The sequence below is a fragment of the Copadichromis virginalis genome, linkage group LG3 (assembly GCF_057382275.1).
Source record: "Copadichromis virginalis isolate Kocher_CV1m ecotype Utaka linkage group LG3, C_Virginalis_male_GT1.1, whole genome shotgun sequence".
NCBI lineage: Eukaryota > Metazoa > Chordata > Actinopteri > Cichliformes > Cichlidae > Copadichromis > Copadichromis virginalis.
The window spans coordinates 20,193,606-20,250,099 of NC_140620.1; the positions used below are offsets into that span (position 1 = coordinate 20,193,606).

Below are 56,494 nucleotides of genomic sequence, written 5' to 3' on the forward strand. Positions count from 1 at the left end.
TTTAGATGACAATAACTTTAAAAACACCTCCATTACTAACAACACACACATACGGAAACCTTTCTTGCATAAACACCAGAAACAAAGAGAAGCTGTATGTGATGAAGAACAAATTTAAACTTCCCTTCATTAAGACATAACAGAATTTATTTAATCGCATAATGGGTCTGCCCTCTGCCCTCCTTCTAGTATGACAGGCCTTGAAAACCTCGACTGGCTCCTTTAGATCAGGAGGAGTAGTGGCTCTTCTCTGAGCATCCCCTAATTGTCCAAAGGCCTGATGTCAACACATGTGAATGAAAATAATTTTGTAAATTTGTGTGCCTTAATATTGTGTTTGGGACAAGGTGGAGCTCTAATATGATTTCCGATCAGGTTTTGACAGCAGAAGTTCGAATATATTTGAAGTTCCCACTGCTGAGCGAATTGTCCTCTTTGTGTTTTACTGTAACATTTGGAATGGGAGTGTAACAAACTGAATTTATTTACTTTTCTTTTATTTCAAGTTTAAATATGGCAATTTATCTTTCCACTTACATAATGAACACTTTTGTTGAAAGCACTGTAGTCAGCGCACATGTGGAAATACACACTGCAAATACCTAAAAACAAGTTAGTCTGCTCTCTAAAATGACACTCCCACATGTTTATGTACCAGAGCATCATTTGCCCTTTGGGGTGTCATTTGAAGACTGACACGCAATACAGACTGAGAGAGCAGCTCATGAAAAAAAAAACACACCCGATGTCACACTGACTAGTGTTTGATCTAGTCAGGTTTAATTCTGTCCTTCCTAGGGGAAAAAAAAACCATTGTCGTTTTGAAATTTAGCACAGTTTTAAGGTGCATCAAGTTAGCTTTAGATGACGAGAAGTGGATGAAATGCCTCCTGGGCCATGGGCGTCTCTCTGTTGGATTTTACTCTCTGTCTGCCTCCTGTTTGCCTCTACAGGTGAGACTGATCTTGCTTTAAGTTCAACAGGATTCACAACACAACCCTAGGAGCATCAGTTTTCTGTCTGATGCTTCCTGCTACTCCTGTTTCATTCATACTGTTTTATTTAAATCATTTTCTAACTCCGTGACTCTGTAGAGATTGAGGCTACGTCCACATGTACCCGGGTATTTTTGAAAACGCAGATATTTCTATGCGTTTGCACCTTTCCTCCTCTGTGAGATGTTCTCAATCATTGCCAGGTCTTTATCACTTGAGTTCTGTCTTGCTGGGGTCGCAGACTTCTGCAAAAAGTCTCATCGAGCTCTGGGTTGGTTTAGGTGGATTTGGAGGTATACTGCAACTGATGCTGTAGATGCAGTGGCAGCAACAGTTGCAGTAGACACACTGGCACCTTCATTAATATCACACTCAACTGACTGTTTTATATTCCTATTGCACTGATGGGTGGACAGTTCTCAGGTGCCTGTGCAGGTTGTTTGTGGAGCCGGCTCTGTATGATATCTTTTTCTTACAGACTTTACACTCTGTCTTTGTTTTCAGTAAAATTGAAATTGTTCCAGATTTTGCTTCTTTTCTTGGTGTCACTCATTTTTATTACCATGCCTTTCTAATGTGTTGATGTTGTGTCTTGTTGCCCCTGGCTCTCTTTCTCTCTTTCACACTCTGTTCCTATGCTACTGCGAGTGTAACCACCACCCCTCCCCCCTCTGCTCAGCGCAAACACAAGGCTCAAGTGCGGTGTGAAATGAAAATAGTGAGACAGAGCGGGTGAGAGAAAGGGGAAAAGAAACACAGCTCGTTATTTGTTACTTCGTGTGGTGGCTATTGCGGAGCTTCCTTTTTTTTTTTTTTTTTTTTTTTTCTAAATGACATCAGAAACAGCAGTATGCGACATTACGTGATGGCAGAGCTTCAGTTCATCCTTTGTCATTTTTTTTTTTTTTTTTTTTTTTTTTAATAAATAGGACAGGGGGAATGAATGAGAGAGAGAGGGGGAGAGAAAGAAAGAAAACCAAAGGGGAGAAGAGACGGTGAGAAGGGGGGGGAAGAGAGAGAAAAAAAAAAAAAAACTCCTGGGTCACCTGTATGGCGAAAAAAAAAAAAAACAAACAAACAAAAACAAACAGAGGAGACAGCAAACAACAAAGAGCAACATAATAATAGAGAAAACAAAGCACCATCACAATAAACTAGCTAGTCATAGATATCAGTATTTACTAAGTAATAAACGATATTGTGCAGCACGCAAGATAGACAGCGCACAGTGTGCTTTGAGGCAGCAGCCAAGAAAGCTTTAGTCCGCGTCTGTGAATACCCATGTGTGCATACCTGTGTGGATCAGCATGCTTGCATTCCAAAGGTTTCTCCATGTAATGATCTGCTAGGGAGTGTGGGGGGGCCACAGCCCCGTCCTCCAGGGTGTGAAGCGGGTATGGAGGAGATCAAAACTCCAGACATCCAGAGGCCCCCAGAACACAAGAGACCAAGGAAGACCAACAGAGGGGCAGCCGCGCCACTGTCCCAGTAAGAGCTGAGGAGAGTCCCAGATGAGGGCTCGCCCAGCAGCCGCGGAGCAGAAGTCAGGGGGAGTTGCAGTGACGCGCCCGTGAGCTCCGCCGGCCCCCAGCTGCGCCTGAGTGACCGAGCCCTAGGCCGAGAGGCTGGGGGCACCCCACCTCCAAAGGGGCCCGAGCGAGCCCCAGGCCCCAGGCCCCGACAAGCGGCCGCCAAGGAGTGAGCCGGTGTGTACCCGGACGCCCACCCCCAGACACAAAGAACCACCAACACACCGACACCTGAGGGAGTCCGCCACCGGCAGGGGAAGTGGTGGTGGGTGGAGATAGGCCTCCAAACCTTGGAGGGCCTGAGGTGTCCCCAGAGAGGTGGCGTCTGATACCCAACCTGACATATAGACACAGACATACAGGCACACACAGACACAAACATCCATTCCCACCCTCATGCTCTCATATGCACTCACTCCACACTCAACCAACGTGGAGACAGACATAAAGAGACGCTGTACACACAATCACACTCCCCAAGCGTACTCTACAAACCGGGTCTAGGTACCCTTGCCCCTGGAGGGGGGAATTGCACCCAGACCCAGGTGGTGTTACCCTTTTCCCTGCGGTGGGGAGAGGCAGACCACCCCGACTCCGCAGCAGCAGGGAGGCCCCACACCCCAGACCGCAGTCGGACGGCCAACTCCTCCTACTAGCCCTCCCGCTCCAGCAGGCCGCAGAGAATGGGGGTGGGAGAAGACTCCAAACCTCCCTCCACCCGCTCATTGTAGTGTTGATGCATATGTGTTCTAAGGTGCAATTAAAACCCAGGAGGGCATGGAGCTACCTGCCAAGGAGCAGCAGGTAAGCGCATAGTCCCTCCTGCTAACCCTCAATGACTAAGTGTATTTAAAATTGAGAGGTGGGCAACGACGTCAGGGGTGAGGTATACACCCTGATGGTGATTTGGACTCCGTGATTGTGCCCACCCCCAAGATCCTATATGTATGTGTAATGAGAGTGTGAATAATGTGAATGTCTAAGTTGTGGGATAAAATTGAGGCAGAGGCAGCCAGAAGGGGACAGGGGGGGGGGGGGGGGGGTAGCCTCCTCTGCACCCTGGTGACATACCCCTACTCCAAGGCCCTGCATGTGTGGGTGGTTGTGGAGGAGCGGGAAGAGGGAGGCAGCTGGAGATGGGGAGGGAAGGAAGGGGGGGGCAGGTAACCCCTCCCTGGGGCCAGCTCCCCCGCTGACCCCAGTAGGCACTCCCACCCTCCGCGACCCGCCAGGGAAGGGGGGCCCAGGCCCATCAGACCGGGGCCCAGTGCAGTAGCGCCCCCCGGCTCCACAGAGCCCTGGACAGTCCACCCAACCCCACCACAGAGAAAACTGCACCCACCCCACCAACCACACATCTTCCAGACTACATAAGACGGTAAACGCCCAGGCTGAGATCTTCCTCCACCTCTCCTGTATCTCCCCCTCCTGCAGAGAGTTCCTGAGAGAAGAAAGCTCCTGCAAGATGTGACCATCCCCCCCACCAGTTGAAGAGCCCCCCAGGCGGCTTGATGCACCGGCGGAGCTTCCACAGATTCAGTAACATTAGCAAGTGGTGGAGGCCAGCAGGTGGATGAGGGAAATGGTGAGGCGGCCTGAGGCGGCCGCTGTCCAAGTGTCAGGTGAACTGAATTCCAGGTAAGACGTTATGACCTGCAGTCTATCTGGGTCAGTTCAGGTATAGTTTATTTTAGTTATGCTGACTTTTTTGTAGCATAACTACGAAAAAGTCAGTACTATTTGTTTTGTGGAAATATGGACTTTATTTTTTTCCTTTCTAATCGTAGGTGGCACAGTGCACTTGAGGCAAGTAAGCAAGCTAGAAGACTGGCACTCTTGCTGGGTATCCAGTTACGGAAGCAACACATTAACAAGAGAATTCTGAGTAAAACCAAAGTTACCTTCCTGAGTAACTAGTTACTCTGAAAGTAATGACTAACTTGAAGTAACTGAGTTACTTTTGATAGAAGTAACTAGTAATGTAACTAAGTTACTAATTTATTTATTTATTTATTTTTCTTTTTTTTTTCCCGCCTGTCCCATTTGGTTCTTTAGCCATCAGAATTGTTGTCTGAAGACCAACAAGGATACCCAATGGATTTACTTTGCCAAATGGATCATCGTGGCATTGCCGTATTGGTCCATTTGGTCGATCTTTGTTTTTATTATTTATTATATTTTATTTTCAGATGTTACAGATGGGACAGACATGAGTGAGGGATAGGAAAGGGAGAAAGAAAGAGGAAAGAAAGGAAAAACAGAAGGGGAGAGGGACAGTGAGAAAGGGGGGGAGAAAAAAAATAAAAATCTCCTGGATCACCTGTTGAGAGAAGAATAGAAAACAAGCAAAAAAAAGACAAAAAAAAAAACAAAGCAACATACTAAACACAACACCATCGCATTAATCTAGCTAAGTGTAAACAGCAGTAAATACTAAATATTCAATGTTGTTGTGCAGCACGCAGGACAGATGTGCTTCGAAGTAGCAGCCAAGAAAGGTGTAATTTGGGTCTACGAGCAGTGAACACCCGTGTGCATACCTGTGTGGATCAGCGCGCTTGTATTCCAAAGGTTTCTCCATGTAACGATCTGCTAGGGAGTGTGGGGGGGCCACAGCCCCGTCCTCCAGGGTGTGAAGCAGGTATGGAGGAGATCAAAACTCCAGACATCCGGAGGCCCCCAGAACACAAGAGACCATGGAAGACCAACAGAGGGGCAGCCGCGCCACTGTTCCACTAAGTTACTAATTTAAAGTAACTTACCCAACACTGGTCACTTCAAAGATACGGCTCTAAGAGCAGTTTCGTTCACGACCGACACATCACTACATGGGGCACACTCACCCTTGACCCACCTGCTTTCCAAGGTAGGTGATGGTTGCATGGTGCATGTGGCGCACGACCGACTGTAAGCAACAACATGGTTTTTTTTAAACCAGGCCAAAAGAAGTTGCTCAGCACTCAGTAATACTTTTTATTTATTCCGAGATGCCATGCCTATATCATGTGCTAAGCTTAGCACCTGATCACGATGATGGGATGGTACCGCCGCCTGCATGACGTTCAATGTTCCACTAATCTGAGGACCACCACCTCGTGAGCAGGCCATCCTGCAGTAAAAAACGGGGAATGGTTGCGCTTTGCCCAGAAGCGATAGTGGCGGCAAAACAGGAACTCAAAGACTTGCCATTTCTCTGAGTGCTTACCAAAGCTTCTTTACTCACATCTCCAATTCCAGCATTAATTTTACCACACTTCGTTCCATTTTCATACTGTCTCTCTCTTACAAAAGGCTTTTGCCCTGTAGCCACAAACGTATCCGCGATACTAAAATCAGCAAATTTGCACTCTTGCGCCCATGTGACAGTTTGACAGCTTAGAGCTCCACATTATTGGTGGGATAAGTTTATCAGGATGGCTTCAAAATCTGCAACCACAAGTGTTTAGATTTCCATCGGATCTCAAGAGGAACAAACGAATAACTCAGACTTACAAATGGACTGCAAGTCAGAAAACTAGGGAATGTGACGACCTCCCTGACTAAAGCCCATAAACGTCGTGTTCACATCATACACACATTTATATTTCTACTCTCCCTGGATGTTTTCCACTCTGTGCTGCTATTGTAAGTCTTCTTGGTCCTTGTGGGGCGATCGTGGCTCAAGAGTTGGGCGTTCACCTTGTAATCGGAAGGTTGCCGGTTCGAGCCTCGGCTTGGACAGTCTTGGTCGTTGTGTCCTTGGGCACTTCACCCGTTGCCTACTGGTGGTGGTCAGAGGGCCCGGTGGCACCAGTGTCTGGCAGCCTCGCCTCTGTCAGTGCGCCCCAGGGTGGCTGTGGCTACAATGTAGCTTGCCAGCAAAGTAGTAGTAGTAAAGCACTCTACAAATACAGACTATTTACCAGACCATTTGTACTCAATGCATTTGGTTCAGACGTTAATAATATTAACTCATACATCCAGGTAAAGCTATTGATCCAAGATTGAGTAAGGAATAACACACACTAGATCTGTCTTATTTAGAATATGAAAATATGAAACGTATTTCAAGTTTTTGACAAATACTCGCGGATGGCCTAGGTCTACGAGGGGAGGAATATGAGCTGGAAAGATGCCACAGAAGTACGAGACCACGCCTGGGACCTGGTCAGCCACCTCGAATCGTGCTGGTGAGATTTCTCCGTTACACTGCACGACAAAAAGTTATCATGACCGCTAAACAGAAGAAAGGAATACTGTGGGAGAACTGTCGTTTGTCATTTTATGAAGATATGACCGCGGAGCGAGCGGCGCAGAGGAAGCTTTTCTCCCCAGTAATGAAGAAGCTATGGCAGCATCAGATAAAGCACACTCTGGCACATCCAGCAAAACTTCGATTAACATGGAAAGGCCAGCAGAAGAGCATTGACAGCGTTGAGGAGGCAGAGAAATTCGTGCGTGAGAACTTTCAGGAAGTGGTGGAGTAAGGGGTTAATAAGCTAAATTACGTGCATGGGAGCGCATCGTTAATAATTTCATAAGATGGGGGCGGGCTCCCTGGGGTGTCGACGGGACAGAAGGAGGACAGCAGTTCACTGTCCACGGGACCATCACGGACCAGAGACAGTTTTGCCCACGGGGCTTTTGCGCTGTCATGTTCCTTTTTTGGACGGCGCTATTTCTTTTTTTATGTTCGTTGTTTTTTTATTTTTTATTTTTTTGGTAGAGATTCTATAGGTGAGGTACTGTTCTTGTTTAAACTTATGTTCTAGTTCAAGCAGGGTTATCAGCACAGGTTAAATGGTTATGGGTTGGAAGATATAAGGCTTATAGATACCTTAACATGGCATAGTCATGGGGAATGTGGACGTTAATATTGTGTCATGGAATATAAATGGCTGTGGCACACCAGTCAAAAGAAAAAAAGTGCTTAGCTACCTCAAGTCTCATAATGCTGATATTGCATACATCCAGGAGACGCATTTTGCGAATGAAAATGAAGCATTGAAATTAAAAAGGGATTGGGTTGGGAAAGTATTTCATAACTCAAGATCAAGCAAGAGTCGTGGTGTCATGATACTCATTAATAAAAGACTAAACTTTGTATTATTGAAGGAAAGCCGGGATGAAGACGGGCGAGTGTTGGTTCTGCAGGCTCTCATTAATGGAGTTCAGGTTGTTCTGTGCAATATTTACGCCCCAAATAGGGATGAACCTAATTTTATGGATGAGGTTAACAAGATGCTAGGGAACATGAAGGGCCAAATCTTGTTAGGTGGAGACTTTAATAATGTGATGGATGAATATATTGATAGAAGTGCCATTAATGCAACTTCAAGTACTAGAACTGGGACAGCGATAGATGCTTTAAAAGAAGATCTCAGTGTGGTAGATATTTGGAGGCTTGTTCACCCTATGGAAAGAGAATACACCTTCATAAAATTTATAACAAAAAAGCAGAGTATGCCCTCTTTCGTCTTAAAACTAATTTCTATGAGAATGGTGAAAAGACAGGCAGGCTATTAGCCAGACAACTTAAGCAAATGGACAATCAGAATGTTATTACGGCAGTTAAAAAGGATGATAAATTAGTTACATCTTCTTCAGAGATTAACACAATTTTTAAAATATTTTATCAAGATTTATACACGTCCGATAACAAAGTAAGTATGGATCTGCTGAGTACATACTTTGATAAAATGAAAATACCAAAAATCTCACAAGAGGGTAGGAACAAATTGGAAACTCCACTAACTGAGGTAGAAGTAAAAGAAGCTATCCGTGCAATGAAAGCTGGGAAGTCACCAGGAATAGATGGATTCCCAGCAGAATTTTACCATAAATTTATAGATTTGCTGTCCTTTTCTAACTGAAGTATTACATGAAGCCTTTGAATTTGGACGACTCCCTGCAAGTTTTAATCAGGCAGTAATATCACTAATTCCAAAAGGCGACAAGGATTTAACTGATCCAGGTAATTACAGACCAATAAGTTTAATCAATGTGGATTGCAAAATTCTATCCAAAGTTTTAGCAACAAGGTTGGAGGTTGTAATACCACAAATTATTCATCAAGATCAAGTAGGGTTTATCAAGAATAGATCTGCTTCTGATAATATGAGGAGATTACTACACCTGCTGTGGCTGAATAGAAATAACACAAATCCTGTATTGGCTATATCTTTAGATGCACAGAAAGCTTTTGATAGGGTGGAGTGGAACTTTCTGTTCACAGCCCTGGAAAAGTTTGGAATAGGTGACAATTTTTGCAGATGGATTAGAACCATGTATTCTGGTCCAGAAGCAGCTGTATTTACAAATGGGGTACTTTCTCCTTTTTTTAGTATTTCCAGATCAACACGTCAAGGATGCAATTTAAGCCCATTTAAGCCCATTGCTATTTATAATATTTTTAGAGCCATTAGCTATTCAAATCAGAGAAAATGCAGAGATTAAAGGTGTATTTGGGGGAGGCAGAGAACACAAATTATTCCTGTATGCAGATGATGTGCTGATATTAAACCAAGACCCAACTAATTCTATCACAAAACTATTAGAGGTGATTGATACATACTCAATGTTTTCGGGGTACAAAATTAATTGGCATAAATCAGAGGCGATGCCAGTTTCCCAGGCTTGCAGTCATAACTTAATATCGGGCTTTAACTTTAAGTGGGTGGACAAGGGAATGAAATATCTTGGAATTGAATTGGACCCCAATATTGAGGATATTATGGCTAACAGTATGGGAAAATTATTAAATAAGATCAATAAAAACTTGGGTAAATGGAGTAAACTAAATTTGACATTGTGGGGAAAAGTAAACACAGTTAAAATGGTTGTGGCACCGCTCATCAACTATTATACAGGAATGCTGCCTATGTGTATCCCGCGACGGATGTTGCAAAGCTACAATAATATGATAAAAGATTTTCTTTGTGTAAGGACAAGAAAGACATTGTGGACAAAACAAGACACCCCCCATAATCTTTAGTGACAATATTGTAGTTAGTTAAATGGTCTGATTGTTCACATCTGTATTTTCTTTGATTGTGGTAAAATAATGTGTGCCCCAGTCTCCAAAAATGACATAGTGCAGGAAGCGTAGTTATTCCTCCGTTACACCACAAGAGGGAGTATCCCCTAAAATGAGCAGCTCTAGCGGGAGTAAAGAAGCCAGCCACTACCCATAAGGCAGTGCGCCTATAAGCGTTATGTGAGACTGCAAAAGTGTGTAACGCTGTGCTATGTCCATGTATATATTTGCAGGTAAGCAGATACAAGATGGTAAATAACTTAAAATGTGTCTACAGATGAGTCCACGGGGTTGCAGAGAATGTGGGAAAGTTGGCCGTTAATCCCCACTATGTGTCATTAGTGTATAAATTATTGGTAGCGATGTGAATTAGCTGTGATGCTAACGATTAGCAGCTAGATCTGATTCATTAGTTTGTGTGGAAACCTCGTGGCACTTTTGTGGATTTATACCTGTACCGGGCTGTAATCACAGCAGATGTAGACTGGTGCAGCTTCGTACCATACTGAGGGGACACTACAAGGAGGATAGCTCTACTGACCTCTATCATCAGCTGATAAATATCACTCAAGGAAGTAATGAGTCCCCACAGAACTTTCTATTTAGGGCAATAGAGCTGAACGAAAGACTCCTAGCATCATCAAGGGAGCCAGGAACAGATGAACAATACAGTGTCGAACTGATTCAGAAAAAGTTTCTGCGAGCCGTTGGCACAGGTCTGATTAGCGACAATGTGAAATACCAGATCAAACTCTACCTGGATGATCCAGCAGTCACTGACGATGTGCTGATTGCAAAGACAAATGAAGCGGCCAGCCTTGAGTGGGAGAGGCAACAAAAATTCAGAAAGACCATCCGAGAAATGAAAGTAAGAGAGATAAAAGCAGAGGCACAGTCAGTGCAGGAGGCAACGGTTGGTGCAGTGGGTGGGCAAGACCAGCCATTCTCCACCTCGACAAAAGGTAAAGCTGCTAAAGCACCAGCAACAGTGACACGCAAGGAAACTGAGCTGTTTGATATCATCAATCAACTAAAAGGGGAAATAGCTGAAATAAAAGGAGTGATTCGTGAGTCGCACCGACCTTCTCCCTTACACCGCCCAAGCCTCAAACGTGGCTGCAGGGATTGTCAGGACAGCAATAGAGGAGAAAACTGCGACCACTGCTTCAAATGTGGACAAAGTGGGCATTTGTCTAGGGGATGCCGCACCCGGAGAAAACTTCCAGACAGGGCAGAGCAGATTGGTATGTCAGCTAGCACGGTGAACCCACGCCCGTCACCCTCTTTTCAGCTACTAAACCAAGGTGAGCAACAACAAGATGTTCACAAACTCTTGACGGACAGTATAAAACATTTGGAGACAAAAGCAGCAGCCGCCACACCAGATAAGAGGAATGAAGCGGTCTCCGTCAGCCTCCTCTCCCCAAAACGAAGAGCCCAGCTCCTCAATCTTATAGGGAGGAAGCACCTGATCACCTGCCTGCTTGAGGGAGTAAAAACCGCAGCGTTGTGGGACACGGGATCACAGGTTTGTCTCATAAATGAAAAATGGAGACAACAGAACATCCCACACCTCAAAGTTAGGAGTTTAACTGAAATCATTGGGCCTGGTATATTAGATGGGAGGGCAGTAAACCAGACACCAATCCCATTTTCCGGGTGGGTTGAAATCAAATTCAGGTTGCCCACAGAAGAGGCTGCGCAGTTAGAACTTCTCGTGCCAGTATTAGTAGCTCAGGAAGACGGGGTGGCGGAGGAGCCAATAATTGGCTTCAACGTGATTGAATACATGCTAGAGAGGGGAATAGAGCCACCTTGTGCTGTAACAGAAGCTGTTAGCACAGCATTCTCCATTGACTGTAAGAAAGCTGAGGTCTTTATAAAGGTGATGAAGAGTGGAGACGATGGGCTAGGTGAGGGCAGAGTGAAAACTGGGAGAGAATTAATGAGTATCCCACCTGGTCAGACAAGAGTGGTCAAGTGTAGTGTGAGAGCAGGCCCACTCCCAGCAGGTCAGGATGTACTGTTCGAGCCCAGCCCCTACCCTCAGATGCCAGAGGGATTGGAGGTGCAAGAGGGCGTTGTCCATTTACAGCAAGGCAGCTGGTCCCGTATGAGCCTCCCAGTCACTAATACCAAAGCTTATGAGATCATACTGCCTCCGAGAACTGTTTTGGGACAAACTCAGAGGGTTCGAACTATTTACCCAGCAAACACAGTGACAGTGGAAATAGAACAAATGGGAACAACAAGATCTACTGTAGAAGCAACAGCTACACCTCCAGCTAGCCAAATTGGGGAACAGGAAAACAGAACAAGAAGCAACAGTGAAGGTGTTTGGGACCCCCCAGTTCCCCTCGACCATCTCTCTCCGGCACAGCAGCTCTGAAGATCAGGCAGCTATTAAGGGAGGAGAGTAATGCCTTTGCTCGTGATGAACACGATGTTGGCAATATCCCCTCACTGCAGCTTAAGATCCGCCTCAGCAACCCCACACCTGTTCGCCGAACATATACATCAGTGCCTAAGCCACTTCATAAAGAAGTAAAAGAATATTTGGAAGACTTGCTGAATAGAGGGTGGATAAAGAAATCAAAATCCCCCTACTCCAGCCCCATCGTATGTGTGCGAAAAAAGGATGGCGGCCTCCGCTTGTGCTGCGACTATAGGGAGCTAAATACGAAGTCAATCCCGGACCGCCATCCCATACCACACATACAGGATATGCTCAACACATTGAAAGGAAGCTCCTGGTTCTCGGTCTTAGACCAAGGGAAGGCTTATCACTAGGGCTTCCTGGAAGAGTCAAGTCGCCCTCTCACAGCATTCATCACACCCTGGGGATTGTATGAATGGGTAAGAATTCCTTTTGGGCTGCCACTCTATGACCTGCTCTCCTCAGAAAAGCCAGGGGAAGGGAGAGTCAGGGCGTCAAAAGACAACAAAAAGACAAAGAATCAAGGGGGTCAGCTACCATCCTCTCACCCAGTGGTATGGTCAGCTGAGCATCATCAGGTGGTCTGTCAGCTCGTCAACTTCCTCATTCAGCCCCCCGTTTTAGGTTATCCTGACTTTGAGCAACCATTCATCTTACACTGTGATGCATCACAGGAGGGACTTGGAGCTGTGCTTTACCAAAGACAAAATGGGAAGCTAGTGGTTATAGCATATGGGTCTAGGACCCTTACTGCCCCAGAGAAGAACTACCACCTCCATTCAGGGAAGCTGGAATTTCTTGCCATGAAGTGGGCCATATGTGAGAGGTTTAGAGATTATCTCTACTATTCACCACCCTTCATTGTCTACACTGACAATAACCCCCTCACATATGTGCTGACAACGGCAAAACTGAATGCAACCACACACAGATGGGTGGCTGAACTCGCTGACTTCCAGTTCTCCATCAAGTATCGACCTGGTAGAGCTAACAGGGATGCAGATGGTCTCTCACGAATGCCCTTGGATATGGAACACTACATACAAACGTGTACAGAAGCAGTGACACCTGAGGTCCTAAACAGCGTGACTCAGGCTCTGGCTGTTCAGCTGCAGGGAAGTGAACCCTGGCTCTGCCCGTTAAACATCTCAACTGTGGTAGCAGAGCAAAGTGAGGAGGTAGGGATGTCAGGTCTGGAAATCCCTAAGGCAAACTTAAGAGATGCACAAAAAGAGGATTCTGTGATCGGGGAAGTCCTGAAGTATGTCATCTCTAATCGGTGGCCAAAAATCAGAAAACAGGCAGGCAACAAGGAGATCGCTGCTCTGGCAAGGGAAAAACAGAAACTGCACCTTGATAATGATGGTTTACTGTACAGGAAAACACTCAGCCGAACACAGCTACTTCTGCCTAAGAAGTTCCATTCGCTCATTTATAAAGAACTACATGAAGACATGGGTCACTTGGGGGTGGAGAGAGTTTTGGCCCTCATTCGGGATCGCTTTTACTGGCCTCACATGCAGAAGGACGTGGAGCACTACATAACACAGGTGTGTAGTTGTCTAAAAAACAAGCGTACCCGTTTGAGCTGGTCTCCATTGATTTTCTACATTTGGAGAAATGTAAGGGAGGGTATGAGTATATCCTCGTGGCCATGGACCACTTTACACGATTTGCTCAGGCTTATCCCTGCAGAGATAAAAGTGCCAAAACAGCAGCAGAGAAAATATTTGGAGACTTTGTGTTGAAGTTTGGTTTTCCCACACGGCTCCATCATGACCAGGGAAGAGAGTTCGAAAACAAACTCTTTGCCAAGCTGGAGGGATACAGTGGAGTCAAGGGGTCCAGAACCACACCATACCACCCCCAGGGAAATGGTCAGGTAGAAAGGTTCAATAGGACACTGCTGGCCATGCTTCGGAACCTCCCAGAGGGGGCAAAAGCAGACTGGAAGGCATCCCTGGCAAAGGTGGTCCATGCGTACAACTGTACGCGCAGCGAGGCTACTGGATATGCACCTTATTTCCTCTTGTTTGGGAGAAACCCCAGACTCCCCATTGATATGATTTTTGGTCTCACAGCTAATGACCAAAGCCCTTCTCATCAAGACTATGCTGAGAAGTGGAAGATTCGCATGCAGGACGCTTACAAACTGGCCTCAGCGACAGCCTGTAAGGAGAGTCGATGGGGAAAAGTGCTCTATGACAGAAAAACACATGGTGCAGAGCTGTACCCAGGGTGCAGAGTACTGGTCCGGAATTTTGGTGAGAAGGGAGGACCAGGGAAACTGAGATCCTTCTGGGAGGACCAGGTGTTTCAGGTGACACAAAGGAAACATAAGGAGAGCCCAGTATATGAGATTAAGCCAGAAAATGGCAAGGGACGTGTCAGAGTCGTCCACAGGAACCTCCTGCTGCCGTGTGACTTCTTACCAGCCGGAAAAGTCAACTCACATGCAGAACTGGGAAAGCAAAAACAGAAAAACAACAAGGACAGACATGAGCGGCATGAGCAAGAGCACAGTTCGGAGGATGAAGATGACTGGAGGGCAATCAGAGGACTGGCAACAGAACAAGGGGAACGTGGTAGACTGTCCTGGTGGACAGAAGCATCAGAGTTCAATGCAGAAAGTGGAGCAGGCAGTAGGGAGGATCTCTGTGATGACAATGACAGGGAACACCAGGAGGATTGCGAAGAAGAGAATCTGGGCGTGAATGATATAGAACACCAACGCGACCAGCATGACGAGGATACAGAGGCACAAGAGGACATTAAAGACACAGAGCAGACGCACCAGCTCGAGATGGAGTGCAGTGACCAAGAGGACACTGACCAGTCACCTGCCAGTGTGAAAAAGTATCCTTTCAGAATGAGAAAACAAAAGCTAATGTTTACTTACCACAAGTTAGGACAGCCAACGTTAGCACTTGAATAAATACCTCAGACACAGTCATATGTTACATATTGCAGTAAAGCAGTTATAACAGTTACATTTTCGGGTTTTTATTAATGCTTATTAGAAGGATAGAAATGTTAATTCTGTTTTGTTAGCTATAAAGAAGACAGTGGAATGACCTGTAATGAGAATGGCACCCATGTCATGTAGCGAGGTTATGTCCAGGTGAGAGCACCTTACTCAGTAAAGATGCAGATACCCGTGATATGGATGGAAAAGCAGTGGACTGTTATCGTGCACAATAACACCTGCTGCGACATATGACATGAAGGGGAGATACATGTCATGTGTTTCACTGTGGCTAGCAGTGATGCTGAACTCTGACTCCTAAAGGGATGTAGCCTCCTACGAGCAATGTATAGTTGCCACATAAGGACTGATATTGGTAGAATGTCGGGACGCCATTAACTTTTTGAGGGGAGAGTGTAAGGACAAGAAAGACATTGTGGACAAAACAAGACACCCCCCATAATCTTTAGTGACAATATTGTAGTTAGTTAAATGGTCTGGTTGTTCACATCTGTATTTTCTTTGATTGTGGTAAAATAATGTGTGCCCCAGTCTCCAAAAATGACATAGTGCAGGAAGCGTAGTTATTCCTCCGTTACACCACAAGAGGGAGTATCCCCTAAAATGAGCAGCTCTAGCGGGAGTAAAGAAGCCAGCCACTACCCATAAGGCAGTGCGCCTATAAGCGTTATGTGAGACTGCAAAAGTGTGTAACGCTGTGCTATGTCCATGTATATATTTGCAGGTAAGCAGATACAAGATGGTAAATAACTTAAAATGTGTCTACAGATGAGTCCACGGGGTTGCAGAGAATGTGGGAAAGTTGGCCGTTAATCCCCACTATGTGTCATTAGTGTATAAGTTATTGGTAGCGATGTGAATTAGCCGTGATGCTAACGATTAGCAGCTAGATCTGATTCATTAGTTTGTGTGGAAACCTCGTGGCACTTTTGTGGATTTATACCTGTACCGGGCTGTAATCACAGCAGATGTAGACTGGTGGATCACAGTACCTTGTGTTTATGTTTATTTCATTGTTCCACTGTAAGAAATATTAGTGATTTGAGTTTAAATACTACCCATAAGGCAGTGCGCCTATAAGCGTTATGTGAGACTGCAAAAGTGTGTAACGCTGTGCTATGTCCATGTATATATTTGCAGATGCAGTAAAGGCGAACTCACAAAGCCACACTGGTTTCAATTCATTTTAATTCAAGTGTGCAACATTTGGAAGGGTGGTAAACCCCGTATTAACATAAATCGACTGTCCCAATCTAAGAAAGAAGGGGGACTAGCCCTGCCCAATATAGAGTATTATAGTATCTCTTTTGAAATGGCTAGATTAGGCAAACATTGGGCAGGGAAAAATAATATAGACTGGATTTTAATAGAACAAGAGCTTGCATCTCCATTCACACCAATTGATATTTTATCACAAAAAGCGAATAATCACGGTAAGACGCAAAACCCTATTTTGAAATTTTCGAAAATGGTATGGTTGGAGGTGCATAAGAAATATAAACTTGTGCCATATGTACAGAAGTATGCCCCCTTGTGGTATAATCCTAAAATTAAAATTGGTAAGCAGACTGTTTACTGGACACAATGGCTGAGAAGAGGTATCAGAACTGTTAGTGACCTATTTGAAGGGGGTGTTTTCATGTCGTATGAGGATATTAAAAAAAAGTTTTGTTTAGAGGGTAACAGTCATTTCTGGAAGTATTTGCAAATAAGAAACTGTTTAAAAGGAGGAGTTACAATAACATGTGAAAGTAACTCGATAGAGAATTTCATGCTACTACCCCCATTTCTGTGCACAGCTGCGAAATGGTATAATATTTGCCCATGGATTAAAAACAATATAAATAAGAGCCTGAAAAAAGTATGGGAAAGGGATCTAGGGCGTACAATGGATGAAGATACATGGGATTCTATATTGTCGAACAATGGATTATACATTAGGGAAGCCAGGGGAAAATTTATTCAATACAAAATTCTTAACAGATACTATTATACTCCTTCAAGGCTGTATAGAATGGGGATTGGTAGAGATGACTTGTGTTGGAAATGCCAAAAAGTCAAAGGTACTCTGATACATGCCCTCTGGGAATGCCCGCTGGTTTTTCCAGTTTGGAACACTGTACTGAATTATTTGCAGGGGTGGACACTTTGTAACCTACCCAGATCACCTAAATTATGTTTACTAGGAGACAAAGGAGAGGTGCCGCAATTAAGTAAACACCAGTTTAGAGTGTTAAGTACTGCATTGGTAACATGTGCCCGTGTCATTTTGGAACACTGGAAGGACTCTCATATTCCAACGCTTAAAATGTGGAAAGACAGAATGATTGGGAATGTTGCATGCGAAAAGATGCTGGGAAAAATACATCATGTGACAGAAGCTGCGCTGGAACAGTGGGACAATTTTTGCACCTACATGTCTACCTGACTTGGACATTTGAGTTTAATACAACATATGTTAAAACCTCACTTGTTTTGTTTTGTTTTGTTTTGTTGTGTTTTTTTTTTTTTGTTTTTTTTTTTATTTATTTATTTTAGTTATTTATTTTGTTTGTTTGTTTTTGTTTGTTTGCTTCTTGCTTTTGGTTGTTGCATCTCTGTATTTGCTGTTATAAAATGCAAAATCTAATAAATACTTGAATTATAAAAAAAAAAGTTTTTGACAAATATACGCATCCATTGATCAGTGAAGTGTCCATATTTGCTATTACTAACACACAGTTATCCTATAGAGTTTGAGTCAGTCCAAACTTAAAGTAATTATTTTTGTGGTCAATTGCAAGAAAACTGTAACTTTTGTTAGAGCTACTTCCATTAGCTTTAATAGCTTTGATAAATTGGATTTCCATCCTGAAATGCATGCCAAATAATTTACATTTCAATTCAAAAAGATGAAATTAGGTTTCTTTAGTTCAGCTCATCTGTCTCCCTGTTTGCTCCTCACTGTGTACAAACACTTTTCTCCTTTTTCAGATGGGAAAATCATCAAAGCTGAGCCTGGACAGAACGTCACTCTGCCATGTCGAACTCCACATCTCAGCGTTCCCATCAGAGCTGTGGTGGAGTGGTTTAGACTTGACCTGCAGGAAGGACATGTCCTCATGTACCGGGATGAGCAGTTTATTTCAATGAACCAGCTTCCATCGTTTGTGAACCGGGTGGATCTGCAGGACAGACAGATGAAGGACGGAGACGTGTCTTTGATTCTGAAGGACGTGACAAGTGACGACACTGGAACATTTCAGTGTTACGTGGTCCAGAGAGGAACAAATGGCAGGAAAAGCACTGTTGATCATATCAGCACCGTCTACCTGAGAGTTGTAGGGAGCAGCGATGGACATCCAACAATGAAATGTAGACGTTTAACACAAATACAATTGAATTTTTTAGCGTTTTTCTCTTTTTTACTTAGAAGTATTGTTAAGGAGATTTAAAAACAAAGTTAATTTTCATTGTCTTCTTCATTATTACGTTGCTGTTAAAAGGTAATAATGCCAATGAAGTCCGTATAGTGCAGCCAGTCCCTTAAACACTGCTGCAATCCACTTTCACCAAAATAAGTTTTCTCCTAAGTTTTTTTTTTTCTTTTATCACTTTTGATCTTTGATTATTTGCTTGCTGAGGTTAATTCGTGATTAACAGCTTTGATTCTGCTGTTTGGAAACGTGTGCTCCAGTTTAGTTTATTTCCAGCAGTAATAAATTTGTTAAATGTTGGGTCTGTGTTTCCACATGCCCCGCTAGTTTAGAGACTTATTCCTCATGACGAACACAAGACATAGCAGAACATCTTCAACCGGTTATTAACTCGCTAACGAGGGAGAGCTTTGGTCTGAATCAGGCGGTGGAGCATAATGCTCATCACTCTCTAGCCCAAATCCTTCAAAGAGCAGCTGTCCTCGTAGCCTTTTTATTGACATGACATTTACAGTACACATGACAACACAACACAAGCACCTCCCATCGTAAAACCCCCCCTTGGTTCTAAGACAAGGCACTATATGTGTGTGTGTGTGTGTGTGTGACAAATAACTTTGTTTGCAAAACTTGTGCATAGGATTTTAAAATTGACAATTTATACTTGTATTTAAAGTTATGAAATATGATTCATTAAACATGTTTGTGGTTGTTACAGTAAAAAATATAACTTTTTTCTACTCTGATTTTATGGTTTTTTTCTGATTTTAGATCTATTGTGTTAATACAATACATGTACAAATGAAAACAAGGCAAAGTAAATCGTTTTTAAAGGTAAAATGTGGAGGGACAATCAAAAGTAGTTAAAAATGGCCAATGGCTATGCAATATATTCAGTTTTAGCATTTATATTCACTGTTGTCTGTAACTATGCTCAAAGTGTTAATGCTATCTTATTTTAACAAAGCACTTGGGGTGGCAAAGGATCATTTTATTTTATGACCCCATGCCACCCTTCTAGATCCGCCCCTGAGTACATGGCATGATCAGAAGCTCCTACACATAAAGAGTTAAAGTAGTAAAAACTCTGATTTTGTTAATACTGAGATATGTTTAAGGAGGAGTGTAAAGTCAAACCATGAGTCTGATTTACAGCAAGACTGTCTGATGCTTCCCGCTGCACCAAAGGGCAGTTCATTTAAGAGATAAGATAAGATAAGACTTTATTGATCCCACAACGGGGAAATTTTTGCGTCACCTCAGCTCAGGTACAGATATATGAAGGAAATACAAAAATACAACTAAGTACAATCAATGAAAAAAGTAAGATAATGCACTATATACAATGGTAGCATACACAGTATGTGATTATGGATATAGTTGGAAATATGGAAGACATAAACTATATAGCTTGGAAGGTCATGGAAGGTCCATTATGCATGAAGTGGTCCATTTGCATTTATTTATTCCATTAAACACTTCTGTGAAAATCAACTAGGTGTTTGTTAAAATAAAAATTAGAAACTTTTGAATCAGTTAGTTTTCTCATAAATGTACTAAATAACCATACACAAAGAACTTTGACATTTTGGTAACCTTATTATCAGAGATGGGCAGTAACGCGTTACTTGTAACGCGTTACCAGGCGGAGCTGCTGAGGCCGAGGCCGGACCAGACGAGGCGGAAGTAGACGCTGCGGGCGGTGCGGATGTAGAGGTTGCAGGTGGAGCCGGTGGTGGTTGAATGGCCGCGCCAGAACCGTCAGCAGACACTGGAATGTGCTGGCTGGGTCCTCCTGGACCCCCAGCCGGCGAGGTAAGAGGCTGCACGGGCCCCTCGGACCCTCCAGCGGAGACAGGAGGCTGAACGGGCCCCTCGGACCCTCCAGCGGAGACAGGAGGCTGAACGGGCCCCTCGGACCCTCCAGCAGAACCAGTTTGCAGAACAGATGAAGTGGGTGTGATGTCAGAATGTCCAGAGTCAGAATGCTCAACAGTTCTGTAGTGGCGGCGGCCAGAACGCCGTTTCCTTCGGGATGAGGAAACAGGAACCGGTGGAGAAAAAGAGACCTCCTCCTCATCCTCTGACCACATAGCTGCCAGGAAAAAGGCAGGTGAATGAGGACCCAGCTGGTGTGGGGAGGGAGAGGAAGTCCGTGGCAATGTTGAGACAGAAGGAGAGTGTGTGTTGTCCTGGGGTAACGGTGGGGAAGATGTAGAGAGTGAGAGAGCAAGCTCGCCAGCCTTGACTTGCTCTCTCCAGGCAGTAATGGTGTCGTCCAACTTAGTGTTCTTAGCAAACTGAGACAGCTGAGGGTTATGGCGAATGATGGCATCCACTGCATTCAGCCCGACTGCCATAGTCCGTAAATCCCGTGACTGGGCAATGTGGTCGAGCAGACTCACCATCCGCTTTATCTAGCCGTTGAACTCCGAGGAAAAAGAGTCTGCAGGGTCCATGTTCAGGTCGCGATCTTCTGTTGTGTGACGGCTGTGTGCGGACAGGGATAGGACCCAAGGTGCAGACTCCAGAGACAAACTTAAACCAAAACAGCTTTAATGCTGAACTCAAACATAACATAACTGGAAAAAATCAAAATAAACTAACACTGGTGGACTGACAAAACACACAGCAAAATAAACGGTAGATCACGACACGGACACAGAGAAACACAGGGCTTAAATACACAGAGGGAGCAATCAGGGAATGAGTAACAGGAGGGAAACACAGCTGTAGAATTGGGCTGAAAGATCTATCGCTTTATCACCTCTTCAGGTTGTAAATCGTGTTTTTAAAAAGTAACTAAGTAACTAAGTAATTAATTACTTTTGAAAATAAGTAATCAGTAAAGTAATGGGATTACTTTTTTGGGGAAGTAATCAGTAATTAGTTACTGATTACTTTTTTCAAGTAACTTGACCAACACTGCTCATTATGCAGTTCCAAAAGGTTCATTCTCCTCATCTGGACGTAGTGTTGTCAGTGGGAGAAACGTTTCATCACTCATCCAACTGACGTCTTCAGTCTGCCATCTGCCATTAACTTAACTGTCGATTTTACAAAACTCAATATTTTCTGTGTCAAAATCTCAAAATATTGCATGAAATCATTAAAAAAGGGATTTTAAATAGAGAAATGTTGGACTTGTAAAACGTATAATAATACTTATGTACTCAGTACTTGGTTTGGCCCCCCTTTGCATGAATTACTGCCTCAATGTGCTGTGGCATGGATGCTATCAGCCTGTGGCACTGCTAAGGTGTTATGGAAAACCTCCGAATCTCCGAATCTGAAAACCCACACAGCTGAAAATCATAAATTTGCTCACACAGCGGGCCAACAGATCATATTTAAGGTGTTGAATTCAGTCTGATAGAAACAGCCTCAGGTCCATCTGAGTTTTAGAGGCAAACATTTTTTCAGGCTCTTTTTTACCTCTTAAAAGCTTTTTTTTTAATAACCTCTGTCACGGCGGGGTGCGCCGATGTATGTGGAAACAGGACCCAAAAGCAGATGATGACGAGGAATTGTAATGATTAACAGAAAAGTGAACCTTTATTGCGATGACGGCAGGAAATGAACCAAGAGACCAAAACAAACAGGCAAAACACTAAGAAACAAAACACTAAAGGTACTAAGACCAAAAACTATAACTATAACTGTGGATTAAAATAACGGGCAAGGACTAAGACTATAACTGGAACTCTGGTGAGATAAACAGACGAAAACTAGTGATGGGACGTTCTGTATCGAGGCTTCGGAGCGTGTGTCGAGTAATGGAGGGGGCGTTTCCGCGAAGCGCGTATCGAGGCTTGCTTCATTTATGGGAGGAGCTGAAAATGATGACGTCCGAAGCCTCGCTGCCCGGCTGTACCACGTGACTGGTTCATGAAGTGGTTCGAACTTTGCCGCGAGATATGACAGCGATATAAACCCCTCAGACTTCATTCAAAAATGTGGGTGTTTGATGGAGAGTTGCGGTTAGTGAGAGTTTGGAGACCGTATGGAGGTTTATGAGAGTGAGGAAAGTCAGGAGAAAATGGAGCCAGCTAAGAAGAGGAGGATGTCCTCCCCTGTGTGGGAACATTTTGATCTTATTCCTCCCAACAAGGTATTTCTACAGAAGATGTATTTTCATGATACTGATGGTGCAATACAATTTATGTTGAGCTGTCTTGACTTTTGTACAAGGTGAAGTGTTTGCTATGTGCCAGGGAGCTGGGATATAACAGCAACACCTCATCCATGCTTAGGCACTACAGAGCTTTGCATGAGAATAAGGGGTACACCGATTGTGGAGCAAGACCAGGTGAGCCATCAAATGCAATGATAATATAGGATGCAGTAATGTTACTAAATGATATAACAATATTATACAACTGTTATAAGTTACGTGTGTGATATTTATATTTGTGCTTTATCTTTATTGTCTTTCCTCAGGAGAACAATCTCAAATAGATGAAGACCTGGTTAGCATGGTGATTGAGGACTCCCAGCCATTTAGCATTGTGGAGGACAAAGGATTCAAAAGATTTGTTAAATCATTAAATCCTAGCTATGTTCTCCCCACTAAAAAGGACGTAAAAGCAGTGAAAATTTAGTTTTTACAGAATAAAATGTGAACAGGCAGGACTGAGGCCTCAGTGTGTAGCTGTCCATACCTCAACGTTACAAAAGCACAACCACTGTCCACACCCCAACCACACCTCACCTCACAGTAAATGATCATTTCCATTTCAAGCATTTCCAAATAATCATTTCCCATACTGCCACTATAAATATACACAGTATACTGCCATCACTACAATATACATGTTTTACACACTCCTTTTGTTGTTGACATTTACAGGCTGTGTGCAAAATGCCACACTCTTCAAATTCATGCCAGCTATTATTTTTACGTCCAGTAGGTGTCCTGCTAGAGCAAATGAAGCTTCATGAAGCTTCGCGTTGGGGTGAACCAATTGGATGAAACGCTTTAGTGCTTCATGGGGCTTCATCTGCCCATCACTAACGAAAACTAGAACTATGACTGCGGTGATGTAAACAGACGAACCGACAATGGCATGAAGAAAACAAAAGGCTTAAATACAGACATGAGGTAATCAGGGGAAGTGGGGACACATGGGGGAACAGCTGACTAACATGAACCTAATGACAGGAGCAGTGAAGCTAAATACAAAGAACCAAGAACACACGACTCCTTCCAAAATAAAACAGGAAGCATAATGAAACGCAGACATGACAACCAGAACTTGACAACGTAAGACACAGACATGAAACACATGAAGAGCAGGGGAGACTTAACATGGGTTGGAAACATGAGGGGGAATTAATAAGAACTAAAATCACCTAGACATGGTAACAAATGAACTTAGAAAACCTGAAGGGCTTAACATAAACTATAAACATCAAAATGAACTCAAACTCAAAACACTGGGTCATAAGACCCAGGACCGTGACAACCTCAAAGGTCAGCCATCTGTTACCATCTAAATTTACCATCTAAACAGTTTTATTACTTTGTGACTTATTAGTTCATTTGTAATTGTAGGTTTTCTCTTTGTGGCACAAAGAGACTAAATCTATTCAAGGTTCAATTAAGTATTGATAATATAAAAATATGCATTGTGTCCTGTTACAGTTACTTAGTTATTTTTAAGAAAATGTTCTGTTGACCTGGTTTTCTATTTAAATGTTTTCTGGTGTTATTTTCTGATTACATTAGTTATTATTATGCACTCTCCTAATAAATCCCTGGAGCCTTATGGGGTGGGTGGAAATAGAGAGAAGGTGGGTCACATGAATGAGACTTTGAAAGGCAAAAAGACAGAAGAGCACTGAGATGAGGCCTAACGCGTCTCAGAAAGCAAGAAAATCATAGAATCAGACTGATGAAATTAGTTTATGAATTTGGAAGTGATGCAGGCAGATGAGTTAATACAGATCTATCTTACTGAACTCATGCATGAGCTTCATTGTAATGCACCATTGTCTCCATTTTACGAGTCATTAAAAAAAGTTGATCATTATGTAAATGTATGCATGCTGCATGTCACATATACACATTTATAAACATTTCAAGTGCAGCAGTAAAATGTAAAGTACAGTTTTATTATTTTGGATTTATTATGCATATGTTTTTTGTGCATCGTTGTGTGCTGTATGTTAGTGGAACTGCAATGTTTATTCATTTTAAGAATTTTGATTATATCATTTATCAGATATATCTTTTAGTATTGAGATGTATGCACAGGAAGATAATCTGCATTATGTAAATGTATCAATTCAACGTCATCTATACCAATGTTTCCCAACCACTGTGCTGCAGCACATAGGTGTGTCGTGAAAAATGATCATGTGTGCAGGATCTGGTTCCACCTGATTAGTACTCTGAGGTTACATTCACACTGCAGGTGAAAGCGCATCAATTCCGACTCTTCTGGCCCAATGCGACCCATCATGGTGTAACAGTATGAACAGCACAAATCCGATATTTTCAAATCCGATCTGGGTCACTTTCGTATGTGGTACTGAATCCGATACATATCCAATGTTTTAGAAAGCGACTGCTGTTTGAACGGTCATGTCACATTAAATCTGTCTTTTGTGTCACCGACACAAGACAGACGCCAATTATCAGCGCCGGAGAAGACATCGCAAACGCTTCCTGTCCATCCAGTGTTAGTGAAACTGTTTGGAAGACAGCATGAACATTTTATTTGTACAATGGCTGGCTGTTTATAAAGAGAAACACTTGGTTAGCATTTTTGTGCCAGTAATTCCCACTGCTGCTTTTACTGAAGTGAACTGGTTGCACTAAAGTGTATTAGGTTAGGAATAGGTACTTTTAGAACGCACCCTGGGTCTCTGTTTCTGTGTTTTCTGCCTTATTTTGATAGTCCTTCTCCATCTGCATTGTGTTCTGATCAGGCTCAGTCCAAAGAAGTTTTCATGATGATTTTAAGATCCTTTTTCAAGGGGAGGGAACTCCCCTTCCTGGAAAGGAAGCTGTCAGAGTGGCTCACACCACACTACAGTGGCTTCTTAGCAGTACAAAGCAGTAGAGTACAAAGTTGCAGTACAAAGCGAGTTAATCCGGGTCACCCTGTGCGTGGTGCTGGATGGTGCTAACGCGTTAACGAGCTAACTGCGTTAATGCTTTGAGGACAATCCGTGATAACTAGCTAAGTGCTGTCAGCGTTAATCTAGTTAAAATGACATTAACACCATAACTGCATTAACGCCTCAAATATCCATTAGTGAGTTATCGCGGGGCTGCACAGCCCCACTCACGGGGCGATCCGCGAAAACTCGCTAACGGAGATTTGAGGCGTTAACGTCAGCATTACTATCTATCTATGTATCTATGTATCTATGTATCTATCTATGTATGTATGTATGTATGTATGTATGTATGTATGTATCTATCTATCTATCTATCTATCTATCTATCTATCTATCTATCTATCTATCTATCCATCCATCCATTTTCAACCGCTTATCCGAGGCCGGGTCGCGGGGGCAGCAGCCTAAGCAAAGAGGCCCAGACCTCCCTCTCCCCAGCCACCTCCTCCAGCTTATCCGGGGGAATACCAAGGCGTTCCCAGGCCAGCCGAGAGATATAATCTCTCCAGCGTGTCCTGGGTCTGCCCCGGGGCCTCCTCCCGGTGGGACATGCCTGGAACACCTCACCCAGGAGGCGCCCAGGGGGCATCCTTGTCAGATGCCCGAACCACCTCAGCTGACTCCTTTCGATGTGGAGCAGCAGCGGCTCTACTCTGAGCCCCTCCCGGATGGCCGAACTTCTCACCCTATCTCTAAGGGAGAGGCCAGCCACCCTTCGGAGGAAGCTCATTTCCGCCGCTTGTATCCGCGATCTCGTTCTATCTATCTATCTATCTATCTATCTATCTATCTATCTATCTATCTATCTATCTATCTATCTATCTATCTATCTATCTATCTATCTATATTTATATATATACACTATGTACACACACACACACACACACACACACACACACAACCATGCATGTGATTAGGTTCCACTGACAGTTTAGGAATGCTTTAAACTGGATTTGAGTTTATTTGTATTTATAAGAGGGCTACACTGTTGTGTATGGTCAATTGATGCCCTCAGCATAAAAGATTTTTTTTATTAGCTGCAATGTGATGTAGCATCCTAAGACAAATAACACATGGGATTTTAATTTCTAAGTTGTTCTCACACTTTCATACTCAAAAGTTAGATCAGCGCATGGAAAAAGCTCACTGCTACATTTAATCACCTGTTCAAATCCACCATGACAGAATGACTTGAACTTAATTCCCACATTTGGCACACATCAGGAAATAATCATGCTTCATCACTGCTGGAATTACTCCATTTAGGAGACGACACTGCCTGAGCAGAGCAGCATGAGGCTCAGTCAAATGTCACTTTATACTACAGAGCAGGCGGGTTATAGACCGTCGATCTGACTAGTGACACATTTTTATCACCAGTAAATTAATCAGAGTAATTAACCCTTGTGGTGTTCATATTTTTGTTACTCAGCCAGTGTTCATGGGTCTGGTGGACCCGCTAGAGTTTTGGCTTTCCAAATTAACTCTATCAAAAATTTTATGTTAAATTACTCAACAGATGTTTACTTCATCCCAATTACAAGCCATATGAACAGCAAACATGGTTAATTTTTTTCCCTTTACCTTTGTTAGATCACGTTTATGAATTAATGTGCTTCTCGGTTTTTTTTTGTTTTTTTTTTAAATAAAATGTTATAAAAAATAAATCAGTTATAATCAAGTGGAGTGAGTGGAAAGACAACACATTTACACGTGAAGCAATATGTTTCCCAACTAAATGGGATCAGCTGCTCATCAATGGTGACATTAGGCCCAGGGTTGTAAGACAGGGGGAGGTGGTGCACACACTTATCCCACACTGTCCTAATGGCAGCAAGCTTGTCTCTCTGCCGTCGAGCTGGTCTGTCGTCTCGGTTATCAAAACGGATAATCCTGGAAATTTTGTGGAAGTTTTCCAGAGACATTGATGCATGGAAAGGTTCGTGTCGGTTTCTGCATCCCACAGGGATTCTGTGGATTCCCCTTTGGACCTGAAAACTCCTGCAAGGATAAGAACCCCAAAGTAGGCCTTTGGGGTTCTTAGATGAATTTGGTCTCCTTCCACCTCTCTCCAAAAACACACCGTCCTTCTAGATTACTGCAATCCAGAATAATTGTCTGGATGGAATCTGGGATGAAAAGCTCAAATGAAGACTTGATGTCCTGCACATGAGTAACTGTCAGCCATGTTGGCCCTGCCTTATCACAGTAACAGCTCTGCAGGGTGGCTCATTTCTTGGGCAAGAAGACCATTCAATTTCACCAGTTATTGACATCCATATTTCTTCACTTGCTGTCTGGTGGGCTTGTTCTGGTCCTGGAGCTGGCTGCAGATGGGGTACTCGTCTTCGTTTTGTTACTAAATGGTGCTCAACCTCATCCTCTTCTTCAAAGTCACTGTCAGACTCTGAATTTTCAGAAATGTGAAATATTCTGAAACCTCTTTGTCAACATCATCATCAGAAGCTCCTCTCTCTTCCAAAATCAATTGGATGGCCCTCGCAGCAGATAATCTTTTGTCAGAGATTTTGCCAGAGAAGAGAAAGACCGTACAAACAAACCAACTTTAAACCCTGTGTGCTGTACAACAAAGGGGAAAGGACAACAGGACCCACTACCAGGAAGGTCTCACAGCTACTTGCTTGTCCTTGCTTACTAAGAAATCCACTGCAAGGACATTAATATTTTTAAACAAATGTAAAAATGATACGGTACTTGGCACTAGGTGCTGCAGCTGCTGTGTGTGTGTATGTATCTGAGAGAGATTTTGCTTCGTCGTGGAGAGAATGAGGGCAAGAACTTTCTGTCCTGTTAAACCAGTTGGTGCAGCTTTAATCTGATCTGGAATCAGTCCAAAGAATATACGTATAAGATTTTTATCACAGTATTTACGTGTTTCATGCGTCATCAATGAGATGTTTTTGTTATACTTTGCAGGAGCATGAACAGAACCTGTGATGTGTGCGTATGTGCACGAGTTTTAAATAACTTCAGCTTTTATCATTTATCGTTCACCTTTTGTTATTGTAACGTAGTTACTTTACAATAAAAAGTATCTTGAGGTAACTGTTGTTGTAAGTTGGTGCTATATAAATAAGTAAGTACTGTAATTACTTGCTTACTTAGTGATTACTTACTTACAATATAAATAAACATGTTATTCAAAATAAAATAAAATAAAATAAAAAATACTTTATTACAATGTTCATGATTAGGGAAAGTCAGTAACATGGTGGACTAGTATTGCCTATATTAACTCATCTCTGTGTTTGCTGTGGGAAATGGGCACTAGTATGGGAGTTGTTTGTGTGTTTCACAATTGCTGTGAGCAAATGTCTGTGTGTTGGATTAATTGAAGGCAGGTGTATTTGATTGTACTGATCCTCTGGTCTACTTAGGCTACGTTCACACTTCAGGCGAAAGCGCATCAAATCCGATTTTTTTTTACCCTATGCGACCCATATCCGATCATGCTATGACAGTGTGAACGGCACAAATCCGATATTTTCAAATCCGATCTGGGTCACTTTCGTATGTGGTACTGAATCCGATACATATCCGATGTTTCAGAAAGCGACTGCTGTGTGAACGGTCAGGTCGCATTAAATCTGTCTTTTACGTCACCGACACAAAAGAGACGCCAATTATCAGCGCCAGAGAAGCGCCCGAGAAGACATCGCGAGCGCTTCCTGGCCATCCGGTGAAACTGCTGGGAAGACAACGTTGGAGAAACGTGAACATTTTATTTGTACTGTATAATCTGCAGATTCTGACAGAAATCTGCAACTATCCTTTGAAGCACCGCTCCTCTCTAAAACAGCAATAAGGATCATTATTAGGTTATCTACATTATTTTGTAAATAACAAAATAACTTAAAGCAAAAATTGGGAAACATGAAGTCCGAAGTCTTTATATTAAGGGCCATCAGTCAAACAATATTGTTTGGTCTGGGTCTAAACAGAGCGCGTTGTGTGTGACATGTTCTTTTGCGCATGCGGGCCGCTTTGAGCGTTCACACTAGAGCGCATTTGCTGTCGCATTTTATTTGTAGTGTGAACGAGCAGACAAAAAAATCGGATTTGATCAAAAAATCGGAATTGAGCATTAAGACCTGCAGTGTGAACGTAGCCTTATAGTCCACACTACAAACACTGATGTGATATTTTGTCTCTCTGTGTAGGCCAGGGCCTAGTATATGCTGCAGCCTAAAGGCAGAGTTTGTCTGCTGAGGCCGGGGTGGTTGCTGGATTACTACTTTCAGGGTGGTGGGTGGAGGACAACTGCTGTTCACTGTTACAGCTGTTGGCATGTGTAGTGTAGCTGACTCTGGCCTTGGACTGTGTGTTTGATCGCTATTGCAAGTGTGAAACTGGACTATTTTAGCCCTTCATTTTTATGATCATTGTCCTAATAAATTATTATCTTTTTGAATTTTATTGGTTGTCATCACTCCCACATCTGTATCTGGAAGTCCCATGGGATCTTGGCTTGGTCATTCTCAACTATCTCGGGACTTCCAGGCCATACTTGTCACAGATGTTTCTGTATATTATGCACAGCACCTTTGTTATGGTGTTCCCTGTATGCCTTGACTGCTAGCACCATGTACCCTGCTGCTTTGCGCTGGATTGTCTCACTACTTCTCTCTGTTGGTGGTACATACCATACAGGGGGGGGGGGGGGGAGAGCTCATTCACTCCTGCATATAGCTTGACGTCATCTATATAGACATGGTTGCTGACAGTATCTGTAGCCACTCTTGGTAATGATCACTCCCCAGTGGGGACAAAGAATCTCCTTAACGCACTTGCAAGTCTAATAGCAGTTTTACGTTTTTTCTTTTCAGTTTTAGGACAATAAATCATCAAGTTGACCTGGAAGACTTGGTCAATGCAAAACAAATGTTTTGACTGTTAATATGAACCCACTCTACAGCCCTAAATTTTTTTTAGAATTAAATCAAAAGTACTTGAGTAATAGTGTTTACTGACAGAAAGGATGACACCCATGTAATGCTTAGTGGGTGGAGACAATGCATTCATCAGGGCATCTGTTAAAACACACACCTGAAATAACTAATAAAAGAAAATAAGTCAGTCTGCTCTCCCACAAAGGCACTCCCTGTTATTTTTATGCACGAACGTCATTATCTTTGGCATTGTTTTTTAAATAGTCCCAGATTTCATAATCAACATCAACTCCTCTTTCCTCATGAGACAGTCAGAGAGAGAGGCTGAAAATAAGCATGCAGAGCTGATATGACACTGACCAGTGTTTAACCTAGTCAGGTTTAAAACATAGTTATTCTGTTCTTCCTGGGGAAAAAAAGCTTAATCATTTAGAATAGTTTTATTTAGCTTTGAATGAGCAGAAGTGGATGAAATGCCGGCTGGGAAAAGCTCGTCTCTCTGCCAGATTTTACTGTCTGTCTGCCTCCTGTTTTCCTCTACAGGTGAGACTGAACTTGCTTTAAATTCAAGAGGATTCACAAATAGAAACACACAACGAAGAGCCATGTTTGGATTCTTGCTGTCTATGAGTACATGACACGATCAGATGCTACTGAGGAGTTTTTAAAGATCTGAGCCCCTGCTCCAGAAAGTAGAGTCAGTGAAAGTTCTGATTTTGTTAAGCCTTAGATATGGTCGAGAAAATGGGTTCATTTAAACTCCAGAGATTTAGCTGGACATGTGATTGTGAGGTGGAGACTGCAGCTGCTGAGGGTGCACTACTGCTGAACCTTTGGATGGCTCTTTTGATGTTTTCAGCTAAATCATGTTTGTGCTGGTAGGCAAGAAGTGAAGCAGCTTATGGCAGTAACAAGAACCGGACCACTACTGCACACTTTAGCACTGGAGGTTTTCGTAAAGCTTTTATTTTGGTATTTCCATTGACCGGTAATATAAATTTGCATGTTAGCTAAATATTTAGTTTCCTGTAATATTTAGATTACATTTAAAATTGTGTTTTAAATATACAAAGTAACAAATATTTTAGTAAATGTTGTACGCGTTAGCTCCTTAACTCGTTAGCACTGTGCAGCACCATGCACAGGGCGATTCACGTTAACTCGCTAACGAGATTTGCCGCATTAATATGGTTATGGCGTTTATGTCAAAGGTTTATGAATGAGAGGTCTGGAAAATGCTATCAAAACACATGTTGAAATCAAGTTCTTGTTTTTCTCAATTAGAGTTGCATCGCTTCCCTTTTTACGGTTAACTTGAAATTCACCATTTTTGAACTTCTATCAGAAATTTCATCAGAGCTCCAATAACACCATCGTTTCATGTTATTAAAAAATCTACAACCTCATTTTCATTCAAAGGAGTTGATCTCAGACATACATGAGCCTAAGTTTTAAGGGACTGTCTACAAATTGCAACACTGAAAAATAAAAAAATTAAAACAGAATATTAAGAAATATTAACTAAAAAACTCTGCTTTCAAACACTATAGAGTAAGAAAATTCATTTCACACCAGGTCTTCAATATAGTGACCCCAACTGTGTTATCTACCACGCTGATAGCCAGTTACTAAATAGGCTTTCTCTTTAGGCTCTGGGGGCTGTGTTTTGGTGACAGCCATGTTCTGGACTGACAGTCTCTCAAATAAATGAAGGGAATCCGTACAATGGAGGAGTCTGTGTACAGCTGTTGAATGTGTAATGACTGTTTCCTATCTGTGTTGTTGTTGTAAGTCTGGTTTGTCAACATATCCTGTTTGTTCATAATAATAATAAAACAGGTCCTTCTGATCTTACTGCAACAGTGAGTCTGAAATAAGGCTTTAAAACGGTTTTATTTAAAATAAGGTATATATTTCAACACTTTGGCAAATCTACATGTAAACTAATCAATGATGCATCCATGCTTGCCAAAGCTAACACACACTTATCTGAGATGAAAACTTAAAGTAATTGTTAGAATACTCAGTATTAACTATTTATTATAAATGTTCCCTCTGATTTAATTGAATGTATTTACATACTGCAGGAACTCACGGTGTGTCAGATACTTCTATCTCTCACCATATCTCAGATTAAAAAGACTTTTTAGTTCAGCTGAGCTCTGCGGGCTCTCTGTCTGTGAACTAATAAGGTTCTCCCCTGTTTCAGATGGGAAAATCATCAAAGCTGAGTCTGGACAGAACGTGTCTCTGCCATGTCAAACTCCAAACATCAGCGTGCCCATCAGAGCTGTGGAGTGGTTCAGACTTGACCTGCAGGAAGGACATGTTCTCATGTACCGGGGTGAGCAGTTTATTTCATTCAACCAGCTTCCATCGTTTGTGAACCGGGTGGATCTGCAGGACAGACAGATGAAGGACGGAGACGTGTCTTTGACTCTGAAGGATGTGACGAGTGATGACACTGGAACATTTCAGTGTTACGTGGTCCAGAGAGGAACAAATGGCAGGAAAAGCATTTTTGAGTATATCAGCACCGTCTACCTGAGAGTTGTTCCTCCAGGTGAGTCATTTAGAAGAGGAAATGGATTCTGTTCTGTTCTTCACTCATCACCTACCTGACAACTGACACCTCACACCTGTTTCTCACCTGCAGGTCAGACAGGAGGACACAGGAAAGGCAAAGGGAACGAGGATGTATCCTCTGGACTGGACTTTTGTTTAACAGTTAGTGTTATACTTGTTACGCTAGCTCTTGCTTTTTTTATGACCTTCACAATACCCAAAACACAGGAGAAGAAGATTTGATCCAGACCTCAGATGACTCGACAGGTGAACCTTAAGTCACCTACCCACTAAACATTGGACATGGGATAGACGTGCAGATCATGTCTATACTGGGTCCATCAGTCCATGACCAATTCTGAACATCTATATATCCAAACTAGGTCCACAACTTGAAAGACCTCATCTGGTGTTACAGAAATGGCAGATAAAAGTCACTCCGAGGTCACTTTGCTCAGTGGGTTGTAGATGTCTAACACCTGAATTTATTTAATAATGTCTTTAGTGTTTCTTTAGAAACATTATTAAAAAGATTAAAAAAAATAAATGAATGAAACAAAGTGTTTCCTTTTCCAAGATTGTTTAGCTGTTAAAAAGCAATCATTTAAATCAAAGCTGGATGTAATCAAGTCTTCATAGAGCAGCCAGTCCCAAATGACTGCTACAATCCACTTTCACCAAAACTTGTTTTTTATTTCCAGAATTATTTCTATCATTATGTTTTCATTTATTAATTTGATGATTACATTTTTTGGGAAGCACTGTGTAACACTATAAATGTATGATCACATACATCATGTTGAAACAGGATTTCTACATGATCTAGTCCTCACTCATTTTGTTTCTATACTGTACATACAGCCTGGTATATATTTCTTTGGGAGACGGTGGAATATGTTTGTCACTGTCAGACGTTGTGTATTGTTGTATGTGTTCAGAGATAAAGAGAGTTTACAAAGTGAATAATAAGCAGGTTAATCAGTGTTAGTGAATCTGCTCAGATATATTATTGAAGCTGCAGAGCAGGAGGATTTAGTTGTAAGTTACACTGCATGTAAAAGGGATCAATAAAAGGTCATTATTTTGTAAATTTATACCTAAACAAACAAGGTAACCAGGTGGGTTTAAAGATCTTAACCTGAGTTAACGTTGTGTTTTTATGTGACGACAAGATGACAGTGTGTACATGGACAAAAAAAGATGGTGAAATTCTGTTTAATAAATAGATGAGGAAGAGTTTGCAGACTGAACACAACTTATGTCTCCTGCTCGTGTTTTTCTGTATAAAACAGGCCCATCTGAAGGCCTGCAACAGCTACAACGAGCTCTCATGTTCCCTGTTTCTCATGAAAACACTGCAAAATGTCAACATTTGGGACTTATAGAAAATCCCATTCTAATTTATTTAACATCCTTCTCATTAGAGTCAGTCTAACTCTGTAAACACCCTCATTACTAACACAACCCACATACTCATAAAAAAAACACTTGTCGTGAAATCAATCAATGTAGAGCAGTGTCACAAACCACGGAGGCCCCAGAAAAGTGCAATCAAACGGTGAGTTTATTAACACCCAGGAGAAAACATCAGCATACGTCTTCTGACAAAAATACATGTTGAGAACACTTATAAAGCAGTGAGGTACACCCCCCCCCCTCCCCCCACATGGCATAAAAATAGGTTAAAGACGGCAGTTACAGTAAATGGTACATCTTAGATGGCTATAAACAGACATAGAACTACTCTTTTCTATAACACCTTCCAAACAAGGTAATAACTTCAAGCCTTCAAGGTCTCTGAGGGCTGGTTGTCGACTCCAGTCATCTGTTACCAAGTAGACCAAAATGCAGTTGGAAGCTAAATGAGTTAAGGCCTCAGGCCTGACACATTCCTAGATTATCTGTGTTATATGTATTGTAAGCATGCATCCAATCATCCTTCTATGTTCTAGTTTCCCACACCATGGATCACGTGGACAGTCACACCAGTGAAGCTTAAAACCTTTAATGAACCGAACATCAACTCGAAATAAGCACAAATATGCAATGTGTACGAAATACTCCTGGCCGTACCTGTAATAAAAGTTAACATAATAAAAGGATCCTTAAATTAACATCTTCAATAAACGACTTTAATGCAATATCAATACTGTGAGAAATATTATTAAATGGAATAATGCTGTAAAGAATGTTATTAATCCAATTGTAATGCTGTAGGTTATATGGCAGCAATAAAAGAATTTCTGTATCTCCACACACTCTTGCAGAAAAGGTATGAAAAACATTCTGTGCTTAGGAAACAGCAGAAACGAACAGGATCTGTGTGTGTTAACTATAAAGTTTGGAAATAAAGGTAGAGTAACAAACAGTTTTTCCTGTCTTCCTTATCTGTGTGTTATCTTTAATTTCAAGGGAGTAGCATGTTTAAATGCACATGTGTCAAACGCTACTAAAAACACAACCCCCGCGGCGGAAGTAAGAAATACTTCTCGCTGCAGTCGGGGCACGTGTGGAAACAGACACCATAAAATAATTAGAGGCACTTATTTGTATTTATGTTTTGGTGCACCATCAACCCTTGGCGTGTTTTTTGATTAGTCTCAGATTTCATAATAAAGAACTTTAACACATCCATCATCAGAAGACACAGAGATTATTCTGTTCATCATTTGGAAATTCAGAATAGTTTTATTCAGTTTTGGTGAGCAGAAGTGGATGAAATGCCTGCTGGGACATGTGTGTCTGTTTGCTGGATTTCACTCCCTGCCTCCTGTTTGCCTCTACAGGTGACACTGAACTCGCTTTAAATTCAGCTGGATTCACAAATAGTAACGCAGCACTGAGAGCCATGTTTGGATTCTCAAGTCAGTTACCGCTTTGTTTTCCATCCCGTTTTCTTCCTGCTGCACCTGTTTTTATTATTACAGTCACTCAATACAACATTAAAGTGTTTTAATCAGCAGAAGTTCACAGTTTGAGTTAGAAACACTCATCAATGTCACACTGTGAACTTTTTCTACTTCACTGATCCCAGCATATTTAATCCTGTTATAAAGGTTAAAAGCGAGCAGAGAGAGAGGAGAGAGAGAATAGACAAAACATAACATGTAGCCACACAGGGCCAGCTGAGCAGGCACGGGCACCATGACACTGTGTAGATCTTTTTCTGTGAAAAGAGGTCATAGAAAAAGCAACAACAGAAGCAAAAAGTGACAAACATTCAGTCCAGCAGGTCCATCCTCTCTGTGTCCTCCTGTCTGACCTGCAGGTGAGAAACAGGTGTGAGGTGTCAGCTGTCAGGTAGGTGATGAGTGAAGAACAGAACAGAATCCATTTCCTCTTCAAACTGCTGTCAGACATTATCTACTGCACTCTGATCACATCACTCAGACCAGCTGCTTTCTACAAAGTCTCATCAACAACATCTTTAGAAACAAACATCAACAACCAGGAAGCAGCTTCACCTCTGATCACACACACACTCAACTCTACTCACTCACCTGGAGGATCAACAACACTCAGGTAGATGATGCTGATATGTTCCACAGTGCACTTCCTGTGGTTCTTTCCTCTCTGAATGACATAACACTGATATGTTCCAGTGTCATTTCTTGTCACATCCTTCAGAACCAAAGACACGTCTCCGTCCTGCATCCGTCTGTTCTGCAGATCTACCCGGTTCACAAACGATGGAAGCTGGTTGAATGAAACAAACTGCTCACCCGGTACATGAGAACATGTCCTTCCAGCAGGTCAAGTCTGAACCACTCCACAGCTCTGATGGGAACACTGATATTTGGAGCTCGACATGTCAGAGTGACGTTCTGTCCAGACTAAGCTGTGAAGATCTTCTGGTCGGAAAGAGGAAACAACACAGAGCAGAGAGGTAAGGAGACAAACTGCTCAGCTCACAGGGAGAAGCAAACAGAGAGCACAGGTATGGTGTGATCTGTTCCTTCAGTGTGACAGATCCCAAAATAACAAATGAGTCATAAGCAAACAGACTTTATTTAAACAGCAATTATTACAGTAGGAACAGCAGCTGGACCGTTCACTGTCACAGAGTTGAAAAAATGTATAGATTTCATTGTGAGCCCTCCCTGCCTTCACACTGATGAGAGATTGTTGTCTAAGAACTGATTTAACCCTGATTTCAATGTTTGTAAAGTAATAAACTTGCAGACAAAAGCTTTGAGTGTAGCTAAAAAGTAAATAGAGCAGGTATAGAAGAAGGGGAGGAGTCAGGTGGTAACAGACACTCATATCCAGGTTATCAGACTTTGCGCTGAACCTCCTTTCTGAAACAAATCAGTTTTAGGCTGCTTTAACTCTTTATTTGTGGTACAGTGTCAAGCCACGGGAATGAATCAATGAGCACAGGTCACATCAGTGTGTGGTGTTGTTTTGAAATTTAGAGTCAGGATGTTGGATCTGCCAAAGACTGATTGCCCTTACTCCCATATATGTTGGCTTGGATTTGTCAGTATAAGTAAACTGGCTTGGTAGTATACTCTGGGAGAGCACTAAGATAACAACACAACAGTGCATTCCAGGAATGTTCCCAGACTGACCTGTACTGTGTGTGGCCATGTTTAGACCTATTTGTGAGAACAGAAAATTGGCATGCTACTCTACAACTCTACTTGTGGAGATCAACAGTCACTTATGGGCACAAAATATGGATCCACATGAGTTTGAAGGGATTTTTGAGGCACAAAATGTTGCTTTAGTGTCAGGGTTACAATTAGGTTAAGGTTAGGTTTAGGCATTCACTTTTGATGGTTAGGGTTAGCAGCTAGGGAAAGCATTATGTCAATGAGATATCCTCACTAAGATATGAAAATGAGCATGTGTGTGTGTGTGTGTGTGTGTGTGTGTGTGTGTGTGTGTGTGTGCTGAGGCAAACATTAAAAACATTAAACTTTAGATCTGCCTACATTACCCCAAAGTTGTTGAACTAAAGTGAGTGGGATGACTGGTGTGTTTATTTTCAGCAGCTCGCTGTGTTTGCCTTTCAAGGAAGGTGGAGTTAATCTGTTTCAGAACGAAAAAGAAAAACAAGGGTGGAGTTCTAAAAAACACAGGATCCTGTTTCAGAGCTGTTCATCTTTAAAAAAGAGCTTCACCTGAAAGGCCTCATCGAAATGATGTATCTTGTGACAATATAAGACAAATTCTGGTTTAGAACACCCATCCAATATAATGTCAATACAAAAGCACCAAATCGCAACAACGGTTTCCTTTGGGATGCTTCATATTGTAATGTGAAGATCTTGCCATAATACAGAGAAAAAACACAACAATCAGAAGACCCCCTATGATCAAGCACTTGGCAACAAAGGGAAGGAAAACAGTAAGAGACCTCCAGCAGAGCCAGGCTCAGGGAGGGCTGTGACCAGTTGAGGGTGAGGGGAGAAAGACAGGATAAAATACATGCTGTGGAAAAGATCCAGAGATTAATAGCAAGTATGATTTAATGCAGAGAGGACAATTAACAAATAGTGAGTGAAAAAAGTGACTGAAGAAAAAATACTCAGTGCATCATGGGAATCCCCCGGCAGCCTACATCTATTGCAGCATAACTAAGGGAGGATTCAGGGTCACCTGGTGCAGCCCTAACTATATGCTTTAGCAAAAAGGAAAGTTTTAAGCTTAATCTTAAAAGCAGAGATAGTGTCTGTCTCCTGAATCCAAACTGGAAGCTGGTTCCACAGAAGAGGGGCCTGAAAACTGAAGGCTCTCCCTCCCATTCTACTTTTAAATACTCTAGGAACAACAAGTAGGCCTGCAGAGCGAGAGCGAAGTGCTCTAATAGGGTGATATGGTGCTACAAGGTCATTAAGATAAGATGGGGCCTGATTATTTAAGACCTTGTATGTGAGGAGCAGGATTTTGAATTCAATTCTGGATTTAACAGGAAGCCAATGAAGGGAAGCCAAAACAGGAGAAATATGCTCTCTCTTTCTAGTCCCTGTCAGGACTCTCAGAACAGCCTTTAAATCTGTTTCCTGGTGGCCTGTTGTTGGTTTTGGACATACTGCTTTTTAATTACACCGAAATAGAAACTAATCGAGTGAGGAAAGGAGATCGGTCACATAGGGTGTTGTATCAGACAGATTTATGGAACAGAAAACATCAACAAACAAAGAAGCTAAGAGTCATTATTACACAATGGCAGGCAGGAGAGCACCAAGCCGAATGAAGTGACAGCAGCAGATTATACAGCGTGAGAATGCAGGGTCACAGACCTGTAATGGTGACTGATGAACTGCCAGGTTTCAGTGCACTTGAATAGTATTTCTGGGTCCTTTTACAAACATTCAGCTCAAAGTGAAATAAGACAACTGTCTCATCCATCACAGGAAACCTCAGTTTACAGGTACTGAACCGGAGAAACACTCATGCCCTCTCGCTGCCTCTCACTGAGGGAAACTCCAGTCTAAGTCCAGCCCGTCTATAGGAGACTGCTTCCAGGAGCTGAGCTGTGAGTTTAATGATACATTTCACTCCTCCTGACTGTATGAGGCTGCTTACACACTTTCTCTAGGCTCTTTTGTCACCACAGAGATTCCGGTCCCAATCTTATGACCTGTTTCAGCAGGATCTTAAGAGGCTTTAGGGAAAAAGGCAGATACTTGTCTGTGTGATGACACAGGGCCAAACACAGCCTAAAAGATCCTGCCTCATGTTTTCTACATCAATTTTCTCTATAAGTTAAATACAAATTAAGCAGACATTTTTTTCTTAAAGCAGTTCATTTTACCAGTTTAAACATTTGACGATTTTATTTTCTACAGTGATTAAAAGTTGTGTTTCTGAGATTTGCAAATCATTGCATTATGTGATTCTTTACATTTTACACGGGATCCTGTTTTTGGAATTGGGATTATAAAACTATTTTGGTTGCAGTTTTTGATTAGCACTTAATCAGTTTATCATCTGTACTAATGAAGCTACGAAGCCTCCAACATGATGGGAAAAAATTGTGAAAGGTGGTCAAATTTTGACCCACCCTGTGTACTTTTAGCATATACTGTTTTTAACATATACTGTGACCTGCCAGTGAGAGGCAAAGAAGCAAAGAGTAGTCACCAGATCTAACTAAACATGGTCATAATTCCCAATCCAGCTGGCATCTGCTGTGGAAAAATAAACTGACCATTGAAACCAAAACTGATATCCTCAGATTTATTAATAAAATCATTTGCAAAGGAATCAATGCAGGATGAAAAGAAGAGAAAAAAACTCATGAGTGGATAGAATCAGCTGTAGGAAGGTTTTTTTGTTTGTTTTTTTGTCGTGGTCATGTAGGTACCTGCCTTATACAGTGAGGTTAAATAAGATGAAATACAATTTTCCCCACAGTGTCAAGAGACACAAACTTACTAACTGCTGAAAAGAAGCTGATGTTAATACAATTTTGATTCTATCAGGACACAAAATGTTTCTAAACAAGCCAACAACACTTGTCACACTCAGCTGTGTACTTGGAGCTGATTCAAACCCAAAGTTCATTTACATCTTGATTACATGGTTTAGTCAAGTCCTCCATGCTTTCTTTCAGTCCTTCTCTTGCTCTCTCACTCACACACCTGCATCCGCACATGTATGAAAACATAATTGAATAATTCTGCTCAGAATGAGGCGCGTCTGTTCAACTTTGTGCTACTCTGGTTATCCTCGGTCATTAGGAGAGGCTTACACCACGGGATCGAGCTGTAAGAGATGCAATTCATTTTATATGTAGTGTGATAGTAGATGAGTGTTAAATAATATGTGGATTCTCTGAAAAAGGACAAAAATCATTACAGCATAAATATGGAATAAAAATTATTGGAACGGGCCTCTTAACAGTCCGATTAAAGAAGCGCACCATTCTTAAATGTACTGCACAAACTCTATTCGCAACGATTCTCAAAACCACCACAAGATGGCACTGTAACACAAGGAATGAACTCATCCCTGATCAAGCAGGTTTGCAATCACACCCACCAATCAACCTACAACCGGTAAAATGGTTCCAATACCACATTTACCACCATTGTGAGATCTTGCCTCATCCTGTCATGTGACCTACTGAGATCAGCTGTTGCAGGATGTGATCAAGATCTCAAAACTGGGTTGTAGGTGGCGGACAGTCGGTGTTGTGAGCCACCTCCTCTGTTCAGAGATGGTCGTTCACAGATGTTTCATCCCAAGGACAAAACTCCCAAACACAAGCCAGTCAACATAGTGTGTGCTGTGCAGTACAGCGAGGAGTGCTCAGACCTCTACACTGGTGAGACCAAACAGCCACAAAACATAGACGCGCCACCTCGACAGGGCAAGACTCAGCTCTACATCTGCACCTAAAGGTCAAAGGTCACACTTTCAAGGATGCCGATGTTCACGTTTTGGACAGAGAGGACAGATGGTTTGAAAGTAAAGTAGTAGAAACAGCATATCTAACAATAATACAACGATATCTCTCAGAGTGTTTGTTGCAAGCCAGGCTGGTGTTAATCTGCTCGTACATGCACTGGATTCATTCACATGTCCTTTATTGCACATGACCAAGTGTAAAACATTTTGCTGATGTTACAGATTCATCAATCCTGAAAATTTGTTATAAAAACTTTGTTCTTTATACTAATAGTTTAAAAAAAATTTAATCTATGATCGATTCTCATGATGTTATCCACTGTTAATGACAAAATACAGTAAATAGTCCAACATCTTACTTTTTCTTTTTTAATTCACATTTTATATTTTTCAAAGTCATCCAGTGGACTAGTGATGGCCGTCAGGGCTTATATTTGGCCTTCTTTCCATATAATGTAACCTTCCTTCGCAACAGTATTTTAAGCCTTTAAAAATGCAAAAAACATGTAAAATATAAAAATAAAATGTAAAATGAAAAATATGTAGGACAAAAATATCAAAATGTAAAATTCAGAATTCATAATAGCTCAGTGATATTTGATGGTGACTAAAAAAGGCAGCAGATAACAATGTAAACAAACATGTATGTTGAGCAGGAAACTTCAGATAATCACAAACACAAACATAACTTAATGTTTCCTCCAGGTGCTAAATTCCAGTTTAATTGTGCATCGTTAACTTCTGTCTGTCCTCAGCACATCTGTCACTGTGAATGCTGAGTGGGTGGGTGGAGTGAATATACACTGTGATATTTCCATCTGTGGCCTTTCAAACTGGCTGCAGTTCAACAGACGGCTAAAACAACAAAACAGCAGCAGCAAGCACAACGGAAATCGACATGTCAACTTCTACGCCATCAGCTCCACTCCTCTGGTCTTTGTCCTTATCGAGTACTGTCTGACCTGCAGGTGAGAAACAGGTGTGAGGTGTCAGCTGTCAGGTAGGTGATGAGTGAAGAACAGAACAGAATCCATTTCCTCTTCAAACTGCTGTCAGACATTATCTACTGCACTCTGATCACATCACTCAGACCAGCTGCTTTCTACAAAGTCTCATCAACAACATCTTTAGAAACAAACATCAACAACCAGGAAGCAGCTCAACTTCACACTCACCTTCTTCTACCTTCAGGTTGATGCTCTTCAAAAGCTGAGGTCTCTGTCTGTTGTATCCAGCATAACATTCATATTTTCCAGCGTCGTTCATGGCGACATTTTTGAGAATCACAGAAAAGTTTCCATTCTTTATCTCTGGATCTTTCAGCTCCACTCGACCTTTAAATGATTCATGCTGTTTGTCTTTGTGAATGTGTTCATCGCTGAAGTAGAACACATAATACTCTGACTGCAGGTCAGGCTTTTGCCAGCTTATCATTATGTTAGCATCACTGGGGCCATAGCACTCCAGAGTTACATCCTTTGCTTGTTTGACTGTTAGCTCTAAAATAAGAAGAAAACAGGTCAGTCATAAAGATAATATGCATCCAATAATTCAAACACGCTTATTATTGTGCTTCAAATATCAGAAACCTGAGTTTTTATTTTTGTGTAAATTCTGTGAGAATTTATAAGCGAGTAAAAAAAGCTTTACTGCGTTACATTCAGACCCAGATATGTTTACACATCCAGCATTGTGATGGCCAAACCCGTGGCCACACTCTAAAGTCGGTAACTTTTGTATTTTCATTCTTCATTTGAACATAGTAATACATTTTAGTTTCCAATAACTTTATTGATTGGTTTGGATACATTTGTTCTATTTGTAAGCACGCACATTTAGTTTACTTATGTATTCATACTACTTCATTTCTTTGCTTTCTGACTAACCTTTGTCTTTTTATTTCTTACCTGCTATCATCCCTGGGAGTTGCCGGACAAAAAGATGGTAGCCAGGGTTTGAAACCATTAAATACAAAGGAAGATAATTGGACCATACCACCACTTCCTGCAGAAGGGGGGGGATGTGTGTTTTCTTTACTTTAAAAACAAAGTATTTGTATTTAATTAAATATTTGAGTTTAGGGTTTAATGGGGTTTTTGATTTTCTTCTTTAGTGTTTAGTTTATTAACAACCTAGATTGTACTGCATCGTTTGGGATTTATGATTGTGTTTTGTTTGTTACCCCTCATGTGTCACAATGGTCTGATCAGCCATTATATATACCCTTGTATGTCATTTTTCATAATTGACCTAAACATGAAATATGTTTAGGTCAATTATGTATGTTTGAGCAGTCATTTGGTTTAAGTTTGCAGTCTTTGCCTGGGTTCAGTTTTGTTTCTGTGACCTGTTTTATGAGCTCAACCTTTATTAGTCTTGTAAATATAATTTTTGGGGGTTAAATAAATGGAAACCATATTTTTCTAATAATTCCTGGGCTCCTCCTGTTTTTCAACTCGGTCCATCACAAGCATGTTAAATCATGAACTTCAGTGGGTTTTGAATGTCTAACTTCAGAGTTTATACGCTTTTTTTTAACATTTGTAGACTGTGGTGTGGGTTTTACTGAGCTAAAATGGGTAAAATGGCTTCACATACTCTGTGGAAAAGGCCAGAGTCTGTACAAAATGATAAAACAAAGGTATAAAAACCTGTTTGTACTTGTCAGTCACATTCAGGGTGTTTAATACAGAAATTTGTTGATGTTTGTGTACAAGACAGCGATGGCTTGTTATTTATTTCATAGTTTATTTCTAAAGGACCTGTACATAAGGCCAGACAGTTGAGAGGCTGATGTACTGAACCTGTTCTGTATATTAGCATTTGAATTTAACTACAATTTAATGTTTTACAGGATTAACACATCTTACCTTCACAGTCCAGACGTCCCAGGAAACATGAGAGGACAAACGCGGTTAAAGCTGTTTTTAACAGCATTTCCTTTCTTATCTCCCACAGCTTCATTGTTGGTAGTTTCCTGGATTAAAAAAACAATAATAAAGAATATACAGATGCTCTTTAAAGCTATTAAATTTACCTAAAGTTATTTTATGCGGTGTATGACTGATACCCTGAGCAATATCCCTGTGCCCCTGTGAGAGGAAATTCCACTGCATGAAAAAAAGGAAATTACAGGAAATTATGAGGTAAGGTGGCGCCTATTCGTCTGTCTGTATAATCAAGTGTTTAGAATCTAGTAAAAAGATTTTTTCTGTTTTAGGTTCGAGTTCAAAAATATCATAGTTTAAAATGTAAAAGCTTCTAAAGGTGTGAAGGTTAAATGTTAATAATGAATGTAAAATAATAATGTGAGGCCTTCATTGGATGGTATGATGTCATACCAGCTAATAAACCACTGTTTCACCTGATCAGTATGGAGGACCAGGGGTGTCAGAAATAAACATTTACACGAGTTTAAAAAGTGTGATTAAAAAAAAGTTGTTAATAAATTATACACTTTACGATAATTTTTACAATTTTATAAGTTATAACTTATTATATAACTTAACTTATAAGTTCTATTATATATTCACACCCAGCTACAGTCACACATCTAGTATGTTAAATCATGAACTTCAGAACTGGTTTTCAAAGGCTAAATTAAGAGTTTATACACCTTTACCAGGAGTTAAATAAACCATTACATGAGTTTAAAAAGTGTGATTTTTTTAAGTCATTAATACATTATTTATTTTATGATAATATTGGTAAATGGTCTGTATTTATATAGCACTTTTGCTAGTCCCGCCTAGGGACCCCAAAGCACTTTACACACCCAGTCATCCACCCATTCACACACTGGTGAAGGCAAGCTACAGTTGTAGCCACAGCTGCCCTGGGGCGCACTGACAGAGGCAAGGCTGCCATATTGCTCCATCGGCCCCTCTGGCCATCACCAGTAGGCGGTGGGTGAAGTGTCTTGCCCAAGGACACAACGACCGAGACTGTCCAAGACGTGGCTCGAAACAGCAACCTTCCGATTACAAGGCGAACTCCCAACTCTTGAGCCACGATCAGGTTACGTTTCCACACGATCACGATTTAACCATATTTCATATGTAGTCTGCAATAGGCAAACGTCTACTATCCCGGGTTTGTTTATGTTTTGCACTTTTACAGATTATATAATATAACATTTTGGTTTAAATCAATTCCTACAAATTTGTTAAGTTAACATGTTATTTATTTCAACTGTTAATTGGTTTAGTTAGAACTAACCTTACCTACCTGTCTTCCAGAAACAAAAGGAGGAAAGTAGTTTTACTTCCTGCTTTATACCTTCTGGGTTCATCTGAGGTCACAGGAAGAGACCAAGCGAAGGGGGAAAACTCTTGTAATTTAAGAAAGTTGATTTTAGAGGGTTTATGGAGAAATAGATTTATTGTCATGTGTATTGATTACACCAGAGTTTATGTTGCTAGTAAAGAGTGGCAGTAGAGGTTTGAATATAATCATTTTCATCTTATCTACCTACTGAATGGAATAGTCCAGTGGTGAAATTGTTTGGTTAAGTGGATTATTTGGGGTAATCGTGGCTGAAGAGTTGGGTGTTCGTCTTGTAATCGGAAGGTCTCCGGTTTGAGCCACGTCTCGGACAGTCTCGGTCGTTGTGTCCTTGGGCAAGACACTTCACCCACCGCCTACTGGTGATGGCCAGAGGGGCCGATGGCGCGATATGGCAGCCTCGCCTCTGTCAGTCTACCCCAGGGCAGCTGTGGCTACAACTGTAGCTTGCCTTCACCAGTGTGTGAGAGTGAATGAATAGTGGTATTTTAAAGCTTTGAGGGGTCCCGAAAAGCGCTATATAAATGCAATCCATTATTATTATTTAAGCAGAACTCAGGTGTTTGAGGAGAAAGGACCAGGTCAGTGTAGCTGTGTGCAGTTTGACCGTAATTTTCATTGATTTAAGTTCAGTTATGTTTATTTGAACTGAGTTAATTTGGAGTTGAGTTTCTTATTTGTTTCTTTGTAAATATTGTTTGGGTCACAAAACGGTGACAGCATCAGTCTCCTGCATTTCTTTGGCCGCTTAAGTCAAGTCCTACTACACTGATGAGGACTTTTATCTATCATTCCAAAAACACAAACCACTGCTTCCCTCTCTTTGCAGCTTACATTGTTTATAAGCTACACTTGGTAAGCATGGAAGTATTTCACTAATCACACGAGGAAGCTTAGCTTGATAAAAAAAAAAAATCTACAGGTGTAGAGCTCTAGGCACCTGTAGAGTCTTTGTATAGCAGAAAATAAATGCTTAATTGCATTAAAACTCTCAATGAAAGTGTGATAAATGTTTGTAGTACAGAGTGTGTACACGACAGGGAAGCCCAGCCCAGTATGCACTCTTACTGTCGATCTCAAACCCGCATACATGGGCAGGGCTTTGTCAGGAAGGAAATGTGTCAGGAAGCAACTGCAAAACATGGAGGTCATTAAAAAAGAATGTTAGGAGGCAGCAGGAGAGCAGGAAAGGCAGGATTGTGCTGATGAGAGCAGTCACTGTAAATGTTTTTATGTTCTGTAAAATCACACCAGAGAGAATGAAGATAGGAGGAGGACAGATATGTTGGGTGTGAGGGACAATAGATGGAAGAAAAGCAAGGACTTGTCCACAGGAGGGGTGGTGGACGTATTGTACAAAACATGATGAAGATGTTAAAAATTGAAAAAGATTTTTGGTCTGCCTCTAAAAAAAATTGGCAAACTGTCAGGTTGCTCGGGAGGGAAAACAGTTCTCTTCTCAAAAGGTGTCCAGTGTGGGTGAGCTGCTGCAGGAGGCTGTCAGCATATACACTACTGCCAAAAGTATTTACACATAATGTATTTACATTTGAACATTAGACCATGAGCTGTGCAATAAAATAATCATTCATGTTCAGAAACACAAGTCAGCAATAATCATAAAATGCAAGCATCACTTTCTGTCAGGTGTGCACAACCTGTGTTTTATTTGCTGTAAGCGTACATCAATATTTTATAGTCAGCCTCAACATTGTGATTCTGTGATAATTATAAATCCCTGAACACATTTGAAAGTTATAAATGTAGTAAGTGATGCTATTATGGGATTTAATAATCATGGTTGCATCGTCCTGGTCACAGGTGGGGGATATGGTTACAGTCACCCACCAGCTGACAGTCAGTCAGAATTCCACCAGGCATCCATCACGGTCCTGTCACTGATGACAGGACATTGAGGCTGTTTGTTTCTGTCATGGTCCTGAGTCTGCCGACTCAGTGTTTTGTGTTTCTTTATGCTTTTGTTTATTCTGAGTATGTATTCTGTTATAATTTGCCATTTGTTAGGTTTCTGTTCTGTGCCTGCCCTGGTCCCACTTCTGTGTTCTGTCTGCCTCTGGTGTCACACTGTCTGTTTGTGAATCTGTCTGTGTGGTTCATTGTCTTGTCTGGTTCTCTGTGTCTGAGTTTCCTGTTTTATTCTGAAGGTCTCCGTCTCATGTGAGTGTGTTCAGGTTACGTCTCCCCTGTCCCCTCAGCTCTGATTTCTCCCAGCTGTGTTGCCCTCCTGTCTCTCATCCCCTGATTACTGCTGTGTGTATTTAAGCCCTGTGTGTTCTCCTGCCTGTTCGTCTGTGTTTCATGGTGTTTTGTTCCTCTGTCTGCGGCTCTCTGCGCTGCACCCCGTTTCTTATGTTTGTCATTTAGTTTTCCCAGTTTAGGTTTTCCAGTCATTTGTCATTCCTCACTAGTGATGGGCAGATGAAGCTTCATGAAGCACTGAAGCTCTTAATCCAATTGGTTCACCCCAGCGTGAAGCTTCATGTGCTCTAGTAGGACACCTACTGGACGTAGAAATATTAGTTGGCATGAATTTGAAGAGCGTGGCCTTTTGCACACAGCCTGCAAATGTCAACAACAAAAGGAGTGTGTAAAACATCTATATTGTAGTGATCAAATCAAATCAAATCACTTTTATTGTCACCTCACATGTGCAGGCACACTGGCACAGCACATGCGAGTGAAATTCTTGTGTGCGAGCCCCACAAGCAACAGAGATGTGCAAACACAACAACACAAACGAGCAAAATACAAGAATGGCCAACCTGAAACTAATAAATATATGTACAATATATAATAGTGTATGCATTTCTGGATGTGTATACTAAATATTATCCTACGTGTGTGTGTGTGTGTGTGTGTGTGTGTGTGTGTGTGTATACACATTTTTACAAATTAAATAGTAAAAAAATAATAATATATAAAAATATAAAAATATACAGAGTTGAATATGTGCAAAACAGTGGCATTACTGTACAGTGTGTAGTGCATAGTGTTGAAGTTCCAGTAGTGAAGCTGAGGTGTCTATGAAGTGTTCAGCAGTCTGATGGCCTGATGGAAAAAGCTGTCTCTCAGTCTGCTGGTTCGGGACCGGATGCTGCAGAACCTCCTTCCTGATGGAAGCAGTCTGAACAGTTTATGGCTGGGGTGACTGGAGTCCTTGATGATCCTCCCCGCTTTCCTCAGGCAGCGCTTCCTGTAGATGTCTTGGAGGGAGGGAAGCTCACCTCCAATTATCCGTTCAGAGCACCGCACTACACGCTGGAGAGCTTTGCAGTTGTAGGCGGTGGTGTTGCCATACCAGGTGGTGATGCATCCAGTGAGGATGCTCTCAATGGCACAGTGATAGAAGGTCCTGAGGATGCGGGGGCTCATGCCGAATCTTTTCAGTCTCCTGAGATGGCAGTATACTGTGTATATTTATACTGGCAGTATGGAAAATGATCATTTGGAAATGCTTGAAATGGAAATGATCATTTACTGTGAGGTGAGGTGTGGTTGGGGTGTGGACAGTGGTTGTGCTTTTGTAACGTTGAGGTATGGACAGCTACACACTGAGGCCTCAGTCCTGCCTGTTCACATTTTATTCTGTAAAAACTAAATTTTCACTGCTTTTATGACCTTTTTAGTGGGGAGAACATAGCTAGGATTAATGATTTAACAAATCTTTTGAATCCTTTGTCCTCCACAATGCTAAATGGCTGGGAGTCCTCGATTACCATGCTAACCAGGTCTTCATCTATTTGAGATTGTTCTCCTGAGGAAAGACAATAAAGACAAAGCACAAATATAAATATCACACACGTAACTTATTACAGCTGTATAATATTGTTATATCATTTAGTAACATTACTGCATCCTATATTATCATTGCATTTGATGGCTCACCTGGTCTTGCTCGGTGTTCCCCTTATTCTCATGCAAAGCTCTGTAGTGCCTAAGCATGGATGAGGTGTTGTTGTTATATCCCAGCTCCCTGGCACATAGCGAACACTTCACCTTGTACAAAAGTACAGACAGCTTAACATAAATTGTATTGCACCATCAGTATTATGAAAATACATCTTCTGTAGAAATTTACATACCTTGCTGGGAGGAATAAAATTAAAATGTTCCCACACAGGGGAGGACATCCTCCTCTTCTTAGCTGGCTCCATTCTCTCCTGACTTTCTCTCCTCACTCTCATAAACCTCCAAACTGTCTCCAAACTCTCACTAACCGCAACTCTCCATCAAACACTCACATTTTTGAATGAAGTCTGAGGTTTATATCGCTGTCATATCTCGCGGCAAAGTTCGAACCACTTCATGAACCAGTCACGTGGTACAGCCGGGCAGCGAGGCTTCGGACGTCATCATTTTCAGCTCCTCCCATAAATGAAGCAAGCCTCGAAACGCGCATCGCGGAAACGTCCCCTCCATTACTCGACACAAGCTTTGAAGCCTCGATACAGAACGTCACATCACTATTCCTCACTGCATGTTCCGTCACTCTATTACTTGTAAATAAACGTCACTTGCACTATCAGTCAACTGCCTGCATTAGGGTCCTTTTACCTCCACACGGCTCTCCTCGACAGCTGTGACAGTTTCGTTTTTTTGCACCTTTACATTTTAATCCAGAGTTGGGATGTGAAGAAACAGGAGTGGGTATACTCACACACCCCTGATCTTCAATAGGAATAGAAATGTTTAACAAAGTAAAATAATAAAGCTGATAATGGTAAATCTATGTTCCGTTTATGTAGAAAAAGAAGCGTGCATTTTATTTGAAAGAAAAAACACATACATGCAGTGGAAGCCCAGATGTCAGTTTTACCCTGGGACTTGAACGCATCTTACATATGTGGCTCTGTGGGAAGCTGCCAGCGTTACATTTGTCTCAAACCCCACATGGGTGTGAGAAGTGATCCGTGCGGTGATTCGCACACACATATTTAACCTCCTAAGACCCGAACTCTTCCACAGCATTTTTAATTTCTCTTTGATATTTGGGCATATTGGGGCCCGATGAATGTGAAAATAAAGAATTACCAGATTTTTTTTTTTACCTTATTTTTGTTTTTAAGAAAAATAAGAGCCACATATGAGGATATTCATTTAAAATTTTGATACAAGAGTAGCAGTATAATGTCCTCGTAAGTGGCTATCAGGCCCATGTAGAGCAAAATTGAGTATTTTGGTCTAAATAACCCAAAATGTGATGTCCACATATGTGGACGCAGGGTCCTAGGAGGATAAGGTTTTGTGGGCAAGAGTGATGTCGTGTGTACTTTTAGATATTTGTACGTTCAGAAAGGTTTTCAAAAGGTAAAATTTTCAAATTCAGGAAGCTGAACTTAGTAAACTGTGCTTAAACGATCAGTAATTATTTGGCTTTTGCACATTTGTAAAATAGTTTTACGTGGTGGTCAGATTGCCTCGTATATGTGTGTGGATTGAAGCACCTGCGTGTGGGTCCTCAAAATTTACACACAAATCATTGCACACATTTGCAAAGCTTAGTTTACATGTGGATTATGTCTCGTGCTTTGCGACACTTTTTTGACGGTGTTTAGAGAACAAATATAAAGAAGCAGACAAAGTCACAACATCAGAACAATTTGAACTTTTGCCGTAGTTAAAGTGTTCTTTAAATCAGCATCACTGATTTGTGTCATTAAATTACCTCTTCATCATCAACAAGCAGAAACGCCTCTGTGTGAGGTCACTGTCTCTTTAAGACATCAACAATACTGGCCGCTTTTCACTCTCTCCAGTTGGCAAATATAACATTAGAAAACAATATCAAAATAATAGTAAAATACATCATCAGTACTAGTATTACTGTAGTTATTTTTAGGGGTGCTGTGATGAAATTTAGGGTCTACTATGCCTTAAGGTGGAATTCTGAGTATCTCTGCAATCACCAAAGGCTTGGGTGAAAAATGGTTGTGTTCAAAGAGTTCTACTTTGCTGACTGAAGAAGTGAATTAAAAATATTTGGAGTTAACACACTGACAAAGGTATGCACTAACTATTTTAGGCCTCCTGCTTGTATGGCCCTCTTTCCTTAACAACAGCTCCTTCCTCCAACTCACTTAGTGGGGGAGGGTGGGAGAGAGAGGGTCTCATACTAGCCCCAAACACACAACAGCTACCTGCTATAAAACATTATTTCTCAAGTTGACAGTTGAAAAACAGGGTTGTTGTTGTTTTTTACCATTTTAACAAAAGTACAACGCTTTAAAGCATAACATAGAAAGGTCACATGGAGTTTGATCATCTGTGCTATTTTAAATCAGCTGTCGTAATGGCAACAAGAAAACCACAAAGCAGTAAATGTAGCCTTGCATGCAGAAGGAAGTTGATATAACTGCTGTGTCTGAGCTCAGTCAAGATGAACCCAGCATCTCTTCAGCAGCTGCTCTGTAAGTTCAATCTTTCACTTCCAAATGCAGTTAACTGTTTTTATAGCATATCAGCTGAGTTATACAAGGGTGGTGACATATGTTGTGAGACAGAGTACTGTGCAAAAGTCTTGAGCCACAGTTTTAAGTGTTAAGCTATTTAACACTGACTTATGAATCACAGATGAACCAGTGTTGTTTGTACATAAAACCGAGAAATCAGGAAAGAACATATTTTAAAGTGTGTATTTTTAATTTGTTTCTTGAGGAATGAAGGCTTAAAGTTGATATTATTGTAGGTGTGGCCTGTTTGATTGACAGGCGGATGTTGACACAGGGGCTGTACCTTCTGTCTGCTGCCGTTCACCTCAGCTATCCCAGAAGTGGGAAACTGAACCTCTTTTATTTGTCTGTTACTGACACTGATTAGCAGGTGTCTGTGTCTCTGTGACACATTCATGATATTTATGGATATAGTTTTAAAAACAAAAACAGACAAACGAACAGCTAGAAAAGGCCTAAGCAGAAGCTAAAAGTCCCCTAAAGGGGAGACGTGGTACCAGAAGGAGCTTTGCTGTAATGTGAACCAGCTGAAAACTCAGATTGACTGATATCATTTCTCTTTAGGTCTGAACTTACTGCTGTGCTGCACAACAAACCAAGGTCAGTGACCTCATCGTGATAATCCAAAACATCTCAAAGAGTCTTAAATAGAGATTTTCTGCATCTTATTTTTAATGCTGTCTGCCACGTATAAACTTTCAATAAAGCTTGTCTCTAAAAACTGAGGCATTAAATCCAAAACCACTTTTTTTTTTGGTGTTTTTAATAACATTAATTATAACTGTGCATCTGAGAGCACTGAACCTGGACCAGCCAGGATCTGACTGCATACTTGACTACTGTCTTTACTATCAGTATCACATTTTAAATGTAAAGTGATTTAGGAATACTGAAGACACGTGATGTTTACTGCATTATATGTTTATAGTGCAATATACACAGCCACCCAAAATATGTTTTATTTTGGGTGGCTGTGTTACTGTTGTTGAAACAGTAAAAGATTTTGAAACTCAGTTGGTCGTTCTCTTTTGAAAATTGATTCACATCATATCCTCTTCCTGGCAGCTCGTCTGACTGTGAGTCCCAGCAGCTCTCAGTTCTTTGAAGGAGACTTTGTGTCTCTGAGCTGTGAGGAGGACGACAGCTCTGCTGGATGGACTCTGAGGAGAAACCCAAAGACACAAACGAAGACTCAGTGTGGAGATGGGTGGGGGAAACCAGCTGGTTCTTCCTGTAACATCAGCTACATCGACCCATTGGACAGTGGAGTTTACTGGTGTGAGTCCAGAGAGGGTCCCATCAGTAACATGGTTAACCTGACAGTCACTGGTAAGCTGAGTGTGTGGAGTTAGTGTTGATGAAGCTGTGTGTAAATGGATGAAATGCTGTAGTTTGTCTCTGTGTTGAGGTGGATCAGTGATCCTGCAGAGTCCTGTCCTCCCTGTGATGGAGGGAGATGACGTCACTCTGCTCTGTAAAACAAAGACCACTCCCTCCAACCTCCCAGCTGCTTTCTATAAAGATGGCTCCCTCATCAGGAAGCAGCCTACAGGTCACATGACCATCCAGCATGTTTCCAGGTCTGATGAAGGCCTCTACAAGTGTAACATCAGCGGTCATGGAGAGTCTCCATCCAGCTGGATCACTGTCACAGGTGACACACTCACCTGTCTGTGTTTCTGCAGGTTTCAACATTCACAATGTGACGACAACTTAATGACTGTGTTTGCTTTATTTTAGAGGAAGACACCACCACACCTCCACCTACATCCACCTCCATCATTCTTCCTCCATCACTCTCTCCTGCTGTTCTCTCTGTTTTGTCATGTGTTGGATCAGTCTGTGTTGTGGCTCTACTGGTGTTACTGGTTCTGCTGGTGAGACGATGTGTTTACAGGAAACGTGAAGGTGAGATTCAGACTGTGGGGGCGTGGAGGTGGGGGGTTGATGCATGAATGCTTCATGATCTAACAAAATACAATCCGTTAAATTCAGTTGTTACTTCAAACTATGGTGTGATGGTCTGTCCAACATTACATTGCATTGTGGAGCAGCCATCTGCCACTGTCAGTTGGGGGTGAAGGGAGTGAAACCAGAAAAAAGATGGAAGAGAGCGAGAGATTAATAATAATGAATGATTTAAATCAGAGAGGTGTATAAACGCATTCTAAGTAAAGGAGAAACACTCATGAAAATCCCCGGCAGCCTACACCTATTGCAGCATAACTGAAGGAGGATTCAGGGTCACCTGATCCAGCCCAACTATATGCTTTCTCAAAAAGGAAAATTTTAAAATAGAGATGGCGTCTGGCTCCCAAATCCAAACTGGAAGCTGGTTCCATAGAAGAGGGGCCTGAAAACTGAAGGCTCTGCCTCCCATTCTACTTTTAAATACTCTAAGAACAACAGTTCCAGTCTGAGAGCGATGAGCTCTATTGGAATGATACGGTACTAAGAGGTCTTCAAGATAAGATGCAGAGCTTGCTATATCGAGTCTTTTCTTGCAAAGGCAGGCAAGCCCTTATTCACCAAGGGTTTCATGTGTTAAAGCTTTTATAAAGTCAGGCGTGTTGTGACTTTTAAACCACATCTGGGCCTTTGAACATTCCAGCAGTGCACAAAGGGGAAAATAAAGCAGCCAGAAGAAGCTGAACAAGTTGTTAGAAAGACTGAACAGACAAAAGATCATTAACTGTCATTACCTGTAGCTCAAACTGACCTTCAATCATTTTGACCACTTTAAAGTTCTGTGTAAGACCACAGCACCTCTTCCCTCTTGTTGTTTCCAGTTAACTGTAGTCTGACGCTGATCGGAATTTGCACATCTACAAACGGGACAGACATGACTGTCCCGTTTGTAGCAACCGAAAATAAAATAAATTCATAATTATAATAAAGGTCAATCAAATGGACCAATATGGCAAGGCCATGATGATCCACTTGGTAAAATAAATCCGCTTGGCATCTTTCTTGGCCTTAAGACAACAATTCTGATGGCTAAAGATCCAAACGGGACACAAAAAAAAAGAAGAAAAAAAAGAATTTGCACTGCTAGGTGTTCTAGTTTAGCTTATAGTAGGGTTCATGTAGTAAGGTGTTTTCCTACAAGTGTCAGTTTGCATTAACAGATGAACTTTGTGCAGCTTTGTGGTTATTTACAGCCCCCTGTTCTCTGTGTTTCACAGCGTTACGGGAAATAAAGCTGTTCACAGTTGATGTTGTTTATAAATATCATTGATTATTTTCTTCATGATGCGAAATTACAAATAATAATAATATTGTCTGTCATAGACATAGTGTATTAAAACACTCTTATTAAGAAAAAATGTAAAGATGGCATGATGTTAAATAAACTTATTTAGTAACTTCCTACTCAGTTGAGCACTCAAAGTGCTTATTACTGCATAGCTCACTCACACATCTATAAAGCACTTTTAGTCAAAGTCAAAGTCAACCTCATTGTCATCTCTGCTATGTACAGTTCAGTACATAGAGAGACAAGACGACGAGGCTCCAGTTCCATACAGTGCAAAAGAGCAACAATAAATATAGGAAAAATAAGTTAAGAAGAATATATATACATATATACACACTTGAGACTGAGGTAAGGGGAGTGAGTATACACTTTGAGAAAGCTATCTGTCAGGAGGATCGGGCGCCAATGCTGCGATAGCGTCTGCCAGATGGCAGGAGGGAAACGAGTCCATGTGAGGGGTGTGAGGGGTCACACATGATGCAGGAGGCCTTACTGATGCAGCGTTTGTGAAAGATGTCCTGTAGCAGAGGGAGAGATGTTTCGATGATCTTGGCAGCTGCTTTGATGATCCGATGTAGCTGGCTGAGGTCACCGACTTTGCAGTTTCCAAACCACACGGAGATGCAGCTGGTCAGAACGCTCTCTATGATGCCCCTGTAGAATATGGTGAGGGTGGGAGGAGGGAGGTTCTCCCGCTTCAGGCATTTCAGGAAGTGGAGGCGCTGTTGGGCCTTTTTGGTGATGGAAGTGGTGTTAGTGGTCCAGGTGAGGTCGTCTGAGGTATGAACTCCCAGGAACTTGGTGCAGTTAACAGTTAACAATGGAACCGTGGATGCTGAGCGGTGTGTGGGTGGAGCGAGTTTTCCTGAAGTCAACGATCATCTCCTTGGTTTTGTCCACATTCAGTGACAGGTTGTTCTCGCTGCACCAGAACGCCAGCTGCTGAACCTCATCTCTGTACGCTGACTTGTCGTTGCTGTTGATGAGTCCAACCAAGGTTGCGTTGTCAGCGAACTTGATGATGTGGTTAGAGCTGTGTAGGGCGGTGCAGTCGTGTGTCAGGAGGATGAACAACAGAGGGCTGAGAACACAGCTCTGAGGAGCTCCTGTGCTCAGCCTGATGGTGCTGGAGATGTTGTCGC

The 56,494-nt window shown here is 41.8% G+C and overlaps 3 protein-coding genes and 2 long non-coding RNA genes across 7 annotated transcripts; 4 read left to right on the forward strand and 1 right to left on the reverse strand.

The window, feature by feature from the left end:
- The first annotated feature begins 707 nt into the window (after positions 1-707).
- LOC146713292 (uncharacterized) lies at positions 708-18,678 on the forward strand. Its single transcript, XR_014917800.1, has 2 exons — positions 708-953; positions 17,936-18,678. It is a non-coding gene; the product is annotated as an uncharacterized LOC146713292 (long non-coding RNA).
- Positions 18,679-22,422: 3,744 nt separating this feature from the next.
- Positions 22,423-23,290, forward strand: LOC146713293 (uncharacterized). Its single transcript, XR_014917801.1, has 3 exons — positions 22,423-22,489; positions 22,570-22,687; positions 22,819-23,290. It is a non-coding gene; the product is annotated as an uncharacterized LOC146713293 (long non-coding RNA).
- A 7,338-nt stretch (positions 23,291-30,628) lies between these two features.
- On the forward strand, positions 30,629-35,350 carry LOC146713294 (butyrophilin subfamily 2 member A1-like). Its single transcript, XM_085446885.1, has 3 exons — positions 30,629-30,959; positions 32,626-32,979; positions 33,073-35,350. Exons 1-3 carry the CDS (start codon positions 30,890-30,892, stop codon positions 33,222-33,224), a joined length of 576 nt encoding a protein of 191 aa, XP_085303011.1. The 5' UTR covers positions 30,629-30,889; the 3' UTR covers positions 33,225-35,350.
- A 6,154-nt stretch (positions 35,351-41,504) lies between these two features.
- On the reverse strand, positions 41,505-44,445 carry LOC146713295 (CD276 antigen homolog). 3 transcript variants are annotated; one of them, XM_085446924.1, is made up of 4 exons: positions 44,413-44,445; positions 44,213-44,319; positions 42,518-42,841; positions 41,505-42,304 (listed from the first exon to the last, which is right to left on the reverse strand). In XM_085446924.1, exons 2-4 carry the CDS (start codon positions 44,304-44,306, stop codon positions 42,198-42,200), a joined length of 525 nt encoding a protein of 174 aa, XP_085303050.1. In that variant the 5' UTR covers positions 44,307-44,319; positions 44,413-44,445; the 3' UTR covers positions 41,505-42,197. The 3 variants fall into 3 exon arrangements, with proteins under 3 accessions (XP_085303050.1, XP_085303059.1, XP_085303057.1); XM_085446933.1 differs by lacking the exon at positions 44,413-44,445 and adding an exon at positions 43,250-43,960 and having other exon boundaries at positions 44,213-44,256; XM_085446931.1 differs by lacking the exons at positions 44,213-44,319; positions 44,413-44,445 and adding an exon at positions 43,250-44,206.
- Positions 44,446-51,932: 7,487 nt separating this feature from the next.
- LOC146713296 (Fc receptor-like protein 5) lies at positions 51,933-53,836 on the forward strand. Its single transcript, XM_085437822.1, has 4 exons — positions 51,933-52,054; positions 52,661-52,696; positions 53,162-53,425; positions 53,505-53,836. The coding sequence occupies exons 1-4, from the start codon at positions 52,024-52,026 to the stop codon at positions 53,834-53,836; spliced, it is 663 nt and encodes a 220-aa protein (XP_085293948.1). The 5' UTR covers positions 51,933-52,023.
- The last annotated feature ends 2,658 nt before the right edge of the window (positions 53,837-56,494 follow it).

Coding starts and splice junctions, on each gene's coding strand:
- LOC146713296 (XM_085437822.1), top strand. CDS start 52,024: ATGAACCCAGCATCTCTTCAGCAGCTGCTCT. Junction 52,055..52,660: donor ATCTCTTCAGCAGCTGCTCT/GTAAGTTCAATC, acceptor ATTTCTCTTTAG/GTCTGAACTTACTGCTGTGC. Junction 52,697..53,161: donor GTGCTGCACAACAAACCAAG/GTCAGTGACCTC, acceptor TCTTCCTGGCAG/CTCGTCTGACTGTGAGTCCC.
- LOC146713295 (XM_085446924.1), bottom strand. CDS start 44,306: ATGAAGCTGTGGGAGATAAGAAAGGAAATGCTGTTAAAAACAGCTTTA. Junction 42,842..44,212: donor GGGACGTCTGGACTGTGAAG/GTAAGATGTGTT, acceptor TTCTTATTTTAG/AGCTAACAGTCAAACAAGCA. Junction 42,305..42,517: donor CAACCTGAAGGTAGAAGAAG/GTGAGTGTGAAG, acceptor TCTCACCTGCAG/GTCAGACAGTACTCGATAAG.
- LOC146713294 (XM_085446885.1), top strand. CDS start 30,890: ATGCCGGCTGGGAAAAGCTCGTCTCTCTGCCAGATTTTACTGTCTGTC. Junction 30,960..32,625: donor CCTCCTGTTTTCCTCTACAG/GTGAGACTGAAC, acceptor CCCCTGTTTCAG/ATGGGAAAATCATCAAAGCT. Junction 32,980..33,072: donor CCTGAGAGTTGTTCCTCCAG/GTGAGTCATTTA, acceptor TCTCACCTGCAG/GTCAGACAGGAGGACACAGG.